Consider the following 72,089-nt stretch of genomic DNA (forward strand, 5'->3'; position numbering starts at 1 on the left):
TCTTGTCATAGAAGAGTATTGATTATGTTGTTTGCCACCGTATGTGAGGAAGTTGGCTGAATATTAGAACATTACACTTATATTTAACGAAAAATAAACATGCCAGAGCTGAGGATGTAAACCAAACAACTAGCAAACCCTACAGAAATAAAGTAAACCAGTATCTAGACGTAATCTACTGGAACAATGAAGGATCCGAAGTCAAGGTCTAGCCTACCCAAATTCAGAAAAAAAGACATAAAAATATCTTACCTGGAGAGAGGAATTCATCAGATTTGTCTAATTTGTCTCGGAAACATTATGTCCATAAGGTGGTTGCCAGGACAAACTAAAATTTGGCGTTTCTGATCTCAAAATGTCAAACCAACCAAGATGACCTCGTGTTCTCAGTGTTCAGTTGGACCTAGGCTAGGATAGCCAAGATTCCTTCAAGTGAACGATGGAAATTCAAAGACAAAACCCAACAATCACGAAAACACTCACATCGGCCTAGAGAACATATGGTGATTAAAGAAATACAAAATTCCTAACTTGGAATGAAGGAGAATACACTGATGAGCATATCTATGGGAGACAGCTGTGAAAGACCATGAGGATTGATGTGGATTAAGGCTGCCCCCATTCGAAAGCCCAAGGTTAGCTGGTGAACATGTAGAACTATATGACCCATTGAATTTCTTTTGGTTTGAATTAGAGGTGCCCCAGTGAGAGAAGCCCAGGTCATGCTCACCTACATGCCTATCTATGGGGCCAGTTTCGTATCTAGTGTTATATGACCACACAATATCCAGAACCCATCTGAACTGAAATCATTTAATGACTTTTTACATCATCTTTTCTTTTTCCAGGAAAAATAAGTCACGTAACCATGCCTGAGAAAATTAGTCCTTAACCTGAACTCCGGGCAGCAGCAGGAGCTGTGACTACCCATGGGTCCTTTCCCAATGCAGCAGCAGCAGCAGCTCTTCACTGCCCATGGGTCCTGTCCCCATGCTATCCTGTACTATTCTCTAAATAAAAGAGCACCACTGCCAGACCTTGAGGGTCCAAGAAATCTTATTTTCAACTCTTGAGCTTGCTGACCCCACATCATATCTCGTGGCCCATATTGGGAACGCGCTTCATTGGTTTGTGAGCTCGAATTCTGGTAAGTGCCGTTTCCTTCCTTGTGCCTCTCTCTTTTTCGAGGATGGATCTAAATTCACTTCTCCATCAGGAACTGTCTTGAATAGCTGTATGAATTCATGTTTGCTGCCCATGGCTACTCTATGGTGCAAATCTGGCATTCAGCTTGAAGAGAATCAGTACCTTAAGCCTAAGAGTGATGTAGAATGAATTAATCCATTCCTTCCTGACCCTATATCTAATACATAAATTTTACGTGGGAACGGGTCAGCCATTTAAGTCATTAGGATGGTTGGCAATCTCCAAGACTCTCGTGGAAGGTTTCTATCCCTAAAGCTGGATTGGGATACCTCCCATGCACTTGACCATCTGAACGGTGTGAATGTCCCAATCGGGACTTCAGTTCAGGGAAAGTACCAACGTCTAACCTTTGGCTGAGTATTGGAAACCCTTCTTTGGAGAATCGCTCCAACACGCAATTGGGTAGAATGACCCCAGCGTGGTGGAAACTTCTTCACTATTTTTCTCCATCATGTTCTCTCTTAAACTTCTCCTTTTCACTTGGGGACCACTCACCAGGCACCTATTACTTCCAGGCAGAATAGGAAAGATGTTCACCAGGCACCTGTTACTGCTAGGCATAGCAGGGAAGGTATCCAAGGGATGCAATTCTGGTGGACACCCCCATCACCCCTTGCTATAGGCACCCCACAGTAGGAACAACAGGTAGGATGCTTCCCTAGGTTCAGGGGGGATTTTCAAGGTAATGGGCCTGTCTCTTTCATCTTTCTTAGAGTTACAATGGCCAATTTCGTCTCCTTTTGAGCTTTGCAACCGGGAAACAAAGAAATCTTTCAACAGTCAAGTCCTCCAACACTGGGAGCCCCAACTTTGGCTTTCTGGGTCTGATCACCCCGGTGATGCCAAGTAGGGTGCCCCCTGTTGGCGGTTGACTCATGGAGTATTTTAGTCACCTACTGAATTGGCTATGAGGTTAGGAGACCTGTGATTTATTCTGTGAACTGTCATGCTAGGGTAGTGTGCCCCAGCATTGGAACTGTTGTGTGACTTTTATCATGATAACACTCTGGGAATGGCCATGAGGGTGAGGTCTGGTGTCTTCTTTTAATTTCTTTGTTTTGCTCATCATGTCCTCTGTTGTCACCAAGTCGAGCTTAAGTTCAGGCTGGACTTGACCAGAAACTGGACATTCTGTAAAATTGAAAAACTTGAAAATATTTTGCAATGGACTTAACTCTCAACCCGGGTACTGGGAGCCCCGGCCTCCAGCATGTTCCAGGCCTTTGTAGGCACTGCACCCTTGTCCAGTTCACTGTCAGTCCGACACTGGCTTTACTGCCATGGGGAATGACGTAAGCATCCCAAGAGACTCACCACTTAGGGTCATTCTAACTAATTAGAAACACTTTCAATTGTATGGGTATGCCCCCAGAAACTTCATCTGGGAGAAAATTTGTGATGTATCTCTGTGCCTTTCTGGTGCAGTTGGACAGGTAGATCAACCTAGAATGTCCTTCAAGTTTCAGTCCAGTTTCTGAGAAATCAAGAGCAACTGTCCTTACGAAATCCTTGCAAGACTGGAAAGACAGCTCTAGAGGCAGTTCAGATTCCACCTACTTCTTTTATCATGAAAAGGATTCTCATTCCCCCTCTGAAGGAACTGCTATGTAGCCCATCACTCATTCTTAAGAGTGAAAAAAAAAGGAGGGGAAAGGATAAATGGTCATAAGTGCACCCTTGCAAAAAGTCTACCATCTCGAGGGTCTTCTCCATAAGTATTAGTAAAAAGGCTCAAAACAAAGTGTGGATTCATAACTGGTGAGCTTTATATTATTGTACCTGACTCAGTGGAGTAGTTTTTAAAACAATGGTTGTAGAGTCTGTGTCTATGTGTGTCTATGTGTACATTATACGTGTGATATTTTTACCCCTGGATGGTATGGCCAAAATTAAGATCTCTGTTTAGTTGGCTTAAAGAAAGTGCTTACATAAATTCTAAATGTAGTAGAAATTAACTCAGTGCCTTTCAAAGTTAACATGATGTGAATTAACCTTTGGTAAATGAAAGTTTGTTAAAGTTTGTTGGTCTGATTGAAAATTATCTTGTTGTCAGAGTTGTCGGTATTTGCATAGGATACAGGCATTCAGCCTGGGTTATCTAGTCATATAAGTTCACTTTCTTAAATTTGTCAGTAAAATAATAGCTTTAAATGATGACCAGTTTTGTCTAATTCCTCATGAGGTTTCCATAGGTAATCTGAACATGGTTGTTGGAAACAAATGGTTTAAATACATAAAACTCATAAAGGTGAGTACAATAACTTTTATGGTCAGTATACTTGTTGAAACAAAACAGCTTCAAAATTTTTCTGTGTAACAATCTTGACTTTTGAAAAGTTAAGTTAAATGATAAAAAGATGAATATGCGGGTCATTTTTGGATAGGATGAAACACTGAACCATTATTAATAAACATGTCTAAGTTATCTACTTTGGGCTTCTTCTTGAAGAGGCTAAAAGCGTGTGGGTGTATCAAAAAGCATGCCTTGTGTTTTATTGTAAAGCAGCATGTTTCTAAATTTATGAAGTGTTTAGACTGCTGATATAAAAGACAATTCATAATTGCTTACTTTTTAGTGTTTAGTAGATCTGTTAAGCCTTAAAAGTTCTAATTAACTTATGGACTTAAAGCTACAGGAAATTAATAAGGAAAAGAGCTCTGTATTCAGTGAAGTTAAAATGTATGCTTTCAGTAAAAAAGGTATAAAGAATGGAAATATTTTTGTTTGATGGGTGAAAAAAGGTAAATTTGTCCTAATGTACTAGAAAGGAAAAAAGAAAGAGTTGTTGACACATTCTGAAAATGAAAAAGAAAGTTGTAGAAGGCTTGTGAAGTAGAAATTCTGAAAAGAGTTTTATGCCTACTCAAGTAGACTAAAGTAAGTTCAATTAAGTGAATGAGTTTGAATGTTCAAAATAAGTAGGTGCAGAAATTGAAATTTGGTTTTCTCTAAAATGATACTTTTTCTTGAACTTTGGATCTGCTCTTGATAAAGACGTTATAAAAGCTCTTCCTTTGAGTAAGTCTACCCAAGAGAGAAATGTGTTTTGTGAAAACAATGACTGAGGTCACTCTTAAGATTTTTGACTCTTTCTGTCATCACTTTGAATAGATACCTGAGCATTGTTTCACAGTGAGTGTTGCTTCCTATTTGAACAAGCATTTTAAAAACTTTGGATATGTTTTGACAAGCTTCTCCCTTTGACTGGAATGTCTTATTTGAAACATACAGGGTCAGACATAACAAGACAGCATTTGAGGAACAAAGATTGGACTTTCTGGAATACGGCCACTCGGAAACACGGGCCTGCTACCTTGTTTACAGAGATTCTGGCAATCTTACCCGTTAAGTAAGGAAACGTGCTTCTCTGGCAGGTGCAAGTAACCTCCGAATACTTTGGGGGACCTGAAAGAGAACTCCACTCAAATCTGTAAGTACTGCAGGCAAAATCTGATGGCAAATCCTTGGCTTGGCTTTTCTGGCCTCTAGAGGCTTTCACAGTACAATCTGTGATTCCTCATAAAAATTTCCAGCAAAGCATACTTAAAAAAGCCTGTATAAACAATTGCTATTCTTGTAGCTGTTATGTAAATAATTGGAGCAAGTTGTATTGAAACTACACTTAACTTGCAAACCTGTTAATCCTGATTTGGCTATCTTTTGTAAAAATGAGGGTGATTTAAGAGAGAAAAAATTATGTTTCTGTAGAAGCTATAGTAGGCATTCATGGATATTAGATTCTAGCTCTTTTCATTCACAAGATTCATCTATTACTAATCGTAATGTCTCCTTGTGCTCATCTATGTCTGACACTTGCGAGTTCCCTGGCCACAATCAAACATTTTCCTTTAAACTACTCCCCAAATACTAACTAGATTTGCCTTGTCACAGGTGGATCCGAAACAACAAGTTCCACAGGGAAAGTCCCCAACTTATGGATACACACAGGATGGACCATATGAAATTTGGGATGAATGTAGTTGGTTCACTCCTACTAGTGGTCAACTCAGTAAAAGGTCACTCTCTGTTGGGAACAAACCAATCACACTTGTGATACATGGCCTAATAACAGCCGACCTATGGGAAAAATTCGCTGTTATATGTGTTCTCATATCATAGTCTTAAAAAAGTACTGATTGGTTTGGGACTGACTGGGATAGACAGCCCAGCATGCTTTGGTTAGTCTCTAATGGTGCTCAGTGGCTATGCGGCTCCAATTTATGGCCTTTGCTGCCATCTAAGTGGATTGCACGATGCACACTAGGCTTTAGCTGGATGCAGGGTAGAACTACATTTACTACATCTCCTCCTGCTATCCTACCCAACCTGCAGCAGCGCTGAACCAGGTCTGTCTTCCACTGGTATGAACATCTGTCTGCAATTTTCCTTCCCTAATTAGGAATCGAAAGTGTCGTCTTGCACATGGAAGTCCTAAACAAATTTATTATGAAGGCATTAAATGATGCACAACATAGCATTTCGCTGCTCAATTTAGAAGTATCCCAAATGTGTAAGGCAGTCCTCCAAATCCAAATGGCACTGGATGTCTTGACAGCAACACAAGGGGGCACCTATGCCATTATAAAAACTGAATGTTGTGTCTATATTCCTGACTACCGTCAAAATATTTCTGGCTTCCTATCCCAACCACCAAATTAAATCCATGTCCTATCAACCCTAACTCTAAACGATTGGTTGAACTCCCAGTCAGGACCAGGTTTCTGCACTACTTCAATACGTTATACATTGGGTTAAACATACTGCTTGTATTTCTTATTATAGTTTGTTGTCTGTTTCATTGTCTGTGTTCCGCATGTGAAAAAAGTTTCACCTCCTGGACCACCTCTCGTTAAATGATTCTCCCGTCTCCAGAGGCTCTGTATACCTTGTCAGCCTTGAACTCCACAGGTGAAGCCTTCCAGTCCACTGAACTTCCTACCTGTACCTATGACCCCATTTAGGGACAGCTCTGCACCCTTGTACAGCCATAAGTGGTTACAGAAGACTGACCATCGTCCATATCCCCAAACCTCTCCAGTCAAAATGGGTTCAGGGGGTGTTTATGATATGGATTAAGGCTGCCCCAGCTACGGAAGCCCAAGGTGATCTGGCCTACATGCCAAAATATATGAGCAGGTAGAATAGGGCTGACTCAGGGTGAGAAGCTCAGCTCATCCTCACCTACATGCTGATCTACAGGGCCAGATACGTATCTAAAGTTAAATGACTGCACAATAACCAGACCCCGTCTGCACTGATATCATTTAAAGACATTTTACCACATCATTTCTTTTTCCAGTAAAAATAAATCATGTACCCATGACTTATAAAACTAGCCCTAACCCTCAACTCAGGGCAACAGCAGGAGCTTTGAGTGCTCATGGGTCCCATCCCCAGGGAGCAGCAGCAACTCTTCACTACCCATGGGTCCTGTCCCCATGCTGTCCCATACTATTCTCGAAATAAAAGAGCACCAGTGCCAGACATTCAATGTCCGAGAAATCTTTCATTCGAGTCTTCAGCTCGCTGAGCCTATATCAACAATTATAACATGGAAAACAAAAACCGTCCCAGAAAATGGAAGGCACACAGAAATCACACCTGAATAATCCACAATGAAAGATGTCCGTTTTAGACATTCCCTGAACGTTCGAAAGACAGAGAAAGTCACAAACCCCAAACATGCAGCAAATGTCAAACCTAGGCTAAATGGTCAGGGTGAGTTATGAGACTGTTAAAATCTGGCTCTGAAAACCTGTGTCGATGAAGTTTGCCGTGATAGCAGAGACACAATTCTGAGAAATCCTCTGACATCACAGTGGAGAAGAAAAACAAACTGGCCTCGTCTACACAGTGCAAGATTTGTCCCAAATAGCATATTCAACTCACATTCCACATCAAATGCAGGTTTCCAATGGAACATGAAAGGTGCTGGCCAGTGGTGCAGTGGTGAAGTCCACAAATTCTGGGTCGGCACCCAGGGCAGACCATGCAGAATCCTGGAGGTGAACCTCCTCACCGATGGTCCAGATATTCTGGGGCAGGCGTCCAAGGTAGTGTAGAGGCAGATGGGAAGCAACGTCAGACAGCGTTATTCTTGCCCAGCTAATACAGCAGCATCACCACCAGATGTGAGCACAGCCATAAACATCTGCCAAAACAAAAGCAATGAAAAGTTTCAAAGAATAGAAAAACTGAACCTCTGGAAAAAAACATGCAAGTAAGAAGAATAAGATTTCTAGGAATAAGCTTAGACAAAAAGGTGCAAGCTATGGAAACCAAAAACTAGCAAAGCTTTATGGAAAGAAATTCCAGAAAACACAAAGAAACAGAAGGGTATTCTGTGCTCTAGGAATGTAAGATCTGAAACACCTGAAACGTCCGCAATGGATAAGGCAATCTCTGGGTTGCATGAAATCCCAGTCAAATTTGCAGCAATCTTTCCCACAGAAATAGAAGAGAAAATCCTAAAGTCTCTATCCAGCAACAAGGGACCCTGAATACCCAAAGGAATTCTGAGGAGAACGAACAAAGCAGGACGTATCACACTTTAATTTCAACATGTAGGACGAAGCGCTTGGTACCGAACCAGCACAGCCTGGTCCCCAAAACAGGCACAAACCCCAATGGAACAGAATGAAGAACACAAGGGACAACTCACACATATATGGACAGCGCATTTGCAATGAGGAAGGCAAGAGGAGACAGTGGAGAAAGGAGAGTCTCTAAAATAAATGATGCTGGGAAGACTGCACAGCCACATGTAACACAATAAGAGTAGATCATGATGTTACACCAGGCACACACACCACCTCGAAATGGATTAAAGCCTTCAGCGGAAGTCTTGAAACAGTGAAACTTCTAGGAGAAAACACAGGCAGCTTGCTCTTTGCCATCTGGGGTAGCCGCCTATTTGGAAGAAGCATGTGTGACTGAGAAAGGGCAACAAAGAAAAGAAGAAAGAAGCAGGCCTCCATCCAACGTAGAAGCTTCTGTCCAGCCGGGGAAACCATCCACTCAATGCAAAGACAGCACAACAACAGGGAGAGGATGTTTCAAACCACACATCTGAGAAGGGCTGAATAGCCAAAAGACCCAATGACCACACATGTCTCCACAAGAGAAAAAACAACAAGCCCATTAAAACCTGGGCAGAACATGGAAACAGAGATTTACCCCAAGAAGACAGAAAGGTGGCCAACAGCTGTATGAACACATGTTCAACACCCTTAAGTATAAGGCCAATGCAAATCCTCACGGCAATGAGATGACAGCTCCCTGTGTTCAGAATGGCTATAAGGAACAAAACAGGAAACAACAAGTGTCAGAGAGAAGGTGGAGAGAAGGGAAGAGTCCTGCACCTCTGGTGGGAGTGCAAACCGGTGAGGGCACTAGGCATAGCCATGTGAAATTGCCTCAGAAATTTCCAAATCCATCTACCATATGATCCAGCTATTCCTCTCCAGCGTGTTTATCCAAAGAAATGTGAAACACTAATGCACACAGATCCGTGTCCCACTGTGTTCACCACAGCCTTACTCCAGATATCCAAGACTTGGAAGCCGCCCTGGTGCCCATCAAAGGACCAATGGAGAAGGAAGTTGGGCTATATCCACACAAAGGCAAAACACTCAGCTGTAAGAAAGAGTGCAGTCCAGAGATTTGTGACAGCAGAATCACTCCTGAGGGTGGGAGGGGACCTGAAACAAGCCCAAGGGAGAAATCAAATACCACCGCATCTCACTTACAAGCAGAAGATTAAAATAAGGACCAACAAACAGGTAGAACGTGATATGGGATTGGTGGTTCCCAGAGGGAACGGGTGGCAGTGGACGGCGGGAGAAAGAGTTGATTAGGCACAAGTGTGCGGTGTGGGCCTGTAATTAGGCTTACTGTGGGGAAGAAGATGTAGCAGACACAGAAGTCTAGATCTATGAGGATGTAAATCTGAAAGCTATAGGATTTTCTAATGCTAGGTTATGGAAATCAATTCACCTAAAATCAAAACTCCATAAAGGCAAGCAGGTTTAAGGGATAAAGTTTGCAGGCTGAAAGAGTTTAGAGATTATGAACATCAAAGGATTGACAATCACCTTGAAATGCTTAATGATGCAACATAAAGGTAGACGATTGCAAAGAGATGAAGAGGAACACTACCAACAGAACATGACCCGTGCTAAACTCCTGAGCCAACTGAAAATGTTGCTGTCCACGATGTTACTGCTAATTACCTTTACGAATAATCAATGCAGACCATCTCCCCAAGTTCAAGCCAAAGGTTGGTCCAAAAGTCCAATTCAGGGCCAGCCCTCTGGTGTAGTGGGTAAGTGTCCATGTTCCACTTGGGCGGCCTGGGACTGGCAGGCTGGCATCGCAGGTGCAGATCTGATTAGGAGCATTACGAAATATAAATTTCAAGGTATGGTGCCGACTGAGATCATGAAGAAGTAGAAATTGTGAGGATACCTTATGAATACACACCAGAAAATGAACCATGAGAATATTACAATATATGAACACATCAGGTACACTTCCTCAAATGATGAAGGAAGGAAAACATCTGACCTGCCAACGTGGAAACACCAGACTGCTATGAGTTGACATGATCATTGCTCATCAGAAGATTGCTTGGGTAACTTCAGCTTTGCAGGGACTCCAGGACTTTCTGTGGGGAATGTCCACACAGTTGGCCACATCCACAAAAGATAAGAGATAAATCCCAGGACTATCTTAAAGGAAAAAAACCACTGTCTAGAAGGAATGTAGTAGAACTTTCAAGGTTCGAGGATAAAGTTAGAAACCGACAAGAAGTCCAGAAAAAGGAAAACTATCGCACCTGGAAAGGGGGAGTCGTCAGACTGGTATGAGATGGCTCTGAAACACTGTGTGCATGGTGGTTGTCAGGACAACTTAGAATTCTGAGCGTGTTTATGACATCACGGTGACCATGTCACCAAAGTTGGCCATAGGTTTCCAGCTCTAGGATTGGCCTGGGCTAGGATATTCAAGTGAGAGGTACACAGAAACAGCTTTTCCAAACACAAACCGGGCACAGAAACTTGAAGACATCAAAGAGACGCTAATTCAAGGGATGAGAAAGGAATCATTGGGAAGAAGAGACAATAGAGGGTCAAGTACTCAGAGGACAACAATGACATCTACGGAAGTCTGGGGAGGCCATGCTGATTCAAGCTGGAAATGTGTTCTGAAAAACGAGGCCGGACCCGGGGCTTATCAGACCTACGTTGTCCTTCTGCCTTACCCATAATACAAAGTCAAGACTGATCAGTTGAGGACATTGAAGAGAAGAATCGAGGCCTCCTTTCCTAGGCCCCTAGCATTCTTGAAGAGAATTCTCACTTTCCACAGCTCTCAAGTCACGGGGGCCCACTGGGTATATGCCAATATGTCACAAGAGAGCTCATTGATGCCTTGAAGGAATGGACCCCTGCCATGCTTGCGTATGTCTCTTGGTTTGGAAGGGCTCTAGAAGTGTGCTGAAAAGTACCCTTTTGCAGAGGGCTTCCATCCTTTGTGAAGGCTGGCCTCCCAGGTTACAGGGCTCAGTGGGATCAGTGAGATTCTCTCCCCATATCTCGTACCGTAGAAGGAGTATTGATAATGTGTTTTGAAACCACACGTAGAGAGGATGGCAGAAAATTAGAACATGACCATTATACTTAAAGAAAAATAAACGTGCCACAGCTGAGGATGTAAATCAAACAAATAACAAACCCTGTGGAAATAAAGTAAGCCAGTATCTATACGTAATCTAGTGGAAAGTTCAAGGATCAGTGGTCAAGCACGAAACTTCCCAAATCCAGAAAAGGGACAGAAGGTCTCTCACCTGCAGAGAGGACTTCATCAGATTCATCTAATTTGTGTCGGAACCATTGGGCCCATGAAAGTGGTTGCCACGATAACCTCGAACCTGGAGTTTATCATCTCACAATGTCAAACGAACCAAGATGACCACGTGTAGTCAGTGCTCAGTTGGATCTAGGCTGGGTTAGCAAAGATACCCTCAAGTGAACGATGAAAATTCCAGGACAACACCCAACAATCACGAAAGGACTCACATCTTGGCCTACAGAACATATGGTGATTAAAGAAATACAAAATTCCTAAAATGGAGTTAAGGAGAACGCACTGATAAGCATGTCAAAGCACAAGCTCATAAAGAACATGATGATTAGAACATGGAAAAGCAAACAGTGTCCCATAAAATGGAAGGCCAACAGAAATCACACCTCAATAATCCACAGTGAAAGATGTCATTCTTTAGACAGACTCTGCTTGAACGATTGAAAGTCCGTGAAAGTCACAATGCCAAAAACTGCAGGGAAGGTCTAAGCTGGCCTAACTGGGAAGGGTGAGTTATGAGACTGCTCCACGCGTGCTCTGAAACCCTGTGTCCACCAAGCTAGACTGGACAGCAGAGACACGATTCTGAAAAATCCTCCGACATCACAGTGGGCCAGAGAAACAACCTGGCCTCATCTACACAGGGCCAGAGTTGGGTTCATGTAGCATATTCAAGTCACATTCCACTCAACCGCAGGTTGCCAATGCAGCACAAAAGGGTCCAGCAAGTGGGCCAGTGGTGAAGTCCACGTGTTCTGGGTCGGCAGGCCAGGGTCGGCCGCGTGGAATCCTGGGGGTGAGCCTCCTCAACGCTCGTCCAGCCATTCTGGGTCAGGCATCGGAGCTAGTGTAGAGGCAGATGGGAAGTGATGTTAGACAGTGCCACTCTTCCACGGCAAAGAGAGCAGCACGGCCAGCAGATTTGAGCACAGCCATAAAGTTCTGCCAAACAAAACTGATTAAAAGTTGCAAAGAATAGAAAAGCTGAACCTCAAAAAAAAACCATGCCAGTGAGAAGAAAATGATACCTGCGAATAACCTTGGACAAACAGGAGAAAGCGATGGGAACCAAAAACTAGCAAAGTTTTGGGGAAAGAAATTCCACAAGTCACAAGGAAACGCAAGGCTATTCCGTGCCGTTCGAATGCAACAACGGACACACTTGAAACGTCCATACGGCATAATGTTCAAATAAAAATGGGAAGCAATTGGATATATTGGACTATATGAGAAAGCCATTTGGTATAGACCTAATTCGGCCTGATTTTGTTTTCTCCAAAAGGGCCTGACTATGGCTATTTAGCACGCATTGCATATCTGCTTAGACATTTCCTATGGCCCTTGAGATAAAGGTGCAACTTCCCCCCACATTAGCCTTTCTTTAGGGATAAGCATTTCTCCCTAGGCTAGGAACTGATTGCTGCACTCACCTTTGACCATCCAGCTCACCTGTGACCAGTCAGCTGGAGACAACAGACCGCCACCCTGCTGTATTCACTGAGACAGAAGACCTACCTGCTATTTCCATCAATCGCTGTGCCAACAGAGCAGTCTTGCGACTATTGTAAATGGGACATTTCAATCCTATGTGAAACATCCTCTATGATGGGAATACAACCAGTCTGTGCACCCCACTTCTCTGATGCTCTTTCTTCCTTTGGGTAGAAAGGCCCTGGGTTATAATCCTCAGATTGAAGCTCAGAATAAACTCTCCCAAATTTTCATTTACAGATTGGTTAGGGATTATTTTGTCGACAAAGCAATGTCTGGATTCCATGCAGTCCCAGTCAAAGTTGCAGCAATCTTTCCCACAGAAATAGAAGAGAGAATCCTAAAGTTTCTATCCAGCAACAAAGGACCCTGAATAGCAAAAGGAATCCTGGGGAAAACGAACAAAGCAGCAATTATCACACTTTCTTACTGCCACATATAGGACGAAGAGCTAGGTACCAAAACAGCACAGCCTGGCCTGCAAAGGAGGCACACAGATGCATGGAACAGAATCGAGAGCCCAGAAATCAACTCACACATCTATGGACAGCCCATTTTTGACCAGGGAGCCAAGAGGAGAAAGCGGAGAAAAGAGACTCTAGACAGGAAATGGTGCTGGAAAGACTGCACAGCCAGATGTAACACAATGAGAGTAGACCGTGATGCTACACCAGGCACACACACCACCTCGAAATGGATTAAAGCCTTGAATGGAAGACATGAGACCGTGACACTTCGAGGACAAAACGCAGGCAGCTTGCTCTTTGCCTTCTGGCTTGGCCGCCTATTTGGAAGAAGCATGTGTGACTGAGCAAGGGCAACAAAGGAAACAAGAAACAAGCGGGACTCCATCCAACAAAGAAGCTTCTGCCCAGCCAATGACACCATCGACTCAGTGCAAAGATGTCACAACTGCGACAGCAGGTTTGCAAACCACACATCAGAGAAGGGGTGAATAGCCAAAAGATCCAATGAAGTCATATGTCTCCACAGGAGAAAAATCAACGAGCCAAATAAATCCTGGGCAAAAGATGGAAACAAACAGCTCTCCCAGGAAGATAGAAAGATGGACAACACGCTGTATGAAAACATGCTCATCATCATTAAGTCTCTGCTCAATGCAAATATGAACGGCACTGAGATAGCAGCTCACAATGGTCAGAATGGCTATAAGGATGATGACAGGAACCAACAAGTTTCAGAGAGGAGGTGGAGAGAAGGCAAGCCTCCTGCACTGCTGGTGGGAGTGTAAACTGGTGCAGCCACTATGCGAAGTGGTGTGGAACTGCCTCAGAATTTTCAGAATCCATCTACCACATGATCCAGGTACTCCTCTGGGGCATATATATCCAAAGAACTTGCAAACGCTAATGCACACAGATCCGTGCAACGCTGTGCTCACCACAGCCTTACTCCCGATATCGAAGACAGGGAAGCCTCTCTGTTGCCCATCAAGGGACAAGAAAGATGGGCTATAGCCACACAATGGCATAGCAATCAGCTGCAGGAACAGATGCCTTCCAGCCATTTGTGACCAACAGAATGGCTCCTGAGGGTTTTAGGGGCATGGAAACAAGCCCCAGAGGGAAGGTCAAATACCATAGCGTCTCACTTACAAGGAGAAGAGGAAAAAAAGGACCAAGAAACAGGTAGCACGTGACATGGGATTTCTGGTTCCCAGAGGGAAAGGTGGCGGGGCCCAGAGGGAGAAATAGTTGATTTGACAAAAGTGTGTGGTGAGGGCCTGTAATTAGGCTTACGGTGGTGAAGATGATGTAACGTACACAGAAGTCAAAATCTATGAGGATGTAGATCTGAAAGGTATAGGATGTTATAATGCTGGGTTATGGCAAACAATTCACGTAAAATCAAAACTCCCAAAAGACGTTAAGGTTCATGGCTTAAAGCTTTGGAGTCTGTAAGAAATTAGAGAAGATGAACTTCGAAGGATTGGTAATCACCTCAAAATGCTTAAGGACGCTACAGAAAGGTAGACCATTGCAAGGAGACGAAGAGGAACACTACCAAGAGAACGTGTTCCATGCTAAACTCATGAACCAGCGGAAAATCCTACCGTCCATGATGTTACTAACTGCCTTCACGAATGATCGAAGCAGGCCAACATCTTCCCAAGATCAGGCCAAAGGTTTGTCCAAAAGCCCAATTCAGGGTCGGCCCTGTGGTGTAGCAGGTAAGTGCCCAAGTTCTGATTGGGCAGCCCGGGCTTCACCTGCTATCATCAGGGTTGCAGCTCAGATTACTAGCATTAGGGAATACAGATTTCACAGTATGGTGGGCACAGAGATCATAAAGAAGTAGAAATTCTGAGAAGACATTTTCAATACACACCAGAAAATGAACGCTGAGAATATTACAACCTATGAATGCATAAGGTACAATTTCCCAAGTGATGAAGGAAGGAAAACATGTGACCTGCCCAGGTGGAATTGTTAGACTCCTAGGAGATGACACGCTCATTGCGCATCTGAGAATTGCCTGGGTAAATTCAACTTGGGAGGAGCTCCAGGATTTTCTCTGGGGAAGGTCCACCCGTTTGACCACATCCACAAAAGATAAGGGAGAAAACCGGGGATAATCTTCATGGAAAGAAACCCGTGTCTAGAGGGAATGTTGTAGACCTTTCAAAGTTTGAGGAGAAAGTTAGAAACCGACAAGAAATCCAGAACTGGGAAAACTATCCTACTTGGAAAACGGGAGTAGTCAGACTGGTATGAGATGGCTCTGAAACACTGTGTGAATGGAGGTTGTCAGTACAACTTAGAATTCTGAGGGTGTTTATGATATCACGGTGAACATGTCACCCAAGATGGCCACATGTTTACAGTCCAAGGATTGGCCTAGGCTAGGAGAATCAAGTGAGAGATACCCAGAAACAGCTTTTCCAAACAGAAACCGGGCACAGAAATTTGAAGAGACCAAAGAGACGCTGATCCAAGGCATGAGAAAGGAATCATTGTGATGATACCTCATGCTTTCTTCGTTTTCTTCCATTCCAAGAGCACTGAATTTCCTTCCGTTTCCTTGTGTCCTCTGGAATTTCTTTCTCAAAGGTTTGCTATTTCTCGGTTTACATAGCTTTCACCTGTTTTGTGGAGGTTATCCCTAGATTACTTGTTTTTCTTTCTAGCATGCTTTTTTTTTTTGAGGTTCAGTTTTTCTATCATGTGCAACTTTTAATTGGTTTTGTTTAGGCAGATGTTTACTGCTGTGCTCATATCTGCTGGCAACGCTGCCGTATTTGCTGAGGAAGACTGGCCCTGTCTAACACGCTTCCCAACTGCCTCTACACTACCTCGGACGCCTGCCCCAGAAAGGCTGCACGAGCAGTGAGGAGGCTCACCCCCAGAATTCCACGCGGCCAACCACACGCTGCCGACACAGAACACGCGGACGTCACCTATGCAACACTGGCCGGCCCCTTTCGTGTTCCATTGGCAACCTGCAGTTGAGTGGAATGGGACTTGAATATGCTACTTGAGCCCAAATCTGGTCCAGTGTAGACGAGGCCAGGTGGTGTTTCTGGGCCACTGGGATTTGTCAGAATTGGGTCTCTGCTGTCCCAGCAAGCATCATGGACACAGGGTTTCAGAGCCAGCTTGGAGCAGTCTGAGAACTCACCCTTCCCAGTTAGCCCAGGTTTCACATTCACTGCAAATTTTGGGGTTGTGACTTTCTCGGACTTTCAAATGTTCAAGCAGACTCTTTGTAAACACTGACTTCATTCACTGTGGAGTATTCAGGTGTGATTTCTGTTTGCCTTCCATTTTCTGGGAGCTTGTTTTCTTTCCTTAGTCTAATCGTAGTGGTCTTTCTGATCTCTCTCCCTTCGATATGCTTATCAGTGGGTTCTCCTTCATTCTAGGTTAGGAATTCTGTATTTTTTTAATCACCATATGTTCTGTAGGCTGACGTGTGGGTGCTTTGGTGATTGTTGGATGTGGTCTTTGAATTTCCATCTGTCAGTTGAAGGAATCTTTGCTATCCTAGCTTACGTCCAACTGAGAACTGAGGACACGTGTCCATCTTGGTTCATTTGACATTGTGAGATGAGAAACTCCAGGTTAGACGTTGTCCTGGCATCCACCTTCATGGACACAATGGTTCTGAGACAAATTCGATGAGTCTGATGAATTCCTCTCTCCAGGTGAGAAATCCTTCCGTCTCTTTCCCTGGATTTGGGAAGTTTTGACGTTCAGCCCTGAACCTTGAACGCTCCCCTAGATTACATCTAGATACTGGCTTACTTTATTTCTACAGAGTCTGTTACTGTTTGATTGACATCCTCAGCTCTGGCATGTGTATTTTTCTTTAAATATCATGGTAATGTTCTAGTTTTCAGTCAACCTCCTTCCATATGGTGTCAAAACACAGAATCAGTACTCCTTCTATGGCAAGAGATGGGAGAGTTAATTTCATTGGAGCCCAACTGAGCACTGTAGCCTGGGAGGGCAGCCTTCACACAGGAATGAAGCCCTTTGGAAAAGGGTGCTTTTCAGCACACTTCTAGAGCCCTTCCAAACCAAGCTACATACCCGAAGCATGACAGGCGTCCATGTCTTCAAGTCTTCAAAGAGATCTCTTGGGAAACCTTAGCATGTAGCCAGTGGGCCCCCGTGAGGCCACAGCTATGCAAAGGTAGAGTTCTCTTCAAAGGATGTTAGGGGCCTACGAAAGGAGTCCTCGATTCTTCTCTTCAACGTCCCCAAGAGATCATTCTGTACTTTGGAATATGAGTAAGGCAGAAGGACAACGTAGGTCTGATAAGCCCCAAGTCTGGCCTCTTGTTTCAAATCAAGTTCCAAGATTGAATCTGCACGACCTCACCATCTACTTGAGTAGGTGACAATGTTCTCCTCTCTGTGCTTGTCCATCTATTATCGCTTGTTCCCAATGATTCCTTTCTTCTCCCTTGAATCAGAGTCTGTTTGATCCTTTCAAGTTTTTGTTTGGAAAAGCTGTTTCTGGGTATCTCTCACTGGAGTGTCCTAGACTAGGCCAATCCTCGGACTGTAAACATGCGGCCATCTTGGGTGACATGTTCACCGTGATGTCATAAACATCCTCAGATTCTAAGTTGTCCTCACAACCTCAATGCACACAGTGTTTCAGAGCCGTCTCATCCCAATCTGACTAGTCCCCCTTTCCAGGTAGGATAGTTTTCCTTGCTCTGGGTTTCTTGTCGGTTTCTAACTTTCTCCAAGGACTTGAAGGGTCTCCTATGTTCCCTCTAGACACTGGTTTCTTTCCTTTAAGCTTATCCCGGGTTTTATCTCTTATCTTTTGTGGATATGGCCAAATGGGTGGACTTTCCCCAGAGAACGTCCGGGAGGCCCTCTCATGTTGAAGTTGCCCAGGCATTCCCCTGATGCACACTGATCGTGTGATCTCCTAGCAGTCTGATAATTTCACCTTGGCAGGTCCCATGTTTTCCTTCCTTCATCATTTGGGGAAGTGTTCCTTATGCGTTCATAGATTGTAATTTTCTCCTGGATCTTTTTCTGGTGCGTACTGATAAGGTTTCCTCACCATTTCTACTTCTTTATGATCTCTGTGACCACCAGACCTTGAAATCTGTATTTCCTAATGCTAGTAATCTGATCCCCAAGCGTGATGCTAGCCGGTGAAGCCCGGGCCGCCCAAGCGGATGTGGGCACTTACCGGCTACACCACAGCCCGGCCCCAAATTGGGCTTTTGGACCAACCTTCAGCCTGAATTTGGGAAGATGTTGGCCTGTTTCGATCATTCGTGAAGGGAAGCAGTAGTAACATTAGTGTCGGTAACATTTGCCGTTGATTCATGATTTGGCTCGGACCATGTTCTCTTGGTAGTATTCCTCTTCATCTCTTTGCAAAGGTCTACCTTTCTGTATCATCATTAAGCATTTGGAGGCGATTGCTAATCCTTGGATGTTCATCTTCTCTAATCTCTTTCAGCCTCCAAAGCTTTAGGCCGTAAATCTGCACCCCTTTTTGGAGTTTTGATTTTATGTGAATTGATTTCCGTAACCCTGCATTCTAACATCCTATAGCTTTCAAATCTACATCCTCATAGATTTAGACTTCTGTGTAGGCCACATCATCTTCACCAGCGTAAGCCTCATTCCAGGCCCTCACCACACACTTGTGCCTAATCAACTCTTTGTCCCTCCGTCCCCCACCCCCCTTTCCCTCTGGGAACTGCCAATCCTATGTCACGTGCTACCTGTTTCTTGGTCCATTTTTCCTCTTCTCCTTGTATGTGAGAACCTGTGGTATTTGGCCTTACCCCAGGGCTTGTTTCAGTTCCCCTGATACCCTCAGGAGCCATTCAGGTGGTCACAAATGGCTGCACTGCATCTGTTCCTACAGCTGAGTGCTATGCCATTGTGTGGATATAGCCCATCTTCCTTCTCCATTCGTCCCTTGATGGGCATCAGGGAGGCTTCCAAGTGTTGCATATCGGGAGTAAGGCTGTGGGGAATACAGCAATGCACGGATCTCTGTGCATTAGTGTTTCCAAGATCTTTGGATATATACGCCACAGAGGAATACCTGGATCATGTGGTAGATGGATTCTGAAAATTCTGAGGCAGTTCCACACCACTTCGCATAGTGGCTGCACCGGTTTACACTCCCACCAGCAGTGCAGGAGGATTCCGTTCTCTCCACCTCCTCTTTGAAACTTGTTGGTTCCTGTCTTCATCCTTATAGCCATTCTGACCGCTGTGAGCTGCTATCTCAGTGCCGTTCATATTTGCATTCAGCAGAGACTTAATGTTGATGAGCATGTTTTCATACAGCCTGTTGGCCATCTTTCTATCTTCCTGGGAGAGCTGTCTGTTTCCATCTTTTGCCCTGGTTTTATTGGGCTCGCTGTTTCTTTTCCTGTGAAGACGTATGAGTTCATTGGATCTTATGGCTGTTCACCCCTTCTCCGATGTGCGGTTTGCAAACATCTGCTGTCAGTTGTTGCACAGTCTTTGCATTCAGTCGATGGTGTCATTGGCTGTGCAGAAGCTTCTGCGTTGCATGGAGTCCCCCTTGTTTCTTGTTTTCTTCGTTTCCCTTGCCTCGTCACACATGCTTCTTCCAAACAGGTGGCTAAGCCAGATGGCAAAGAGCAAGCTGCCTGCATTTTCTCCTAGAAGCTGCACGTTTTCAAGTCTTCTTTTCAAGGCTTTAATCCATTTCGAGGTGGTGTGTGTCCCTGGTGTAACATCACGGTCTACTCTCACTGTGTTCCATGTGGCTGTGCTGTCTTCCCAGCACCATTTCTTGCCGAGACTCTCCTTTCTCTGCTGTCTCCTCTTGGCTCCCTGGTCGAAAATGGGCTGTCCATATGTGTTTCAGTTGACCTCTGGGCTCTCGATTCTGTTCCATGGGTCTGTGTGCCTCTTTTGGGCACCAGGCTGTGCTGTTTCCGTACCTAGCACTTCGTCCTATATCTGGAAATCAATAAGTGCGATGCCTGCTGCTTTGTCCGTTTCCCTCAGTATTCCTTTGGCTATTCAGTGTCCTTTGTTGCTGGATAGAAACTCTAGGATTCTCTCTTCCATTTCTGTGGGAAATAGTGCTGAGACTTTGACTGGGACTGCATGGAATCCAGAGATGGCTTTATGCGGTATGGACGCTTCAAGTGTGTTAGTTCTTCCATTCGAAGAACACGGAATAGCCTTCCGTCTCCTTGTGTCTTCTGGAGTTTCTTCCCCAGAATCTTTGCTGGATTTCGGTTTCCATAGCTTTCTCCTGTTTGGCCAAGGTTACTGCTAGATATCTTTTACTTCTTACTGGCATGCTTTCTTTTTTGAGGTTCAATTTTTCAATTCTTTGCAACTTTCGATTGGATTTGTTTTGGCAGAAGTTTATGGCTGTGCTCACATCTGCGGGCCATGCTGCTGTATTTGCTGTGGAAGAGTGGAGCTGTCTAATGTTGGTTCCCATCTACCTCTACACTACCTCACACATCTGCCCCAGAATGGCTGGACGAGCCATGAGGATGCTCACCCGCAGGATTCCATGTCTCCAAAGCCGGGCTCCCAAACCAGAATGCGCGGATTCACCACTTCCCCACTGGCCGGCCCCTTTAGTGTTCCATTGGCAACCTGCAGTTGAGTGGGACGTGACTTGAATATGCTACTTGAGCCCACCTCTGGCCCTGTGTAGATGAGGCCAGCTTCTTTTTCTGGCCCTCTGTGATGTCGGAGGATTTGTCAGAATCGTGTGTCTGCTGTCCTGTCTAGCTTCGTGGATGCAGGCTTTCAGAGCCCTCGTGGAGCAGTCCCATAACTCACCCTTCCAGTTAGTCCAGGTTTGACCTTCGCTGCAGTTTTTGGCTTTGTGATTTTCTCGGAATTTCAAACGTCCAGTCAGAGTCTGTCTAATGACTGAAGTCTTTCACTGTGTATTATTCAGATGTGATTTCTATTGGCCTTCCATTTTCAGGGATTTTTTTCTCTTTTCCAAAGTCTAATCGTTACGGTCTTTCTGACCTATCTCTCTTCGATATGCTTATCAGTCCGTTCTCCTTCATTGCAAGCTATGACTTTTCTATTTCTGTAATCACCATATGTTCTGTATGCCGAGGTCTGAGTCTTTTCGTGATTGTTGCGTGTTGTCTTGGAATTTCCATCGGTCACCTGTAGGAAACTGCTATCCTGGCCGAGGTGACACTGAGCCCTGAGAACACGTGGTCGTCTTGGTTGCTTTGACATTCTGAGATCAGAAACTCCAGATTCGAGGTTGTGCTGGCAAACTCCTTCACGGACATTATGTTTCCGAGACATATTAGAGAAATCTGATGAACTCTGCTCCAGGTAAGATACTTTTCTGTCTCATTTCTGGATTTGGGAAGTTTCGAACTTTACTCCCGATCCTTGAGTGTTCCACTAGATTATGTCTAGATACTGGCTTACTATGTTTCTATAGAGTGTTTTACTTGTTCGATTTACATCCTCAGCTCTGGCATGTTTATTTTTCTATAAACATAATTGTAATGTTCTAATTTTGAGCCAACCTCCTTACATATGCTGTCAATACACGATATTAATAATCATTCTACTTCAAGAGATACAGGGAGAGAATTTCATTGAAGCCAAACCAAGCATACTAGCCTGGTAGGGCAGCCCTCACAAAGCAATGAAGCCGTCTGGAATAGGGTGCTTCCTAGCACAATTCTGGAGCCCTGTCAAACAATGGGACATACACGAAGCATGACGGGGGTCCATTCCTTCAAGTGTTCCAAGAGATATCTTGTGACACATTAGCATGTACCCAATGGGCCTCTGTAATGCCAGAGCTATGGAAAGTGAGACTTCTCTTCAATGAATGCTAGGGGCATAGGAAAGGAAGCATCAATCATTGTCTACAGTATCCTCAGGAGATCATTCTTAATTTTGGATTATGATTAAGGCAGAAGGACAATGTAGGTCTGATAAGCCCCAAGTCCAGCCTCTGGTTTCAAATCAAGTTTCAAGCTTGCATCAGCATGGCCTCCCCATACACTTGAGTAGATTACAGTGTTCTCCACTCAGTGCTTGTCCCCCTATTATTGCTTCCTCACAATGGGTTCTTTCTTACCCCTTTAATCAGCGTGTATTCTCTCTCTTCAAGTTTCAGTGCCTGGTTTCTGTTTTTAAATTCTCTTCTGGGTATCTCTAACTTGAGTATCGTAGCCTAGGACAATCCTCAGACTATAACCATGAGGCCATCTTGGGTGACATGTTCACTGTGATGTCATAAACTCCCTCAAACTTCTAAGTTGTCCCAGCATCTTCTATGCACATGACTACTCTCCCTTTCCAGCTTGAATAGTTTTCCATTTCCTGAATTTCTTGTGGGTTTCTAACTTTACCCTTGAACTTTTAAATGTCTACTACATTCTCTCTAGACATGGTTTCTTTACTTTAAGTTTATCCTGGGTTTTATCTGTTACATTTTGTGAATATGGCCGAATGTGTAGACTTTCCCCAGTGAAAGTCCTGGAGTCCATCCAAAGTTGAAGTTGCCCACTCAAGCCTCTGATGTGCAATGATCGTGTCATCTCATGCAGTCCGCCAATTCTACCTATGCAGGTCACATCACTTCCTTCAGTCTGTATTTAGGGAAGTGTACCAGATGTGTCATAGATTGCAATATTTTCATGTTTTTTTCCTATTGCCTATCTCTAACGTATGCTCACAATTTCGACTTCTTTGTGATCTCTGTACACACCATACCATGAAATCTATCTTTCCCAACGTTACTAATCTGATCAGTACCAGTGATGCGAATCCATGAATCCCAGGCCACCCAATAGGAATGTGGGCACTTACACTCCTGAACACATGGCTGGCCCTGAATTTTACTGGTGGACCAATATTTTTCCTGAACTTGGGAAGAAGATGGCCTGCTGTGATTATTCGTGAATGTAATTACTCGTAACATCATAGACGGTAACATTTTCCCTTGGTTCATCTGTTTAGCATGGAACACATTCTCTTCATAGTATTCCCCATAATCTATTTGCAATGGTCTACTTTCCGTAGCATCATTAAGCATTTGGAGGAGATTCACAGTCCTTGGAAGTTCATCTTCTCTAATCTCTTTCAGCCTCAAATCCTTTATGCCCCAAATCAGCACGCCTTTTTGGATTTTTTCATTCCCTCTGGGAATCACCAATCCAAAGTGAAGACTGACATCCAAAGCTAGAATGCTCAGTTTGGCACCAGTGAAATTCTCTCCCATCTCTTGCCGTAGAAGATTATTGACTATGTGTTTTGACAGCGTATATGAGGAAGTTGGCTGAAAATTAGAACATTACACTTATATTTAATGAAAAATAAACATGCCAGAGCTTAGGGTGTAAATCAAACAACTTACAAACCCTACAGAAATAAAGTAAAGCAGTATCTAGATGTAATCTACTAGAAGGACCATGGATCCAGGGTCAAGTTCCAGCCTTCCCAAATTTAGAAAAGAGACATAAAAATATCTTACCTGGAGACAGGAATTCATCACATTTCTCTAATTTGTCTCAGAAACATTATGTCCATAAGGTGGTTGCCTGGACAACCTAGAATTTGGAGTTTCTGATCTCAGAATGTCAAACCAACCAACATGACCTCGTGTTCTCAGTGCTCAGTTGGACCTAGGCAGGATAGCAAAGATTCCTACAAGTGAACGATGGAAATTCAAAGGCAATGCCCAACAATCATGAAAACACTCACACATCAGCCTAGAGAACATATGGTGATTAAAGAAAGACAAAATTCATAACTTGGAATGAAGGAGAACGGACTGATAAGCGTATCTATGGGAGATAGCTGAGAAAGACAATGACGATTGATGTGGATTAAGGCTGCCCCAGCTCGAAAAGCCCAAGGTTACCTGGCCTACATGTCAAAGCATATGAGCCGGTGAAGTTTTTTTGGTATGAATTAGAGGTGCCCCAGTGAGAGAAGCCCAGGCGATGCTCACCTACATGCCTATCTATATGGCCAAATTCGTATCTAATGTTATACGACCACACAATAATCAGACTCCATCTGTACTGAAGTCATTTAATGGCTTTTTACATCATCTTTTCTTTTTCCAGTAAAAATGTCACGTACCCATGCCTTATAAAATTTGCCCTTACCCTCAACTCAGGGCAGCAGCAGGACATCTGACTGCCCATGGCTCTTTTCCCCATGCAGCATCAGCAGCTATTCAATGCCCATGGGTCCAGTTCCCATGCCTGCAGCTCTTCAATACCCATAGGTCCTGTCCCCATGAAGCAACTCTTTACTCCCCATGGGTCCTGCCCCTACGTTATCCTGTACCATTCTCTAAATAAAAGAGCACCTCTGGAAGGCCTTGAGAGACCAAGAAATCTTTCTTCCGACTCATCAGCTCGCTGACCCACCATCATATATTGTGGCCCCCCTACCGGGAACTTGCTTCATCGGTTTCTGAGCTCAACTTCTGGTAAGTGCCCTTTTCTTCCTTGTGCCTCTCTCTGTTTCGAGGATGGATCTAAATTCACTTCTCCATCAGGAACTGTCTTGGATAGCTGTACGAATCCACGTTTGCTGCCCATGGCTACTCTATGGGGCAAATCATGGCATTCAGCTTGAAGAGAATCAGTACCTTAAGCCTAAGGGCGATGTAGAGTGAATTACTCCATTCCTTCCTGACTCTATCTCTAATATACTAATTTTAGGTGGGCACGGGTCAGCCACTTAAGTCATTAGGATGGTCAGCAATCTGCAAGACTCCCCTGTAAGGTTTCTTTTCCTAAGGATGGATTGGGATAACTCCCATGGCACCTGACCATGCTCTGAACTGTGTGAATGTCCCAATTGGGACTCCAGTTCAAGGAAAGTACCAAAGTCTAACCTTTGGTTGCGTATGGGAAGCCCTTCTCGGAGAATGCCTCCAACACGCAATTGGGTAGAATGCCCACCAGAGCGGCGGAAAATTCCTCACTAATTTTCTCCATCCTGTTCTCTCTTGAACTTCTCCCTTTGTCTTGGGGACCATTCACCAGGCACCTATTACTGCCAGGCAGAATAGGAAGGATGTTCACCAGGCACCTGTAACTTCCAGGCATACCAGGGAAGATATGCAATGGATGCAATGCTGGGGAACACCCCCATCACCCCTTGTTATAGGATCCTCACAGTAGGATTGACAGGTAGGATGCTGCCCCAGGTTTAGGGGGGATTTTCAAGCTAAGGGACCTGTCTCTTTCATCTTTCTTAGAGTTGCAATGGCGTTTTGCCTCTCCTTTGGAGCTTTGCAACAGGGAAGCAAAGAAATCGGTCAACAGTCATGGCTTCCACCCCTGGGACCCCAAACTTGGCATTTCTGGCCTGATCACCCCGGAAAGCTCAAGTAGGGTGCTCTCTCTTGGGGGGTGACTCATTGAGTGTTTTAGTCACCTACTGAGTTGGCTATGAGGGTAGCAGACCTGTGATTTATTCTGTGAACTGCCATGCTACAGTAGTGCGCCCCAGCATGGGAACTGTTGAGTGAGTCTTCTCTTGATAACCCTCTTTGAGCGGCCATGAGGGTGAGGTCTGATGTCTTCATTTCCTTTCTTTGTTTTGCTCATCATGTCCTCTGTTTTCACCAAGTCTGTGTTAAGTTCAGGCTGGACTTGACCAGAACCTGGAACTTCTGTAAAATCGAAAAACTTGAAAACCTTTTGCAAGGAACTTCATTCTCTACCCGGGTACTGGGAGCCCCGGCCTCCAGGAAGTTCAAGCCCTTTGCATGCACTCCACCCTTCTCCACTTCACTGTCAGTTGGACACTGGCTTTACTGCCGTGGGGAATGAGATAAGCATCCCTTAAGACTCATCACTCAGGGTCATTCTAACTAATTAGAAACACTTTCAATTGTATGGGTTATGTCCCAGAAACTCCAGCTGGTAGAAAATGTGTGATGTTTCTCTCTGCCTTTCTGGTGCAGTTGGACAGGTAGATCAACCTAGAACGTCCTTCAAGTTACAGTCCAGTTTCTGAGAAATCAAGAGCAACCATCCTTAGAAAATCCTTGCAAGACTGGAAATACAGTTCTAGAGGCAGTTCAGATTCCACCTTGTTCCTTTACCATGAAAATGATTATCTTCCCCCCTCTCCAGGAACTACTATCTAGCATATCACTCATTCTTAAGACTGGAAAAAAAAAGGAGGGGAAAGGATAAATGGCCATAAGTGTGCCCTTGCGAAAAGTCTAGCATCTTGAGGGTCTTCTCCATAAGTATTAGTAAAAAGGCTCAAAACAAAGTGTTGATTTGTAACTGGTTAGCTTTATATTACTGTACCTGATTCATGGCAGTAGTTTTTAAAACAATAGTTGTACAGTCTCTGTGTATATGTGTCTATGTGTACATTATACGTGTGATATTTTAACCCCTGGATGGTCTGGCCAAAATTAAGATCTCTGTTTAGTTGGCTTAAAGTAAGTGCTTTCTTAAATTCTAAATGTAGTCGAAATTAACAGAGTGACTTTCAAAGTTAATGTGACGTGAATTAACCTTTGATAAATAAAAGCTTCTTTAAGTTTGTTGGTTTCATTGAAAATTGTCTTCTTGTCAGAGTTGTCAGTATTTGCATAGGATGCAGGCATTCAGACTCGGTTTACTAGTCATATAAGTTCACGTTGTCTGTTAAATTTGCCAGCAAAATAATAGCTTTAAATGATGACCAGTTTTGTCTAATGCCTCATGAGGTTTCCGTAGTAATGTGAACACAATTGTTGGAAACAAATGGGTTAAATACATAAAACTCATAAAAGTGAGTACAATAACTTTTATGGTCTGTATACTTGGGGAAAAAAACAGCTTCAAAATCCTTTTTGGTAACAATCTTGAGTTTTGCCAAGTTAAGTTAAATGATAGAAAGATGAATATGTGGGTCACTTTTGGATAGAACGGAACACTCACACATTATTGTTAAACATATCTAAGTTATCTACTTTTGGCTTCTTATGGAAGAGGCTAAAAGCGTTTGGGTGTATCAAAAAGCATGCCTTGTGTTTTATTGCGAAGTGGCATGTTTCTTAAGTTGTGAAGTGTTTAGAATGCTGATATAAAAGACATTTCATAATTGTTTACCTTTTTAGTGTTTACTAGGTCCGTTAAGCGTTAAAGGTTCTAACTTACCTATGGAATTAAAGCTACAGGAATTTACTAAGAAAAAGAGCTCTGTATTCAAGGAAGTTAAAATGTATGTTTTCAGTAAAAAAGGTATAAAGAATGGAAATATTTTTGTTTGATGGGTTAAGAAAGATAAATTGCTCCTGATGTACTAGAAAGGAATAAAGAAAGACTTTGGGACAAGTACTGAAAATGAAAAAGAAAGATGTAGAAGGTTTGTGAAGGAGGAATTCTGAAATGAGCTTTATGCCTGCTCAAGTAGACTAAAGTAAGTTCAATTAAGTGAATGAGTTTGAATGTTAATAATAAGTAGGTGCAGAAATTCAAATTTGGTTTTCTTTAAAAGGATACATTTTCTTGAACTTTTGATCTGCTCTTGGTAAAGAGGATGTAAGAGCTGTTCCTTTGAGTATGTCTACCTAAGAGACAAATCTGTTTTGTGAAAATAATGGCTGAGGTTACTCTTAATATTTTTGACTCTTTCTGTTATCAATTTGAATGGATACCTGAGCATTGTTTCACAGTGAGTGTTGTTTGCTATTTGAACATTTTAAAAACTTTTGATATGTTGTGACAAGCTTCTTACTCAAAAATATTCAAATCCTGAATGAAGGCATTCTTTAGACCTGGTAGACAGAAGAATGATTACTCTGAGGATTTTCAGAGGGTCCCTGAGACTTCTCAAAGAAATTTGCTCTCTCTTCCTACAAGGAGGAAAATGCTAAAGTAATTTGGCTTATTTGGTCTATTAAATTAAATGGGAAACATTGTGAAATAAGCGACAATAGACTTTCTTAGCTGGTATTTGATGGGTAAATGTTATTAATATAGACGTCTCAAAATTAGATAGCATTCCTAAAATTCTGATCTGCCCTGGTTGTCAGTGATAAGTTCACTTATTATCTGGCAGTGTTATATGTCACAGAAGTAGTCAAGTTTCTTTGCCAATTGCCCTTTTGAGTTCTTTGTCCATTTCCAGATAGTTGTTGTTTTACTCTGATGCTTTTTCCTTTTGCAAATATGTTTCAACTTCCGAGAAATTCCTGAAAAGGATTCTGACACAAAGAGTCTAAACGACATGTTTCTGATAAACCTTCAGATTGTAAAACTGAACGGAGTAAGAAATGACAGAATTCTAACAGAAACTATGCTCATCGATCTGCTAACAGAAGATTAAGCTCAAGAATTGATTATACAGGACTGTGTGCACTGATTAGAACGATTACAAATTTTTAGGACTTCTGTTTGAAATATTGTTGAGTTTGGATGTGTTGTTTTGTCTTCTCATAATAAAGGAAATCTTTTTCTCTTTTCGCTTATGCTAGCTAAAACTTACAGCCATTTGGTGAAATTTTACCTTTATGAGCAAAACTGAAAAATTTATCTTTTTCTGCCTACCTTATCCCTCCTGAATTTGGAAACCCTTTGTGACTGAGTATGGTCATTTCCTGGCAATATTTGCATAAGTTCCATAAGAATCTGTTCTCCTTATAACAGGACACATTGGTTATATTACCAAGGCTTTGATTGAAATGTCATATTTGAAACACACAGCCTCAGATATGACAAGACAGCGTTTCATGAACAAAGATAGGACTTTATGGAATACAGCCACTGGGAAACACAGGCCTGGTACCTTGTTTACTGAGATTTTGGCAATCTTACCTGGTAAGTAAGGAAGCTTGCTTATCTCGCAGGTGCAAGGAACCTCCAAATATTTGGGGAGACCTCAAAGAGAACACCACTCAAATCTGTAGGTACTTCAGGCCAAATCTGATGGCAAGTCCTTGGCTTGGATTTTCTGGCCTCTAGAGGCCTTCACAGTTCAATGTGAGATTCTGCAGGAAAAGATCCAGCGAAGCACATTTAAATAAGCCTGTATGAACAATTACTATTCTGGCTGCTCTTATGTAAATAATTGGAGCAAGTTGTATTGAAACTACACTTGATTTGCAAACCTGTTAATCCTGATTTGGCTATCTTTTGTAAAAATGAGAGTGATTTAAGTGAGAAAAAATTATGTTTCTGTAGAAGCTATAGTAGGCATTCATGGATATTAGATTCTAGCTCTTTTCTTCCGCAATATTCATCTATTACTAATCGTAATGTCTCCTTGTGGCCATCTACCTCTAACGGCTGGAAGTTCCCTGGCCACAATCAAACATTTTCCTTCAATACTACTGTCCAAATACTAACTAGATTTGCCTTGTCACACTTGGATCATACAGAACAAGTTCCAAAGGTAATGTCCCCAACTTATTAATACACACAGGATGGACAATACAAAATTTGGGATGAATATATTTGGTTCACTCCTACTAGTGGGCAACTCAGTAAAAGGCCACTTTCTTTTGGGGAAAAAGAATCACCCCTGTGATACATGGCCTTATAGCACTCGACCTATGGGAAAAAATCCCTGTTAGAGGTGTTCTCATATCATAGCCTTAAAAAAAATACTGATTGGTTTCGGACTGACTGGGATACATGGCTCAACACTCATCGGTTAGCCCCTAACGGTGCTCAGTGGATATGTGGCTCCAATTTATGACCTTGTCTACCACCTGCATTGATTGGATGATGCACTCTAGGCTTTGTCTGGATGCAAGGTGGAACTACATTTACTATATCTCCTCCTGCTAACCTACCCAACTTGCAACAGCACTTGACCAGCCCTGTCTTCCAGTGGTATGACCATCTTTCCACAATTTTCTTTCACCAATTAGGAATCCACTTTTGTAGCATATTCAAGTCTTGCACGTGGAAGTCCTAGACAAATTTACTATGAAGGCATTAAATGATACACAACATAGCATTTCACTGCTCAATTTAGAAGTATCCCAAGTGTGTAAGGCAGTCCTCCAAATCCAAATGGCACTGGATATCTTGACAGCAGCACAAGGGGGCACCTGTGCCATTATAAAAACTGAATGTTGTATCTATATTCCTGACTACCGTCAAAATATTTCTGACTTGGTATCCCAGCCACCAAATTAAATCCATGTGTGACCAACCCTAAATCTAAATGATTGGTTGAACTCCTAGTCAGGACAAGGTTTCTGCACTACTTCAAAACCTTATTCATTGGGTTAAACATACTGCTTGTATTTCTTATGATATTTTGTTGTCTGTTTCATTGTTTGTCTTATGCATGTCAAAAATGTTTCACTTCCTGGACCACCTCTTGTCAATGACTCTCTCATCTCCAGAGGATCTGTATAATTTGTCAGGCTTGAACTCAATGGGGCAAGCCTTCTGGTCCACTAAATTGCCTAAGTGTACCTATGGCCCCATTTAGGGACAGCTCTACGACCCTGTACAGCCAGAAGTAGTCACAGAAGACTGACCATCATCCATATCCCCAAAGATTTCCAGTCCAAATAGGTTCAGGGAGGTTTTATGATGTGGATCAGGGCTGCCACAGCTAGGGAAGCTGAAGGTGACCTGGACTACATGCCAAACTATATGACCCAGTGGATTTTTTTATGGTATGAATTAGGGCTGCCCCAGGGCGAGAAGCCCAGGGCATTCTCACCTACATGCTGATCTATATGGCCAGATTCGTATCTAAAAATATGACAACACAATGGCCAGAACTCATCAGTACTGAAATCATTTAAAGACATTTTACATCATTATTTCTTTTTCGAGTAAAAATAAGTCATATACCCATGCCTTATGAAATTAGCCCTAACCCTCTAGTCAGGGCAGCAGCAAAAGCTCTGACTACCCATGGGTGCTGTCCCCAGGCAGCAACAGCAGTAGCTCTTCACTGCTAATGTGTCCTATCCCCATGCTATCCTGTACTGTTCTCTCAATAAAAGAACACCAATGCAGGATCTTGAGAGTGCAAGCAATCTTTCATTCGAGTCTTCAGCTCGCTGAGCCCATATCAATGATTCTACCACGGAAAATAAAAAACGGTCCCAGAAAATGGAAGGCACACAGAAATCACACATGAATAATACATAAAGAAAGATGTCAGTTTTAGACATACTCTGAACGTTCGAAAGTCGGAGTAAGTCACAATCCCAAAAACCCAAGCGAAGGTCAAACCTAGGGTAACTGGTAAGGGTGAGTTATGAGACTGCTAAAATCAGGCTCTGTAAGCCTGTGTCTATGAAGTTTGCAGGGACAGCAGAGACACAATTCTGACAAATCCTCTGACATCACAGTGGAGAAGAAAAACAAACTGGCCTCATCTACACAGTGCCTGAGTTGGGCTCAAGTAGCATATTCAAGTCCCATTCCACTCAACTGCAGGTTGCCAATGGAACATGAAAGGAGCCGGCCCGTGGTGCAGTGGTGAAGTCTGCACATTCTGGGTCGGCAGCCCGGGGCTGGCCATGCGGAATCCTGGGGGTGAACCTCCTCACCGCCTGTCCAGCCATTCTCGGGGAGGCATGGGAGGTAGTGTAGAGGCAGCTGGGAAGCAACGTCAGACAGCGTCAGTATTCCTCAGCAAATACAGCAACATCGACAGCAGATCTGAGCACAGCCATAAACATCAGCCGAAACAAAACTAATGAAAACTTGAAAAGAACAGAAAAACCGAACCTCAGCAAAAAAAGAATAAGATCTCCAGAAATAAGCTTAGCCAAACAGGTACAAGCTATGGAAATCGGAAACTAGCAAAACTTTGGGGAAAGAAATTCCAGAAGACACAAGCAAATGGAAGGGTATTCCGTGCTATAGGAATGTAGGAACTAAAATACTTGAAACCTCCATAACGGATAAAGCAATCTCTGGATTCCATGCAATCCCAGTCAAAGTTGCAGAATCTTTGCCACAGAAATATAAGAGAGAATCCTTAAGTCTCTATCCAGCAACAAGGGACCCTGAATACCTATAGGAATCCTGAGGAAAACGAACAAAGCAGGACATATCACATGTACTGATTTCAACATGTAGGACGAAGTGCTACGTACAGAAATGGCACAGTCTGGTCTCAAAAACAGACACAGAGATCAACGGAAAAGAATCGAGAGCCCAGAGGTCAACTCACACATATATGGACAGCCCATTTGCAATGAGGAAGGCAAGAGGATCAGTGGAGAAAGGAGAGTCTAAAGAAGAAAAGGTGCTGGAAAACTGCACAGCCGTATGTGATGCAATGAGAGTAGACCATGATGTTACATCAGGCACACACACCACCTCGAAATGGATTAAAGCCTTGAACGGAAGACTTGAAACCGTGAAACTTCTAGTAGAAAACCAGGCACCTTGCTCATGGCCATGTGGCATAGCCGCCTATTTGGAAGAAGCATGTGTGACTGGGCAAGGGCAACACACGAAACAAGAAACAAATGGGATTGCATCCAATGCAGAAGCTTCTGCCCAGCCGAGGAAACCATCCACTCAATGCAAAGACAGCACAACAACTGCGAGTGGATGTTTCAAACCACACATCGGAGAAGGACTGAATAGCCAAAAGAGCCAACAACCGCACATGCCAACACAAGACAAAAAACAACAAGCCCATTAAAACCTGGGCAAAAGATGGAAACAGAGTTTTACCAAATAAGATAGAAAGATGGCCAACAGCTGTATGAACACATGTTCATAATCATTACATCTAAGGCCAATGCAAATCCAAATGGCAATCAGATAACAGCACATTGTGGTCAGAATGCCCATAAGGAACAAGACAGGAAACAAGTGTCAGAGAGGAGGTGGAGAGAAGGGAAGCCTCCTGCACCGTTGGTGGGAGTGTAAGCCGGTGCAGGAACGATGCAAAGAGGTGTGGAATTTCCGCAGAAATTTCAGAATCCATCTACCATATGATCCAGCTATTCCTCTGTGTTGCATTTATCCGAAGAACTTGGAAACACCAACGCATAGGAATCCCTGCACCGCTGTGTTCACCACAGCCTTAATCCTGATGTCCAGGACTTGGATATCGCCCTGGGGCCCATCAAGGGACGAATGGAGAAGGAAGATTGGCTATAGCCACACAATGGGATAGCACTCAGCTGCAAGAAAGGGTGCAGTCAAGCCATTTGTGACACCAGTATGGCTCCTGAGGGTATGAGAGGAACTGAAAGAAGCCCCAGGGAGAAAGTCAAATACCGTAGGATCTCACTTACAAGGAGAAGAGTAAAATAAGGAGAAACAAACCGGTAGCACATGACAAGGGATTGGTGGTTCCCAGAGGGAATCGGTGGCAGAAGACAGTGGAAGAAAGAGTTGATTAGGCACCAGTGTGTGGTATGGGCATGTCATTAGGCTTACGGTGGTGAAGATGATGTACCATACAAGAAGTCTAAATCTAGGAGGTTGTAAATCTGAAAACAATAGGGTGTTATAATGCAGGGTTATGGCAATCAATTCATGTAAAATCAAAACTACAAAAAGGCAAGCAGGTTTATGGCCTAAAGCTTTGGAGGCTGAAAGAGATTAGAGAAGATGAACTTCCAAGCATGGGTAATCACCTCCAAGTGCTTAATAATGCTACAGAAAGGTAGACAGTGGCAAAGAGATGAAGAACAACTCTACCAAGAGAACATGTTCCGTGCTAAACTCAGGATCCAAAGGAAAAGGTTACCGTCCATGATGTTACTACTAATTACCTTTACAAATAATCAAAGCAGGCCAACATCTTCCCCAGTTCAGGCAAAATGTTGGTCCAAGAATCCAATTCAGTGTCGGCCCTGTGGTGTACTGGGTAAGTTCCCACATTCCACTTGGGTGGTACAGGCTTCATTGGCGAGCATCAAGGGTGCGGATCAGATTAGTAGCATTATCAAATATAGATTTCATGGTATGGTGCAGACAGACATCCTAAAGAAGTCGAAATTGTGAAGAGACATTATGAATACACATCAGAGTAAGAAACATGGGAATATTGCAATCTATGAATGCATCAGGAACACTTCCCCAAATGATGAAGGAAGGAAAACATGTGACCTGCCAAGGTGGAAATGGAGATGACACGATCATTACGCATCAGAGGATTGACCAGGAAAGTCAATCTCGGGAGGTACTCCAGGGCTTTCTCTGGGGAAAGTCCACCCATTTGGACTCATCCACAAAAGATAAGAGATAAAACCCAGGATAATCTGAAAGGAAAGAAACTGGTGTCCAGCGGGATTGTAGTAGACCTTTCAAAGTTCGAGGATAAAGTTATAAACAGACACGGAATCCAGAACAAGGAAAACTATCCTACCTGGAAAGGGGAAGTAGTCAGACTGGTATGAGATGGTCGTGAAGAACTGTGTGCATGGAGGTTTTCAGGACAGCTTAGAATTCTGAGGGTGTTTATGACATCACGGTAAACATGCCACCCAAGATGGCCGCAGGTCTCCAGCCCGGGGATTGGCCTAGGCTTGGATACTCAAGTGACAGATACCCAGATACAACTTTTGCAAACAGAATCTGGGCGCAGAAACGTGAAGAGATGCAAGAGACGTTAATTCAATGGATAAGAAAGGAATCATAGGGAAGAAGTGATAACAGAGAGACAAGCGCTGAGAGGAGAACATTGCCATCTCCTCAAGTCGATGGGGAGGCCATGCTGATTCAAGCTTGAAACTTGACTTGAAACAAGAGGCCGGACCTTGAGCTTATCAGACCTATGTTGGCCTTCTGCCTTACTCATAATCCAAAGTCAAGAATGATCTCTTGAAGACATTGAAGAGAAGAATAGAGGCCTCGGTCCTAGGTCCCTAGTATTCTGTGAAGAGAAGTCTCACTTTCCATAGCTCTGGCGTCATAGGCACCCACTGGGTACATGGTAATGTGTCACTAGGCATCTCTTTGAAGCCTGGAAGGAATGGGCCCCTGTCATGCTTGGGGTATGTCTCTTGGTTGGAAGGACTCAGGAAGAGTGTGCAAAAGCACCCTTTTGCAGAAAGCTCCATTACTGTGTGAAGGCTGTCCTCCCAGGCTAGAGTGCTCAGTTGAGATCAATGAGATTCCCTCCCCCATCTCTTGCCGTAGAAGGAGTATTGATTAGGTGTTTGACATCACACATAACGATGTTTGCTGAAACTTAGAACATTACCATTCTATTTAAAGGAATATAAACATGCCACAGCTGAGGAGGTAAATTAAACAAATCACAAAACCTGTGGAAATAAAGTAAGTATCTAGAAATAAAGACAGTATCTAGACGTAATCTAGTGGAGCGTTCAAGGATCAGGTGTGAAGTTCTGAACTTTCCAAAGGATCTCTCACCTGGAGAGAGGAATCCATCAGATTCATCTAATTTGTCTCAGAACCATTGTGTCTGGGAAGGTGGTTTCCAGGACAACCTCAAACATGGCGTTTCTGATCTCACAATATCGAACCAACCAAGATGACCACGTTTACTCAGTGCTCAGGTGGATCTAGGCTAGGATGGCAAAGATTCCTTCAAATGACCGATGGAAATTCAAAGACAACACCCAACAGTAACGAAAGCACTCACACATCAGCCTACAGAACCTATGGTGATTAAAGAAATACCAAACTCCTAACTTGAAATGAAGGAGAACACACTGATAAGCATATCGAAGGGAGATAGCTCAGAACCATGACGATTAGACTATGGAAAAGAAAGCAAGCTCCCAGAAAATGGAAGTCAAACAGAAATCACACCTCAATAATCCACAGTGAATGACCTCAGTGTTTAGTTAGGGTCTGCTTGAACGTTTGAAAGTCCGAGAAAGTCACAACCCCAAAACTTGCATTGAAGGTCAAACCTGGGCTAACTGGGAAGGGTGAGTTCTGAGACTGCTCCACGCGGGCTCTGAAACCCTGTGTCCCCGAAGCCTGATTGGAAAAGAGACACGATTCTGACAAATACTCCGACATCACAGTGGTCCAGAAAAAGAAGCTGGCCTCATCTACACAGGGCCAGAGTTGGGCTCAAGTAACATGTTAAAGTACCTTCCACTCAACTGCAGGTTGCCAATGGAACACGAACGGGTCCAGCCAGTGGGGCAGCCGTGAAGTCCCTGCGTTCTGAGTCGGCAACCCAGGGTCGGCCATGTGGAATCCTGGGGGTGAGCCTCCTCACCGCTCATCCAGCCGTTCTGGGCCAGGCGTGTGACCCAGTGTAGAGGCATATGGGAAGCAACGTTATACCACGCTACTCTTGCTCAGCAAATACAGCAGCATGGCCAGCAGATGTGAGCACAGCCATAAACTTCTGCCAAAACAAACCAATTAAATGTTGCTAAGAATAGAAAAAAGGAACAGCAAAAAAGAAAGCATGCCAGTAAAAAGAAAAAAACATCTAGGAATAATATTGGCCAAACAGGAGAAAGCTATGTCTACCGAAATCTAGCAAAGCTTTGGGCAAAGAAATTCCACAAGACACAAGGAAACGGAAGTCTATTCCATGTTCTTTGAATGGAAGAACGAACACACTTTAAGCATCCATACCGGAAAAAGCAATGTCTGCATTCCATGTCGTCCCAGTCAAAGTTGCAGCAATCTTTCCCACAGAAATAGAAGAGAGAATACTAAAGTTTCTATGTGGCAACAAAGGACCCTGAATAGGAAGAGGAATCCTGAGGAAAACGAACAAAGCAGCATGTATCACACTTTCTGATTGCCAAATATAGGATAAAGCGCTAGGTACCAGTACAGCACAGCCTTTCCCCCAAAATAGGTACACAGACCCATGGAACGGAATTGAGCCCAGCAGTCAACTGCCACATATATGGGCAGCCCATTTTCGACACGGGAGCCAAGAGGAGACAGCAGAGAAAGGAGAGTCTCGAAAAGAAACAGTGCTGGGAAGACTTCAGAGCCACAAGTGGCACAATGAGACTAGACCATGATGTTACACCAGGCACACATACCACATTGAAATGGATTAAAGCTTTGCATGGAAGACTTGAAACCATCAAACTGCTGCCGGAAAATGCAGGCAGCTTGCTCTTTGCCATCTGGCATAGCCGCCTACTTGGAAGAAGCATGTGTGACTGGGTAAGGGCAACAAAAGAAACAAGAAACAAGCGTGACTCCATCCAACGCAGAAGCTTCTACCGGGCCAACGACTCCATCGACTCAATGCAAAGACAGCACAACTGCGACAGGATGTTTGCAGAACAGACATCGGAGAAGGGGTGAACAGCCATAAGATCCAGTGAACTCATACATCTCCACAGGAAAAAAAACAATGAGCCCAACAAAACCTGGGCAAAAGATGGAAACACACATTTCTCCCAGGAAGATAGAAAGATGGCCAACAGGCTGTATGAAAACATGTTCCTCATCATTAAGTCTGAGGCCAATGCAAATCCGAAGTGCAATGAGATAGCAGCTCACAGTGGTCAGAATGGCTATAAGGGTGAAGACACGAAACAACAAGTTTCAGAGAGGAGGTGGAGAGAAGGGAAGCCTCCTGTACTGCAGGTGGGAGTTTGAGCTGATGCAGCCACTACACAAAGGAGTGAAAATTCAGAATGTTTCAGAATCCACCTAGCATACGATCCAGCTATTCCTCTGTGACGTATATATCCTAAGATCATGGAAACAGTAATGCACAGAGATCCGTGCACTGCTGTATTCACCACAGCCTTACTCCCGATATCCAAGACTTGGAAGCCTCCCTGATGCCCATCAAGGGACGAATGGAGAAGGAAGATAGGCTATAGCCACACAGTGGCATAGCATTCAGCTGTCGCAATGGATGCAGTGCAGCCATTTGTGACCACCAGAATGGCTTCTGAGGATACTAGAGGAACTGAAAAAATCGCCGGGGTAAGGTCAAATACCACAGGATCTCACGTACAGGAGAAGAGGAAAAACGGACCAACAAACAGGTAGCATGTGACATGGGATTGGTAGTTCCCAGAGGAAAAGTAGGCGAGGGCCAGAGGGAGAAAGAGTTGATTAGGCACAAGTATCGTGAGAGCCTGTAATTAGCCTTACGGTGGTGAAGATGATGTAAGCTACTCAGAAGTCTAAATCTATGAGGATGTAGATCTGAAAGCTATAGCATGTTAGAATGCAGGGTTACGGCAATCAATCCACATAAAATCAAAACTCCAAAAAGGGGTGCAGACTTACGGCCTAAAGCTTTGGAGACTGAAAGAGATCAGAGAGGATGAACTTCCAAGGATTGGTAATCACCTCAAAGTGCTTAATGATGCTACAGAAAGGTAGACCTTTGCAAAGTGATGAAGCGGAATACTAGCAAGAGAACATGTTCCGTGCTAAACTCATGAACCAATGGAAAATAATACCTTCCATGATGTTACTACTGATTCCCTTCACGAATGATTGAAGCAGGCCAACATCTTCCCAAGTTCAGGCCAAAGGTTGGTGCAGAAGTCTAATTCATTGCCGGCCCTGTGGTGCAGCAGGTAAGTGCCCAACTTCCTCTTGCGTGGCCCAGGCTTCAGGGGCTAGCATCATGGGTACAGATCAGATTTCTAGCATTAGGAAATCCCGATTTCAAGGTATGGTTGGCACAGAGATCATAAAGAAGTAGTAATTGTGAGGAGACCTTATCAATACTCACCAGAAAAAGAACCATGAGAATATTAGAGTCTATGAACGCATCTGGTACGCTTTCCCAAATCATGAAGGAAGGAAAATATGTGACCCACCAAGGTGGAATTGTCAGACTGCCATGAGATCACACGATCATTGTGCATCACAGGATTTCCTGGGCAACGTCAACTTGGGAGGGAGTCCAGGACTTTCTCTGGGGAAAGTCCACCCATTTGGCCATATCCACAAAAGATATGCGATAAAACCCAGGATAATCTTAAATGAAAGAAACCGGTGTCTAGAGGGAATGTAGTAGACCTTTCCGAGTTAGAGGACAAAGCTGAAAACCAACAACACATCCAGAACAAGGAACACTATCCTTCCTGGAAAGGGGGAGTAGTCAGGCTGGGAGGAGACGGCTCTGAAACACTGTGTGCATGGAGGTTGTCAGGACAACTTTGAATTCTGAGAGTGTTTATGACATTACAGCGAACGTGTCACCCCAGATGGCTGCATGTTTACAGTACCAGGATTGGCTTAGGCTGGGATACTCAAGTGAGAGATACCCAGAAACAGCTTTTCCAAACAGAAACCAGGCACAGAAACTTGAAGAGATCAAAGAGATGCTGATTCCAGGGATAAGAAAGGTATCATTGTGATGATACTTCATTCTTCCTTCGTTTTCTTCCATTCCATGCGCACTGATGCCCTTCCGTTTCCTTGTATCTTGTGGAATTTCTTTCCCCAAAGCTTTGCTCCTTCTCGGTTTACATAGCTTTCACCTGTTTGGCACAGGTTATTCCTAGATACCTTGTTCTTCCTACTAGCATGCTTTTTTTTTTCTTTTTGAGGTTCAGTTTTTCTATCCTTTGCAACTTTTGATTGGTTTTATTTAGGCAGATGTTTACTGCTGTGCTCACAGCGGCTGGCAATGCTGCTGTATTTGCTGAGGAAGACTGGCCCAGTCTAATGTCGCTTCCCATCTGCCTGTTTCGTTTGTTGCCCATTCCTGTCACACACGCTTCTGCCAAATAGGCTCCTAAGACAGATGGCAACGAGCATGCTGCCTAGGTATTCTCCTAGAAGTCTCACGAATTCAAGTCTTCCATTCAAGTCTTTAATCCATTTCGAGGTGGTGTGTGTGACTAGTGTAACATCATGCTCTACTCTCATTGTGTTACATTTGGCTGTGCAGTCTTCCCAGCACCGTTTCTTGTCGAGACTCTCCTTTCTCCGCTGTGTACTCTTGGTTCCCTGGTTGAAAATGTGTTGCGCATGTATGCATGTGCATATATGCGTGAGTTGACCTCTGGGCTCTTGGTGCCTGTTTTTGGGCCCAGACTGTGCCGTTTCGGTTCCTAGCGCTTCGTCCTATATGTGGAAATCAGAAAGTGTGATACGTCCTGCTTTGTTCATTTTCTTCAGCATTCCTTTGGGTATTCAGGGTCCTTTCCTTCTGGATAGAGACTTTATTATTCTCTCTTCTATTTCTGTGGGAAAGATCACTGCAACTTTGACTGGGATTGCTTGGAATCCACAGATTCCTCTATCCGCTATGGACGTTTCAAGTGTGTTAGTTCTTCCATTCCAACAGCACGGAATAATCTTCCGTTTCGTTGTGTCTTCTGGAATTTCTTTAGCCAAAGCTTTGCTAGTATCTGTTTACAATGTTTCCACCTGTTTAGTGAAGGTTAGTCCTACATATCTTATTATTCTTTGTGACATGCTTCGTTTTTTGAGGCTCAGTTTTTCTATTCCTTGCCAATTTTAATTGGTTCTGTTTTGGAAGAAGTTTATGGCAGTGCTCACATCTGCTGGTCGTGCTGTTGTATTTGCTGAGCAAGAGTGGCACTGTCTAACGTCACTTCCCATCTGCCTCTACACTACCTCCCAGGACTCTCCCAGGATGGCTGTACCAGCGGTGAGGAGGCTCAACCCCAAGAGCACAAGTGGACGACCATGGGCTGCGGACCCAGAAGGCACGGACTTCACAGCTTCGGCAGTGACCAGCCCCTTTCATGTTCCATTGGCAACCTGCTGTTTTGGAATGTGACTTCAATATGCTACTGGAGCCCAGCTCTGGCCCTGTGTAGATGAAGCCATGTTGTTTTCCTGGTCCACTGTGATGTCATAGGATTTCTGAGAATTGTGTCTGTGCTGTGCCAGCAAGCTTCATGGGCACAAGGTTTCAGAGCCCGCTTGGAGCAGTGTCAGAACTCACCCATTCCATTTAGCCCAGGTTTGACCTTCACTTCAGGTTTTGGGGTTGTGACTTTTCTGACTTTCAAACGTTTAAGCAGAATCTGTCTAAACACGGCCGTCTTTCACTGTGGATTATTCAGTTGTGATTTCTGTTTGCCTTACATTTTCTGGGACCTTTTTTTCTCTTCCATAGGCTAATCATCATGGTATTGCTAAGCTATCTCCCTTCAATGTGCTTATCAGTGTGTTCCCTTTTCATTCCAAGTTATAAATTTTGCATTTCTTTGATCACCATATGTTCTGTTGGCCGTTGTGTGAGTGCTTTCATGATTGTTGGGTGTTGTCTTTGAATTTCCATCGGTCACTTGAAGGAATCTGTGCTATCCTGGCCGAGGTGACACTGAGCACTGAGAACATGTGGTCATCTTCCTTGGTTAGAGATTCTGAGATCAGAAACTCCAGATTTGAGGCTGTCCTGGCAACCATCTTCACGGACACAATGGTTCCGCAACAAATTAGACGAATCTGATGAATTTCTCTTTCCAGGTGAGAGATCCTTCTGTCTATTTCTGGATTTGGAAAGTTCGAACATCACCCCTGATCCTTGAACGCTCTGCTAGATTATGTCTAGATACTGGCTTACTTTCTTTCCACAGGGTTTGTTATTTGTTTGATTTACAGCCTCACCTGTGGCATGTTTATTTTTCTTTAAATATAATGATAATGTTCTAATTTTCAGCCAACATCGTTACATGAGGTGTTGAAACACATAATCAATACTCCTTCTATGGCAGGAGAAGGGGGAGAGAATCTCATTGATCCCAACTTAGGACTCTAGCCTTGGAGTGCAGCATTCACCAAGGAATGACCCCCTCTGCAAAAGGGTGCTTTTGAGCCACTTCTAGAGTCCTTCCAAACCAAGAGACATACCCCAAGCATGACAGTTGTCCATTCCTTCCAGGCTTCAAAGAGGTGTCTTGTGACACATTAGCATGTAGCCAGTGGGCACCCATGATGCCAGAGCTATGGAAAGTGAGACTTCTCTTTAAAAAATGCTAGTGGCCTAGGACGGCGGCCTTGATTCTTGTCTACAATGACCTCAAGAGATCATTCTTGACTTTGGATTATGAGTGAGGCAGAGGGACAACATAGGTCTCATAGTTCCAGCCTCTTGTTTCAAATCAAGTTTCAAGCTTGAATCAGAATGGCCTCCTCTTCGACGTGAGGAGATGGCAATGTTCTCATCTCAATGCTTGTCCCTCTATTATGGCTTTTTCCCAATGATTCCTGTCTCATCCCTTGAATTAGCATATCTTTGATCTCTTCAACTTTCTGTGCCCTGTTTCTGTGGGCAAAAGCTGTTTCTGAGTATTCCTCACTTGAATATCCTAGCCTATGTCAATCCTCGGGCTGGAAACCTGTGGCCATCTTGGGTGACATATTCACAGTGATGTCATAAACACCCTCAGAATTCGAAGTTGTCCTGAAGACCTCCATGCACACAGTTCCTCAGAACCATCTCATCCCAGTCTGATTACTCAACCTTTCCAGGTAGGATAGTTTTCGTCGTTATGCATTTCTTGTCTGTTTCTAACTTTCTCCTCGAACTTGAAAAGGTCTGCTACCTTCCCTCTAGACACTGGTTTCTTTCCTTTCGGATTAATCTGGGTTTTCTCTCTTATCTTTTGTGGATGAGGCCAAATGGGTGGACTTTCCCAAGAGAAGGTCCCGGAGGCGCTCCCAAGATGACTTCCCAGGCAATCCTCTGATGCGCAATGATCGTGTCATCTCTTAGCAGTCTGACAATTCCACTTTGGCAGGTCACATGTTTTCCTTCCTTCATTATTTGGGGAAGTGTTCCTGATGCGTTCATAGTTTGTAATATTCCCATGGTTCTTTTTCTGGTGTGTACTCATAACGTCTCTTCAAAATTTCGATTTCGTTAGGATGTCTGTCCGCACCATACCGTGAAATCTATATTTGCTAATGCTACTAATCTGATCCACACCCGTGGTGCTAACCAATGAAGCCCTGGCCGCCCAGGCGGAACCTGGGCACATACCCAGTACACCACAGGGCCAGCACTGAAATGGACATTTGGATCAAACTTTTGCCTGAACTAGGGATGATGTAGGCCTGCTTTGGTTATTCATAACAGTAATTAGTAGTAACATTGTGGACTGTAACCTTTTCTTTTGGCTCCTGAGTTTAGCACGAAACGTGTTCTCTTGGTAATGTTCTTCTTCAACTCTTTGTAATGGCCTTCCTTTCTGTAGCATCATCAAGCATTTTGAGGTGATTACCAATCCTTGAAAGTTCATCTTCTCTAATCTCTTTCAGCCTCCAAAGTTTTAGGCCGTAAATCTGGACGCCTAGAGAACATATGGTGAATAAAGAAATACAAAATTCATAACTTGGAATGGAGGAGAAAAGACTGATAAGAATATCTATGGGAGATAGCTGTGAAAGACCATGACGAATGATGTGGATTAAGGCTGCCCCAGCTCGAAAAGCCCAAGGTTACCTGGCCTACATACCAAACTACATGACCCGGTGAGTTTTTTTGTGGTTTTTTTGGTATGAATTAGAGGTGTCCCAGTGATAGAAGCCCATTTCATGCTCACCTACATGCCTATCTATATGGCCAGATTGGTATTTAATGCTATATGACCACACAATAACCAGACCCCATCTGAACTGAAATCATTTAATGACTTTTAACATCATCTTTTCTTTTTCCAGTAAAAATGTCACGCACCAATGCATTATAAAATTAGCCCTTAGCTTCAACTCAGGGCAGCAGCAGGACCTCTGACTGCCCATGGAACCTTTCCCTATGCAGTAGCAGCAGCAGCTCTTCACTGCCCATAGGTCCTGTCCCCATGAAGCAACTCTTTACTCCCCATGGGCCCTGTCCCCATGTTATCCTGTACCATTCTCTAAATAAAAGAGCACCTCTGGAAGGCCTTGAGAGACCAAGAAATCTTTCTTCCGACTCATCAGCTCGCTGACCCACCATCATATATTGTGGCCCCCCTACCGGGAACTTGCTTCATCGTTTTCTGAGCTCAACTTCTGGTAAGTGCCCTTTTCTTCCTTGTGCCTCTCTCTGTTTCGAGGATGGATCTAAATTCACTTCTCCATCAGGAACTGTCTTGGATAGCTGTACGAATCCACGTTTGCTGCCCATGGCTACTCTATGGGGCAAATCATGGCATTCAGCTTGAAGAGAATCAGTACCTTAAGCCTAAGGGCGATGTAGAGTGAATTACTCCATTCCTTCCTGACTCTATCTCTAATATACAAATTTTAGGTGGGCACGGGTTGGCCACTTAAGTCCTTAGGATGGCCGGCAATCTGTAAGACTACCCTGGAAGGTTTCTTTTCCTAAGGCTGGATTGGGATACCTCCCATGGCACCTGACCATGCTCTGAACTGTGTGAATGTCTCAATCGGGACTATAGTTCAAGGAAAGTACCAAAGTCTAACCTTTGGTTGCATGTGGGAAACCCTTCTTCAGAGAATGGCTCCAACACGCATTTGGGTAGAATGTCCCCCAGCTCGGTGGAAAATTCTACACTATTTTTCTCCATCCTGTTCTCTCTTAACCTTCTCCTTTTCTCTTGGGGACCATTCAACAGGCACCTATTACTGCCAGGCAGAATAGGAAAGATGTTCACCAGGCAGCTGTTACTGCCAGGCATACCATGGAAGGTACACAAGGGATGCAATGCTGGGGGCCACGCCCATCACCCCTTGCTATAGGAACCCCACAGTAGGAACCACATGTAGGATGCTGCCGTAGGGTCAGGGGTGATCTTCAAGGTAATGGACATGTCTCTTTCATCTTTGTTAGAGTTACAATGGCCATTTTCATCTCCTTTTGAACTTTGCAACTGGGGAAACAAAGGAATCTTTCAAGGATCAAGGTCTCCACTACCGCAGCCACAAATTTGGCTTTCTGGGACTGATCACCCCAGCGACCATAAGTAGGGTGCCCTCTCTTGGCGGTTGACTCATTGAGTAGTTTATTCACCTACTGAGTTGGCTATGAGGGTAGGAGACCTGTGATTTATTCTGAGAACTGTTGGGCTACGGTAGTGTGCCACAACACAGGAACTGTTGTGTGACTCTTATCTTGAGAACCCTCTGAGAGCAACCATGAGGGTGAGGTCTGGTGTCTTCTTTTGCTTTCTCTGTTTTGCTCATCATGTCATCTGTTGTCACCAAGTCGAGGTTAAGTTCTGGCTGGACCTGACCAGAACATGGACCTTCTGTAAAATCGAACAACTTGAAAATATTTTGCAAGGACCTTAACTCTCAACCCGGGTACTGGGAGCCCCAGCCTCCAGCCAGTTCCAGGTGTTTGTAGCCACTGCACCCTTCTCCAGTCCACTGCCAGTCACACACTGGCTTTACTGCCATGGGGAATGCCATAAGCATCCCCAGAGACTCACCACTCAGGGTCATTCTAACTAATTAGAAACACTTTGAATTGTATGGGTTATGCCCCAGAAACTCCAGCTGGTAGAAAATGTGTGATGTTTCTCTCTGCCTTTATGGTGCAGTTGGACAGGTAGATCAACCTAGAATGTCCTTCAAGTTACAGTCCAGTTTCTGAGAAATCAAGAGCAACTGTCCTTAGAAAATCCTTGCAAGACTGGAAAGACAGCCCTAGAGGCAGTTCAGATTCCACCTAGTTCCTTTATCATGAAAAGGATTATCATCCCCCCTCTCCAGGAACTACTATCTAGCCCATCACTCACTCTTAAGACTGACAAAAAGAAAGGAGGGGAAAGGAGAAATGGCCATAAGGGTGCCATTGAAAGAGTCTAGCATCTCGAGGGTCTTCTCCATAAGTATTAGTAAAAAGGCTCAAAACAAAGTTTACCTTCATAACTGGTGAGCTTTATATTATTGTACCTGATTCATGGCAGTAGCTTTTAAAACAGTAGTTGTACAGTCTCTGTGTATGCGTGTCTATGTGTAGGTTATACATGTGATATTTTCAGCCTTGGGTGGTATGACCAAAATTAAGATCTCTGTTTAGTTGGCTTATAGTAAGTGTTTACATAAATGCTAAATGCAGTAGAAATTAACTCAGTGCCTTTCAAAGTTAATGTCATGTGAATTAACCTTTGGTAAATGAAAGACTTTTTGTTGGTCTGATTGAAAATAGTCTTGTTGTCAGGGATGTCGGCATTTGCATAGGGATGCAGGCCTTCAGCCTGGGTTTACTAGTCATATAAGTTCACGTTGTCTGCTAAATTTGTCAGCAAAGTAATAGCTTTAAATGATGACCAGTTTTGTCTAGGGCCTCATGAGGTTTCAGTAGGTAATCTGAACATAATTGATGGAAACGCATGGTTTAAATAGATAATACTCATTAAAGTGAGTACAAGAACTTTTATGGTCTGTATAGTTTGGGAAAGAAAAACAGCTTTGAAATGCTTTTTGGTAACCATCTTGATTTTGCCAAGTTAAGTTAAATGATAAAAATCTGAATATCTGGGTCGTTTCTGGATAGCACGAAACACTGAAACATTATTAATAAACACATCTAAGTTATCTAATTTTGGCTTCTTCTTGAAGAGGCTAAAAGCGTGTGGGTGTATTAAAAACCATGCCTTGTGTTTTATTGTAAAGTGGCGTGTTTCTAAATTTATGAAGTGTTCAGAATGCTGATATAAAAGACAATTCATAATTGTTTTCCTTTTTAGTGTTTAGTAGGTCTGTTAAGGGTTAAAAGTTCTAATTAACCTACGTAATTAAAGCCAGAGGAAATTACTAAGAAAAAGAGCTCTGTATTCAAGGAAGTTAAAATGTACGTTTTCAGTAAAAAAAGAATAAATAATGGAAATATTTTTGTTTGATTGGTTAAGGAAGATAAATTCGTCCTGAAGTACTAGAAAGGAAAAAAGAAAGACTTTGGGACAAATTCTGAAAACATAAAATAAAGTTTTAGAAGGTTTGTGAAGAAGAAAATCTGAAAGGAGTTTTATGCCTGGTCAAGAAGACTAAAGTAAGTTCAATTAAGTGAATGAGTTTGAATGTTAAAAATAAGTAGGTGCAGAAATTCAAGTTTGGTTTTCTCTAAAAGGATACATTTTCTTGAACTTTTGATCTGCTCTTGATAAAGAGGTTATAAAAGCTATTCCTTTGAGTAAGTCTACCTAAGAGACAAACCTGTTTTGTGAATATAATGACTTAGGTCACTCTTAAGATTATTGACTCTTTCTGTTATCACTTTGAATAGATACCTGAGCATATTTCACAGTGAGTGTTGTTTCACATTTGAACAAGCATTTGAAAAGCTTTTGATATGTTTTGACAAGATTCTCCCTCAAAAATATTCAAATCATAAATGAAGGCTGTCTTTTGACCTGGTAGACAGAAGAAAAATTAATCTGAGGCTTTTCAGAGGGCCCTTGAGACTTCTCAAAGACATTTGCTCTCTCTTCCTATAAGGAGGAAAATACTAAACTAATTAGACTTATTTGGTCTATTACATTGCACGGGAATCATTGTAAAATAAGTAATGATAGACTTTCTTAGGTGTTATTAGATGGGTAAATGTTATTAATATAGATGTCTTAAAAATATATAGCATTCCTAAAATTCTGATCTATCCTGGTTATCAATCATAAGTCCACTTATTATCTGGAAGTTTAATATGTCACAGAAGTAGCCCAGTTTCTTTGACAATTGCCCTTTTGAATCCTTTGTCCATTTCCAGGTAGTTGTTGTTTTACTCTGATTCTTTTTCCTCTTGCAAATATGTTTCGTCTTCTGAGAAATTCCAGGAAAAGGTTCTGACAAAAAGGTTCTAACTGACAGGCTTCTGATAAACTTTCAGATTGTAAAACTGAGCTGAGTAAGAAATTACAGAATTCTAACAGAAACTAAGTTCATCAATCTACTAACAGAAGATTCAGCCCCAGAACTGATTATGCAGGGCTGTGTGAACTGACAAGGATGATTGTAATATTTTAGGACTTCTATTTGATATATTGTTGAGTTTTGATGTGTTGTTTTGTCTTCTCGTAATGAAGGAAAGCTTTTTCTCTTTTCTCTTATGCTAACTATGACTTACAGCTATTTAGTGAAATTATACCTTCATGAGCAAAACTGAAACATTTACCTTTGTCTCCCTACCTTATCCCTAAGGAATTGTCAAACCCTTTGTTACTGAGTATGGTCATTTCGTGGCAATATTTGCATAAGTTCCATAACAATCTGTTCTCCTTATAACAGGACACATTGGTTATATTACCAAGGCTTTGACTGGAATGTCATATTTGTAACATACAGGCTCAGATATGACAAGACAGCATTTCAGGAACAAAGATTGGACTTTCTGGAATACAGTCCCTAGGAAACATGGGCCTGGTACCTTGTTTACAGAGATTCTGGCAATCTTGCCCAGTCACTAAGGAATCTTGCTTATCTGGCAGGTGCAGGGAACCTCCAAATATTTTCGTGGACCTCAAAGAGAACACAACTCAAATCTGTAGGTACTGCAGGCCAAATCTGATGGCAAGTCCTTGGCTTGGCTTTTCTGGCCCCTAGAGGCCTTCACAGTTCAATGTGAGACTCCTCAGAAAAAATTCCAGCAAAGCAGATTTTTAAAAACCTGTATAAGCAATTCCGATTCTTTCTGCTCTTATGTAAATAATTGGAGCAAGTTGTATTGAAACTACACTTTATTTGCAAAAGTGTTAACCATAATTTGGCTATCTTTTGTAAAAATCAGGATGATTTAAGAGAGCAAAAAATTACGCTTCTGTAGAAGCTATAGTAGCCATTCATGGATACTAGATTCTAGCTCTTTTCTTCCGCAAGATTCATCTATTACTAATCGTAATGTCTCCTTGTGGCCATCTATCTCTGACACCTCGGAGTTCCCTGGTCACAATCAAACATTTTCCTTCAATACTACTGTCCAAATACTAACTAGATTTGCCTTGTCACAGGTGTATCAAACAAAACAAGTTCCAACAGTAAAGTCCCCAACGTATCGATACACACAGGATGGACCATATCAAATTTGTGACGAATATATTTGGTTCACTCCTACTAGTGGGCAACTCAGTAAAAGGCCGCTCTCTGTTGAGAAGAAACCAACCACACCTGTGATACATGGCCTAATAGCAGCTGACCTTGGGAAAAAATCCCTTTTATATGTGTTCTTATGTCATAGCCTTAAAAAAAAAATACTGGTTAGTTTGGGACTCACTGGGATAGACGGCCCAGAATGCATTGGTTAGCCCCTAACGGTGCTCAGTGGATATGTGGCTCCAATTTATTACCTTGGCTGCCACCTGGATGGATTGGATGATGCACCCTAGGCTTTGTCTGGATGCAAGGTAGAACTACATTTACTATATCTCCTCCTGCTAAGCTACCCAACCTGCAACAGCACTGGACCCGCTCTGTCTTCCACTGGTATAACCATCTTTCCGCAATTTTCCTTCCCCAATTAGGAATCGAAAATATCGTCTTGCACACGGAAGTCCTAAACAAATTTAATATGAAGGCATTAAATGATACACAACATAGCCTTTCGCTGCTCAGTTTAGAAGTATCCCAAGTGTGTAAGGCAGTCCTCCAAATCCAAATGGCACTGCATGTCTTGACAGCAGCACAAGGGGGCACCAGTGTCATTATAAAAACGATGTTGTGTCTATATTCCTGACTACCATCAAAATATTTCTGGCCTCCTATCCCAGCCACCAAATTAAATCCATGTCTGATCAACCCTAACTGTAAACGACTGGTTGAACTCCTAGTCAGGACCAGGTTTCTGCAGTACTTCAAAATCTTATTCATTGGGTTAAACATACTGCTTGTATTTCTTATTATAATTTGTTGTCTCTTTCGTTGTTTGTCTTTAGCATGTCAAAAATGTTTCACCTCCTGGACCACCTCTCGTCAAAGGATTCTCTCATCTCCAGAGGCTCTGTACAACTTGTCACCCTTGAACTCCACCGGTGAAGACTTCTGGTCCACTGAACTTCCTACCTGTACCTATGGCGCCATCTTGGGGCAGCTCTATGACCTTGTACAGCCAGAAGTAGTTACAGAAGACTGACCATCATTCATATCCCCAAAGATTTCCGGTCATAATGGGTTCAGGGGTGGTTTATGATGTGGATTAATGCTGGCCAAGCTAGAGAAGCCCAAGGTGACCTGGCCTACATGCCAAACTACATGACCTGGTGGATATTTTTCTAGTATGAATTGGGGCTGCCCCAGGGAGAGTAATCTCACATTGATCTGTGAATGCCTCTAGATGCCAGAAAAGCCAAGCCAAGGACTTGCCATCAGATTTGGTCTGCAGTACCTACAGATGTGAGTTGAGTTCTCTTTGAAGTCCAACAAAATATTCGGAGGTTCCCTGCACCTGCCAGATAAGCAAGATTCCTTAGTGACTGGGCAAGATTGCCAGAATCTCTGTAAACAAGGTACCAGGCCCATGTTTCCTAGGGACTGTATTCCAGAAAGTCCAATCTTTGTTCCTGAAATGCTGTCTTGTCATATCTGAGCCTGTATGTTTCAAATATGACATTCCAGTCAAAGCCTTGGTAGTATAACCAATGTGGCCTATTATAAGGAGAACAGATTCTTATGGAACTTATGCAAATATTGCCACTAAATAACCGTACTCAGTGACAAAGGGTTTCCAAATTCCTTAGGGATAAGGTAGGGAGAAAAAGATAAATGTTTCAGTTTTGCTCATAAAGGTATAATTTCAGCAAATGGCTGTAAGTCATTGTTAGCATAAGGGAAAAGAGAAAAAGCTTTCCTGCATTACGAGAAAACAAAACAACACATCAAAACTCAACAATATTTCAAACAGAAGTTCTAAAAACTTGCAAGCATCCTCATCAGTTCACACAGTCCTGTACAATCAATCCTTGAGCTGAGTTTTCTGTTAGCAGATCAATGAGCTTCGTTTCTGTTAGAAATCTGTAATTTCTTACTCCGTTCAGTTTTACAATCTGAAAGTTTATCAGAAGCCTGTCGTTTAGAACCTTTGTGTCAGAACCCTTTCCTGGAATTTCTCGGAAGATGAAGCATATTTGCAAAATAAAAAAAGCATCAGAGTAAAACAACAACTACCTGGAAATGGACAAAGGACCCAAAAGGGCAATTGACAAAGAAACTTGACTACTTCAGTGACATATAACACTTGCTGATAATAATTGGACTTATGACTGTTAACCAGGAAAGATCAGACTCTTAGGAATGCTATATAATTTTAAGACACCTATATTAATAACATTTACCCATCTTATACCACCTAAGGAAGTCTATCATCACTTATTTCACAATGTTTCCCATGTAATTTAATAGACCAAGTAAGCCTAATTAGTTTAATATCTTCCTTCTTATAGGAAGAGAGAGCAAATGTCTTCGAGAAGTCTCAGGGGCCCTCTAAAAATCCTCAGAGTAATTTTTCTTCTGCCTACCATGTCAACAGAAAGCCTTCATTCAGCATTTGAATATTTTTGAGGGAGAAGCTTGTCAAAAGATATCAAAAGCTTTTCAAATGCTTGTTCAAATAGAAAGCAACACTCGCTGTGAAGCAATGCTCGGGTATCTATTCAAAGTGATAACAGAGTCAAAAATCTTAAGAGTGACCTCAGTCATTATTTTCACAAAACAGATTTGTCTCTTACGTAGACTTAGTCAAAGGAATAGCTTTTATGACCTCTTTACCAAGAGCAGATCAAAAGTTCAAGAAAATGTATCCTTTTAGAGAAAACCAAATTTGAATTTCTGCACCTACTTATTTTGAACTTTCAAACTCATGCACTTAATTGAACTTACTTTAGTCTTCTTGACCAGGCATAAAACTCCTTTCAGAATTTCTCCTTCACAAACCTTCTACAACTTTCTTTTTTGTTTTCAGAATTTGACCCAAAGTCTTTGTTTTTTCCTTTCTAGTACATCACGACAAATTTGTCTTTCTTAACCCATCAAACAAAAATATTTCCATTCTTTATACCTTTTTTACTGAAAGCATCCATTTTAACCTCCTTGAATACACAGCTCTTTTCCTTAGTAGTTTCCAGTAGGTTTAATTCCATAAGGTAATTAGAACTTTAACCCTTAACAGACCTAGTAAACACTAAAAAGGTAAACAGTCATGGATTGTCTTTTATATCAGCATTCTAAACACTTCCTAAGTTTAGAAACACGCCACTTTACAACAAAACACAAGGCATGCTTTTTAATACACCCACACGCTTTTAGCCTTTTCCATAAGAAGCCAAAAGTAGATAACTTAGATGTGTTTATTAATAATGATTCAGTGTTTCATCCTATCCAAAAATGATCCAGATATTCAGATATTTATTATTTAACTTTACTTGGCAAAATTCAAGATTGTTACCAAAAGAATTTGAAGCTGTTTTTTTCCCCCAAGTACAGAGACCATAAATGTTATTGTATTCACTTTTATGAGTTTTATGTATTTACACCATTTGTTTCCAAAAATTATTTTCAGATTACCTACGGAAACCTCATGAGGCATTAGACAAAACTGGTCATCATTTAAATATATTATTTAACAGACAATGTGAACTTATATGACTAGTAAACCGAGGCCGAATGCCTGCATCCTATGCGAATACTGACAACTCTGACAAGACTATTTTCAATCAAACCAACAAAATTAAAGAAGCTTTCATTTACCAAAGGTTAATTCACTTGATATTAACTTTGAATGGCACTGAGTTAATTTCTACTACATTTAGAATTTAAGAAAGCACTTACTTTAAGCCAACTAAGCAGAGATGTTTATTTTGGCCATATCATCCAGGGGTAAAAATATCACATGTATAACGTACACATAGACACACATACACAGAGACTGTACAACTATTGTTTTAAAAGCTACTGCCGTGACTCAGGTACAATAATATAAAGCTCACCTGTTATGAAGGTAAGCTTTGTTTTGAGCCTTTTTACTAATGCTTATGGAGAAGACTCTCTAGATGCTATACTTTTTGCAATGACAAACTTATGGCCATTTATCCTTTCCCCTCCTTTCTTTTTTTTTTTTTTTTTTTGAGTCTTAAGACTGAGTTATTGGCTAGATAGTAGTTCCTGGAGATGGGGGAAGATAATCTTTTTCATGATAAAGGAACTAGTTCGAAACTGAGCTGCATCTAGAACTGTCTTTCCAGTCTTGCAAGGACTTTCTAAGGACGGTTGCTCTTGATTTCTCAGAAACTGGACTGTAACTTGAAGGACGTTCTAGGTTGATCTACCTGTCCAACTGCACCATAAAGGCACAGAGAAACCTCACAAACTTTCTCCCAGCTGCAGTTTCTGTGCCATAATCCAGACAATTGAAAGTGTTTCTAATTAGTTAGAATGACCCTGAGTGGTGAGTCTCTGGGGATGCTTATGGCATTCCCCATGGCAGTAAAGCCAGTGTGCGACTGACAGTGGAGTGGAGAAGGGTGGAGTTGTATTCACTTTTATGAGTTTTATGAGTTCCTACAAAGGTCTGGAACTGACTGGGGGCCGGGGCTCCAAGTACCCGGGTTGAGAGTTAAGTCCTTGAAAAATGTTGTCAAGTTTTTCGATTTCACAGAAGGTTCAGGTTCTGATCAGGTCCAGCCTTATCTTAACCTCGACTTGGTGACAACAGAGGAGATGATGACCAAAACAAAGAAAGGAAAAGAAGACGCCAGACCTCACCCTCATGGCTGCTCAGAGGGTTCTCAATATAAGAGTCACACAACAGTTCCGGTGCTGTGGCACACTACTGTAGCATGACTGTTCACAGAAAAAAACACAGATTTCCTACCCTCATAGCCAGCTCAGTAGGTGACTAAAATACTCAATGAGTCAACCGCCAACAGAGGGCACCCTACTTGGGGTCACAAGGGTGATCAGGCCCAGAAAGCCAAAGTTGGGGCTCCCAGTGTTGGAGGACTTGACTCTTGAAAGATTTCTTTGTTTCCCGGTTGCAAAGCTCAAAAGGAGACGAAAATGGCCATTGTATCTCTAACAAAGATGAAAGAGACACGTCCATTACCTTGAAAATGCCCCCTGAACCTACGGCAGCATCCCACCTGTTGTTCCTACTGTGGGGTTCCTATAGCAAGGGGTGACGGGGGTGTCTGCCAGCATTGCATCCCTTGTATACCTTCCCTCGGATGCCTGGCAGTAACAGGTGCCTGGTGAACATCTTTCCTATTCTGCCTGGCAGTAATAGGTGCCTGGTGAATGGTCCCCGAGACAAAAGGAGAAGTTTAAGAGAGAACATAATGGAGAAAAAGTGTGAGGAATTTTCCGCCGCTCTGAGGGACATTCTACCCAATTGCGTGTTGGAGTCATTCTCTGAAGAAGGGTTTCCCATACTCAAACAAAGGTTAGACTTTGGTAGTTTCCTTGAACTCTATTCCCGATTGGGACATTTGCACAGTTCAGAGCCTGGTCAGGTGCCATGGGAGGTATCCCAATCCAGCCTTGGGAGAAGAAACCTTCCACTGGAGTCTTGCAGATTGCCAACCATCCTAATGACTTGAGTGGCCTACGCATGCCCAGGTAATATTTATATATTAGAGATAGACTCAGGAAGGAATGGATTAATTCATGCTACATCACCCTGAGGCTTAAGCTACTGATTCTCTTCAAGCTGAATGCCATGATTTGCCCCATAGAGTAGCCATGGGCAACAAACATCGATTCATAGAGCTAACCAAGAAAGTTCCTGATGGAGAAGTGAGTTTAGATCCATCCTCGAAAAAGAGAGAGGCACCAGGAAGAAAGGGGCACTTACCAGAAGTCGAGCTCAAAAACTGACGAAGCAAGTTCCCCATACAGGACACAAGATATGATGCAGGCTCAGTGAGCTGAAGAGTTGAAAGATTTCTTGGACTCTCAACGTCTGGTAGTGGTGCTCTTTTATTTAGAGAACGTTACAGGATAACATGGGGACAGGACCCACGGGCAGTTAAGAGTTGCTGCATGGGGACAGGATCTATGGGCAGTGTAGAGCTGCATGCATGGGGACAGGACCCATGGGCAGCGAAGAGCTGCTGCTGCTGCTGAAGGCGCAAAGAGCAGTCAGAGCTCCTGCTGCTGCCCTGAGTTGAGGGTAAGGGCTAATTTTATGAGTCATGGGTACATGACTTATTTTTACTGGAAAAAGAAAATATGATGTAAACGTCATTAAATGATTTCAGTTCAGATGGGGTCTGGTTATTGTGTGGTCATATAATATTAGATACTAATCTGGCCATATAGATAGACATGTAGGTGAGCATGACCTGGGCTTCTCTCACTGGGGCACCTCTAATTCATACCAAAAGAAATTCACCGGGTCATATAGTTCTGCATGTACACCAGATAACCTTCGGCTTTTCAAGCTGGGGCGGCCTTAATCCACATCAATTGTCATGGTCTTTCTCAGCTGTCTCCCATAGATATGCTTATCAGTCCGTTCTCCTTCATTCAAGTTATTAATTTTGTATTTCTTTAGTCACCATATGTTCTCTAGGCCGACGTGTGAGTGCTTTCGTGATTTTTGGGTATTGTCTTTGAATTTCAATCGTTCACTTAAAGGAATCTTTGCTATCCTAGCCTAGGTCCAACTAATTACTGAGAACACGAGGTCATCTTGGTTGGTTTGACATTCTGAGATCAGAATCTCCAGATTCTAGGTTGTCCTGGCAACCACCATATGGACATAATGTTTCCGAGACAAATTAGAGAAATCTGATGGATTCCTATCTCCAGATAAGATATTTTTATGTCTCTTTTCTGAATTTGGGGACGCTCGAAGTGGACCCTGGATCCTTGATCATTTCAGTAGACTACGTCTGGATGCTGGTTTACTTTATTTCTGTAGGATTCATTAGTAGTTCGACTTACATAGTCATCTCTGTCATGTTTATTTTTCGTTAAATATAAGTGTAATGTTCTAATTTTCAGTCAACTTCCTCACATATGGTGTCAAAGCACATAAGCAATACTCTTCTATGGCGAGGGATGGGGGAGAGAATTTCATTGTTGCCAAACTGAACATTCTAGCTTTGGATACCAGCCTTCCCTTTGGATTGGTGGTTCCCAGAGGGAAAGAAAAAATCCTAAAAGGCGTGCATATTTGCAGCATAAAGCTTTTGATGCTGAAAGAGATTAGAGAGATGAACTTCTAAGGGTTGTGAAGCTCCTCAAAATGCTTAATGATGCTACAGAATGGTCGACCATTGCAAATAGATTAAGATGAATACTACAAAGAGAATGTGTTCTGTGCTAAACTCATGAACCAAGGGAAAATGTTACCCTCTATGAGGTCACTACTAATTACCTTCACGAATGATCGAAAAAGGCCAGCTTCTTCCCAAGTTCAGCGAAAGATTGCTCCAAAAGTCCAATTCAGGGCCGGTGCTGTGGTGTAGCAAGTAAGTGCCCACATTCCTCTTGGGCGGCCCGGGCATCACCGCCTAGCATCACGGGTGGAGATCAGATTAATAGCAATGGGAAATCCAGATTTCATGGTCTGGTCGGCACAGAGATCATAAAGAAGTAGAAATTGTGAGGAGAACTTATCAATACGCACCAGAAAAGGAACCATGAGAATATTACAATCTATGAACGTATCAGGTACACGTCCCCAAATGATGAAGGAAGGAAGACATGTGACCCGACAAGGTGGAATTGTCAGACTGTCAGGTGATCACACGAGTCAGAGGATTGTCTTGGCAAATTGAACTTGGGAGGGACTCCAGGACTTTCTCTGTGGAAAATCCACCCATTTGGCCATATCCACAAAAGGTAAGAGGTAAAACCCAGGATAATCTTAAGGGAAGAAACCGGTCTCTGGAGGGAAGGTAGTAGACCTTTCAATGTTCAAGGAGAATCTTAGAACCTGATAAGAAGTGCAGAACAAGGAGAACTATCCTACCTGGAAAGATGGAGTCTTCAGACTGGTATGAGATGGCTCTCAAACACTGTGTGCATGGACGTTGTCAGGATAACTTAGAACAATCCGAGGGTGTTTATGACATCACGCTGAACATGTCACCAAAGATGGCCGCATGTTTCCAGGGCGAGTATTTGCCTAGGCTGTGATAGTGAAGTGAGAGATACCCAGAAACAGCTTTTCCCAACAGGAACCAGGCACAGAAACTTGAAGAGATCAAAGAGACGCTGATTCAAGGGATAAGAAAGGAATCACTGGGAAGAAGCAATAATAGAGGGACAAGCGCTGAGAGGAGAACATTGTCATCTACTCAAGTAGATGGGGAGGCCGTGCTGATTCAACCTTGAAACTTGATTTGAAACAAGAGGCCAGACTTGGAGCTTATCAGTCCTATGTTGGCCTTCTGCCTTACTCATAATCCAAAGTCAAGAATGATCTCTTGAGGACATTGAAGAGAAGAATCGAAGCCTCCGTCCTACGCCCCTAGCATGCTTTGAAGAGAAGTCTCCCTTTCCACAGCTCTGGAGTCATGGGGGCCCACTGGGTACATGCTAATGTGTCCCAAGACATCTCTTTGAAGACTTGAAGAAATGCACGCCTGTCATTCTTTGAGTATGTCTGCTGGTTTGGAAGGGCACTGGAAGTGTGCTGAAAAGCACCCTTTTCCAGAGGGCTTCGTTCCTGTGTCAAGGCTGCCCCCACAGGCTAGCATGCTCAGTTGGACTCCAATGAAATTCTCTCCCATTATCTCTTGCCGTAGAAGGAGGACTGACTCTGTGTTTTGACACCATATGGAAGGGGGTTGGCTGAAAAGTAGAACACTACCATTATATTTAAAGAAAACTATACATGCCAGAGCTGAGGATGTAAGTCAAATCAATAGAAAACCCTGTGGAAATAAAGTAAGCCAGTATCTAGACCTAATCTGGTGGAGCGCCCAAGGATCAGGGGTTAAGTTCGAAATTTCCCAAATCCAGAAAAGAGACAGAAAAATCTGTTACCTGGAGAGAGGAGTTCATCAGATTTTGCTAACTTGTCTCAGAAACATAATGTCCATGAAGGCGGTTGCCAGGACCCCCAAGAATCTGGAGTTTCTGATCTCAGAATGTCAACTCAGTCAAGACGACCACGAGTTCTCAGGGCGCAGTGTCAACTCGACCAGGATAGCAAAGATTCCTACAAGTGACCTATAAAAATTCCAAGACAACACCCAACAATCAAGAAAGGACTCACACCTCTGCCTACAGAACCTAAGGTGATTAAAGAAATGCAAAATTCATAACTTGGAATGAAGGAGAACGCACTGATAAGCATACCAAAGGGAGATACCTCAGAAAGACCATGACGATTGGACTATGGAAAAGAAAATAAGGTCCTGTCAAAAGGAAGGCCAACAGAAATCACAAGTGAATAATCCACAGTGATAGACGTCAGTCTTTAGACAGATTCTGCTTGAACGCTTGAAAGTCTGAGAAAGTCACAACCCCAAAAATTACAGCGAATATCAAACCTGGTCAAACTGGGAAGGGTGAGTTATGAGACTGCTCCCCGCAGGCTCTGAAGCCTGTGTCCACGAAGCTAGACTGGACAGAGGAGACACGATTCTGACAAATCCTCCGACATCACAGTGTGCCAGATAAACAGGCTGGCCGCATCTACACAGGGCCAGATTTGGGCTCAAGTAGCATATTCAAGTCCCATTCCACTCAACTGCAGGTTGACAATGGAACATGAAAGGGGCTGGCCAGTGGGACAGTGTGCAGTCCACTTCTTTTGGGTCGATAGCCCTTGGTCAGCCACGTGGAATCCTGGGGGTCAGCCTCCTCAATGATCGTCCAGCCATTCTGTGCCAGGCGTGTGACCTAGTGTAGAGGCAGATGGGAAGCAACTTTAGAGAGCACCACTCTTCCTCAGAGAATACAGCGGCATGGCCAGCAGATTTGAGCACAGCCATAAACATCTGCCAAAACAAAACCAATTAAAAGTTGCAAAGAATAGAAAAGCTGAACCTCAAAATAAAAAAGACCCATGCCAGTGAGAAGAAAATTATATCTAAGAATAACCTTTGCCAAACAGGAGAAAGCGATGGAAAACAAAAACTAGCAAAGTTTTGGGGAAAGAAATTCCACAAGTCACAAGGAAACGCAAGGCTATTCTGTGCCCTTCGAATGGAACAACGGACACACTTGAAACGTCCATACGGCATAAAGCTGACAAATAAAAGTGGGAAGCAATAGGATATATTGGAGTATATGAGGAAGCCATTTGGTATAGACCAAATTCGGCCTGATTTTCTTTTTTCCAAAAGGGCCTGACTATGGCTATTTAGCACGCATTGCATATCTGCTTAGACATTTCCTACGGCCCTTGAGATAAAGGTGCAACTTCCCCCAACATTAACATTTCCTTAGGGATAAGCATTTTGTCCTAGGCTATGAACAGATTGCTGCACTCAACTTTGACCACCCAGCCCACCTGTGACCAGTCAGCTGGAGACAACAGACCGCCACCCTGCTGTGTTCACTGAGACAGAAGACCTACCTGCTATTTCCATCAATCGCTGTGCCAACAGAGCAGTCTCGTGACTATTGTAAATGGGAGATTTTAATCCTATGTGAAACATCCTCTCTGGGAGCATATAACCAGTCTGTGCACCCCACTTCTTTGATGCTCTTTCTTCCTTTGGGAAGAAAGGCCCCGGATTATAATCCTCAGATTTAAGCTCAGAGTAAGCTCACCAAAGTTTCATTTATAGATTGGTTATGGATTATTTTTGACGACAAAGCAATGTCTGGATTCCATGCAGTCCCAGTCAAAGTTGCAGCAATCTTTCCCACACAAATAGGAGAAAGAATCCTAAACTTTCTATCCAGAAACAAAGGACACTGAATAGACACAGGAATCCTGAGGAAAACGAACAAAGCAGCAATTATCACCCTTTCTGATTGCCACACATAGAAGAAAGAGCTAGGTCCCGAAACAGCACAGCCTGGACCCCAGAATAGGCACACAGACCCATGCAACATAATCGAGACCCCAGAGGTCAACTCACACATCCATGGACAGCCCATTTACGACCAGGGAGACAAGAGGAGACAGCAGAGAAAGTAGAGTCTCGACAAGAAATGGTGCTGGATAGACTGCACAGCCGCATGTAACACAATGAGAGTAGACCATGATGTTACACCAGGCACACACACCACCTCGAAATGGATTCAGGCCTTGAATGGAAGACTTGAAACCGTGACATTTCGAGGAGAAAAAGCAGGCAGCTTGCTCTTTGCCATCTGGCTTGGCTGCCTGTTTGGAAGAAGCATGTGTGACTGAGCAATGGCAACAAAGGAAACAAGAAACAAGCAGGACTCCATCCAACGCAGAACCTTCTGCCCAGCCAATGACACCATCGGCTCAATGCAAAGACAGCACAACTGCGACAGGATGTTTGCAAACCACACATCGGAGAAGAGGTGAATAGCCAAAAGATCCAATGAACTCATATGTCTCCAGAGGAAGTAAAACAACGAGCCCAATACAACCTGTTAAAAAGATGGAAACAGACATTTCTCCCAGGAAGATAGAAAGAGGGCCAACAGGCTATATGACAACATGATCATCATCATTCAGTCTCTGGTCAATGTGAATCCGAACGTCACTGAGATAGCAGCTCACAGTGGTCAGAGGGCTATAAGGAGGAAGACAGGAAACCACAGGTTTTGGAGAGGAGGTGGAGAGAAGAGAAGCCTCCTGCACTGATGGTGGGAGTGTAAACCGGTGCAGCCACTAGGCAAAGTTGTGTGGAACAGCCTCAGAAATGTCAGAATCCATCTACCATAAGATCCAGGTAGTCCTTGGCAGCATATTTATCCAAAGAACTTGGAAACACTAACACATAGAGATCCGTGCACCACTGTGCTCACCACAGCCTTACTCCCGATATCCAAGACTTCGAGGCCGCCCTGGTCCCCATCATGTGACGAAAGAAGAAGGAAGATGGGCTATAGCCACACAATGGCATAACACTCAGTTGTAGGAATGGAGGCAGTGCAGCCATTTGTGAACACCAGAAAGGCTCCTGAGGGTATTAGGGGAACTGAAAAAAGCCCTGGGGAAAGGTCAAATACCACAGGATCTCATGCACAACGAGAAGAGGAAAAATGGACCAACAAACAGGTAGCACGTGACATAGGATTGGTAGTTCCCAGAGGGAAATGGGGGCGGCCACCGGAGGGAGAAAGAGCTGATTAGGCACAAGTGTGTGGTGAGGGCCTGTAATTAGGCTTACGGTGGTGAAGATGATATAACTTACACAGAAGTCTAAATCTATGAGGATGTAGATCTGAAAGTTATAGGATCTTACAATGTAGGGTTATGACAATCAATTCACATAAAATCAAAACTCCAAAGAGCGGTGCAGATTTACAGCCTAAAGCTTTGGAGGCTGAAAGAGATTAGAGAAGATGAGCTTCCAAGGATTGGCAATCACCTCCAAATGCTTAATGATGCTACTGAAAGGTAGACCTTTGCAAAGAGATGAAGAGGAATACTAGCAAGAGAACATTGTCCGAGCCAAACTCATGACCGAATGGAAAATGTTACCATCCATGATGTTACTACTGATTCCCTTCACAAATGATCGAAGCAGGCCAACATATTCCGAAGTTCAGGCCAAAGTTTGATCCAAAAGTCCAATTCAGGGCCAGCCCTGTGGTGTAGCGGGTAAGTGCACATGTTCCGCTTGAGCTGACCGGGTTTTCAAGGTTAGCATCATGGGTGTAGACCATATTACAAGCATTAGGAAATCCAGATTACACGGTCTGATGGGCACAAAGAACATAAAGAAGTAGAAATGGTGAGGAGACCTTATCAATACACACCAGAAAGAGAACCATGAGAATATTACAATCTCTGAACGCATCAGGTACACTTCCCCAAATGATGAAGGAACGAAAGCATGTGACTTGCCAAGGTGGAATTGTCAGACTGCTGGGAGATCACATGATCATTGTGCATCAGGCAATTGAATGGGCAACTTCAACTTGGGATGGCCTCCAGGACTGTCTTCGGGGAAAGTCCACCAGTTTAACCATATCCACAAAAGATAAGAGATAAAACCAAGAATAATCTTAAAGGAAAGATACCGGTGTGTAGAGAGAATGTAGTAGACCTTTCAAAGTTAGAAGAGAAAGTTAGAAAACAATGGGGACATGGTCACTGTGATGCCATAAAAAACCTCAAAATTCTAACTTGTCCTGACAAACTCCATGCACACAGAGTTTCGGAGCCATCTCAGACCAGTCTGACTCCTCACCCTTTCCAGGTAGGATAGTTTTCCTTTCTCTGGATTTCTTGTCAGTTTCTAACTTTCTTCTCGAACTTTGAAGGCCTGCTACATTCTCTCTAGACACTGGTTTCTTTCCTGTAAGATGATCCTGGGTTGTATCTCTTATGCCTTGTGTAGATGGCCAAGTGGGTGGACGTTCCCCAGAGAAAGTCCTGGACTCCCTCCCAAGTTGAAGTTGCCCGGGCAATCCTCCGATGTGCAATGATCGTGTCATCTCCTAGCACTCTGCCAATTCCACCTTGGCAGGTCACATGTTTTCCTTCCTTCTTCCTTTGGGGAAGTGTACCAGATGCGTTCATAGATTGTAATATTCTCATGGTTCTTTTTCTGGTGTGTTTTGATAATGTATCCTCACAATTGCAACTTATTTATGATCCTTGTCCGCATAGTACCATGAAATCTATATTTCCTAACACTGCTAATGTGATCTGCAACCCTGATGTGAAAGAGTGAGGCCGGGGTGCCCAAGTGGAACGTGGGCACTTACCTGCTCCACCACAGGGCTGGCCTGAATTGGACTTTTGGACCAACCTTTTGCATGAACTTGGGAAGACGTGGGCCTGTTTGAATCATTCATGAAGGTGATTACTAGTAACATCATGGACGGTAACATTGTTTGACATCCTGAGATCAGAAACTCCAAATTCGAGGTGGTCCTGGCATCTCCCTTCAGGGACACAATGTGTCTGAGACCAATTAGACAAATAGGATTAATCCCTCTCTCCAGGAAAGATATTTTTCTGTCACTTCTCTGGATTAGGGAAGATTCAAACTTCACCCCTGATCCTTGAACTTTCCCCTAGATTCCGTCTAGATACGGGCTTGCCTCATTTCTATAGGCTGTGCCATTTGTTTGCCTTACATCCTCAACCCTGGCCTGTTTATTTTTCTTGAAACAGAATTGTAATGTTCTAATTTTCAGCCCACTTCCTTACATTTGGTGTCAAAACACATAATCAATAATCCTTCTAGGGCAAGAGGTACGGGGAGAGAATTTCATTGGAGCCAAACTGAGCACTCCAGCGTGGGTGGCAGCCTTCACAAAGGAACGAAGCCCTCTGGAAAAGGGTGCTTTTCAGCACCCTTGTAGAGCCCTTCCAAACAAAGAGACATGCCCCAAGCGTGACAGGGGTCCATTCCTTCAAGGCGTCTAAGACATTTCTTGGGACACATTAGCATGTAGCCAGTGGCCCCACGTGACGCCAGAGCTATGGAATGAGACTGATCTGCAAAGAATGCCAGGGGCCTAGGAAAGGAGGCGTCGATTCTTCTCTTCAATGTCCTCAAGACATCATTCTTGACTTTGGATCATGCTTATGGCAGAAGGACAACGTAGGTCTGATAAGGTCCAAGTCCGGCCTCTTGCTTCCAATCAAGTTGCAAGCTTGAATCAGCATGGCCTCCCCATAGACTTGAATAGATGACAACGTTCTCCTCTCAGTGCTTGTCCCTCTATTCTCGCTTCTTGCCAAGGATTCCTTTCTTATCCCTTGATTCACTGTCTGTTTCATCTCTTCCAGTTTCTGTGCCTGCTTTCTGTATGTCAAAGCTGTTTCTGGGTATCTCTCCCTTTAATAGCCTAGCCTAGGCCAATCCTCACACTGTAACCATGCGGCCATCTTGGGGGACAGGTTCACTGTGTTGTCATAAACAACTTCAAAATTCTAAGTTGTCCTGACAACCTCCATGCACACAGACTTTCAGAGCCATCTCAGACCAGTCCGACTCCTCGCCCTTTCCAGGTAGGATAGTTTTCCTTTCTCTGGATTTCTTGTCGGTTTCTGACTTTCTCCTCGAACTTTGAAAGGCCTGCTACATTCTCTCTAGACACTGGGTTCTTTTCTGTAAGATTATCCTGGGTTGTATCTCTTATGCCTTGTGTAGATGGCCAAGTGGGTGGACGTTCCCCAGAGAAAGTCCTGGACTCCCTCCCAAGTTGAAGTTGCCCGGGCAATCCTCTGATGCGCAATGATCGTGTCATCTCCTAGCACTCTGCCAATTCCACCTTGGCAGGTCCCATGTTTTCCTTCCTTCTTCCTTTGGGGAAGTGTACCAGATGCGTTCATGGATTGTAAAAGCCTCACGGTTCTTTTTCTGCTGCGTATTGATAATGTAACCTCACCATTGCTACTTATTTTATGATCCCTGTCCGCACCGTACCATGAAATCTATATTTCCTAACACTGCTAATGTGATCTGCACCCGTGATGTGAAACAGTGAGGCCTGGGCCAGCCAAGCGGAACGTGGGCACTTACCCGCTCCACCACAGGGCTGGCCCTGAATTGGACTTTTGGACCAACCTTTTGCATGAACTTGGGAAGACGTGGGCCTGTTTGGATTATTCTTGAAGGTGATTTCTATTAACATCATGGACGGTACCATTTTCCCTTGGTTCATGGGTTTAGCATGGATGATGGTTTCAGGGTAGTATTTGTCGTCATCTATTTTGAAAGGTCTACCTTTCCGTAGCATCATTAAGCATTTTGGGGTGATTTTCCATCCTTGGAAGTTCACCTTCTCTAATCTCTTTCAACCCCCAAAGCTTTATACTGTCATTCTGGACCCCTTTTTGGATTTTTGATTTTTGGTGAATTTATTGCCATAACCCTGCATTAGAACATCCTATATCTTTCAGATTTGCATCCTCATGGATTTAACCATCTGTGTAGGTTACATCATCTTCACCAGCGTAAGCTGAATCACAGGCCCTCATCACACACTTGTGCCTCATCATCTCTTTCACCCTTCCCCACCCCTGTGCTTTGCCTCTGGGAACCAACAATCAAATGACCCATGCCACCTTTTGGTTAGTGCTTGTTTTTTCTTCTCCTTGTAAGTGAGATCCGACGGTATTTGACTTTCTCCCTGGGGCTTGTTTCACTTCCCCTAAAACCCTCACAGCCATTCTGGTGGTCACAAATGGCTGGATTGCCTCCTTTGTTCCGGCTGAGTGGTATGACATTGAGTGAGTATAGCCCATCTTCCTTGTGCATTCGTCCCTTGATGGGCCCCAGGGCGGCTTCCAAGTCTTGGATAGCGGGAGTAAGGCTGTGTTGAACTCAGTGGTGCACATGTCTTTATGCAGTAGTGTTTCCGAGTTCTTTGGATCAACACGCCGCACAGGAATAGCTGGATCATATGGGACATGGATCCTTAAATTTCTGAGGCAGTTCCACACCGCTTGGAGTAGTGGCTGCACCTGTTTCCAATCCCACCAGCACTGCAGGAGGCTTCCCTTCTCTTCACCTCCCCTGGACACTTGTTGTTTCTTGTCTGCTTCCTTATAGCCATTCTGACCACAGTGAGCTGCTATGTCCTTGCAGTTTGGGTTTGCCATGGACTGAGATATAATGATGGTGAACAAGTTTTCATGCACCTGTTGGCCCTCTTTAGTTCTTCTTGGGAGAAATCTCTGTTTCCATCTTTTGCACAAGTTTTCATTGGGTTCTTGTTTTTTTTCTTGTGGAGACGTGTATCTTTGGGCTTTTCACCCCGTGTCCGATGTGTGGTTTGCAAACATCCTTTCCCAGTTGTTGTGGTGTCTTTGCATTGAGTCGATGCTTTCCTTCACTGGACAGAAGCGTGTGCACTTGATGTGGTCCCGTTTGTTTCTTGTTTCCTTTGTTGCCCTTTCACAGTCAGACATGCTTCTTCCAAATAGGCGGCTCAGATGGCAAAGAGCACTCTGCCTATGTCTTCTCCTACAAGGTTCACGGTTTCAAGTCTGCCATTCAAGGCTCTTATCCATTTCGGGGTGGTGTGAGTGCCAGGTGTAACATCATGGTCTTTTCTCGATGTGTCCCATGTGGCTGTGCAGGTTTCCCAGCACCGCTTATTGTAGACACTCTCCTTTCTCCGCTGTCTCCTCTTGGCTCCCTGCTCGAAAAGGGGCTGTCCATGTACTTTTGATTTGGGCTCTGGGCTCTCGATTCTTTTGCATGGGTTTGTGTGCCTGTTTCTGTGCCAAGACTGTGCTGTTGCGGTACCTAGCGCTACGTCCTCTATTTGAAATCAGAAAGTGTGACACGTGCTGCTTTGTTCATTTCCCTGAGGATTCCCTTGCCTATTCAGGGTCTCTTGTTGCTGCCTAGAAACTTTAGGATTCTCTCTTCGATCTCTGTCGCAAATACTGCTGCAACTTTGACTGGGATTGAATGGAATCCAGAGATTCCTTTCTCCGGAATGGACGTTTCAAGTGTTTTAATTCTTCCATTCCTAGAACCTGGAATATCCTTCTTTCTCCTTGTGTCTTCTTGAATTTCTTTCCCGAAACATTTGCTAGTTTTTGATTGACATAGCTAACACCTGTTTTGCTACGATTCTTCATAGAGATCTTATTCTTCTAACTGGCAAGCTGTTTTTTTTTTTTTTTCAGAGTCAGTTTTTCTATTCTGTGCAACTTTTAATTGGTTTTATTTTGGCAGAAGTGCATCGCTGTGCTGACATCCTCTGGCAATGCTCTTGTATTTGCTGTGGAAGTCTGGCCCTGTCTAACGTCCCTTCCCATGTGACTCTACACTACCTTGGACGCCTGCCCCCCACTGACTGAAACAGTGGTGAGCAGGCTCACGCCCAGGATTCCTCCTGGCCCACCCCAGGCAACCGTCACAGTAGATGCGAGCCTCACTTCTGCACCTCTGGCCGTCCGCTTTCCTGTTCCATTGGCCACCTGCAGTTGACTGCAATGGGACTTGAATATGCTACTTGCGTCCAACTCTGGCACTGTGTAGATGAGGCCAGGTTGATTTTCGCGTACATTGTGATGTCAGAGGATTTGTCATAATTGTGTGTCTTCTGTCCCAGCAAGCTTCATGGACACAGGGTTTCAGAGCCCACTTATAGCAGTCTCATAACTCACCCTTCCCAGTTAGAACAGGTTTGACCTTCGCTGCCGTTTTTTGGCTAGTAAATTTCTCTGACTTTCAAAGGTTCAAGCCGAGTCTATCTAAAGAGTGACATCTTTCATTGTGGATTATTCAGGTGTGATTTCTGTTCGCCTTCCATTTTATGGGAGCATTTTTTCTTTTCTATAGTATACTTGTCATGGTCATTCTCAGCTATCTCCCTTAGACATGCTTATCAGTCCGTTCTCCTTCAGTCCAAGTGATTAGTTTTGTATTTCTTTAATCACTGTATGTTCTCTAGGCCGAGGTATGACTGCTTTCATGATTCTTGGTGGTTCTCTTTGAATTTTCACCAGTCACTAGTAGTAATCTTTGCTACCCTAGCATAGGTCAAACAAAGCACTGAGAACATGTGGTCATCTGGTTTGGTTAGACATCCTGAGATCAGAAACTCCAAATTCGCGGGGGTCCTAGCAAACCCTTCATGGACACAATGTTTCCGAGACAAATTAGACAAATCTGATTAATTCCTCTCTCTAAGAAAGATATTTTTCTGTCTTTTTCCGGATTTGGAAAGTTTCGAACTTGACACCTGATCCTTGAATGTTCCCCTATATTTCCTCTAGATATGGGCATACGTTATTTCTATAGGCTCTGTCATTTGTGTGCCTTACATCCTCAGCCCTGGCTTCTTTATTTTTCTTGAAACAGAATTGTAAGGTTCAAATTTTCAGCCAACTTCCTTACATATGGTGTCCAAACACATAATCAATAATCCTTCTACAGCAAGAAGTAGGGGGAGAGAATTTGATTGGAGCCAAACTGAGCACACTAGACTGGGAGGGCAGCCTTCACAAAGGAACAAAGCCCTCTGGAAAAGGGTGCTTCTCAGCACACTTGTAGAGCCCTTCCAAACAAAGAGTCATACCCCAAGCATGACAAGGCTCCATTCCTTCAAGGCTTCCAAGACATCTCTTGGGACACATTAGCATGTACCCAGTGGTCTGCCGTGACGCCAGAGCTATGGAAAGTGAGACAGATCTTCAAAGAATGCTACGGGGCTGGGAAAGGAGGCATCGATACTTCTCTTCAATGTCCTCAAGACATTCAGTCATTGTGGGGCCGGCATCCAAGGTAGTGCAGAGGCAGAAGGGAAGGGACGTTAGACAGGTCGAGACATCTTGCCAGTGAGAAGAAGAAGATCTCTATAAAGAACCTTAGCAAAACAGGTGAGCGCCATGTCAATTGAAAACTAGCAAACGTTTTGGGAAAGAAATTCAAGAGGACACAAGGAAACAGAAGGATATTCCGGGATCTAGGAATGGAAGAATTAACACACTTGAAAGGTCCATACTGCAGAAAAGAATCTCTGGATTCCATGCAATCCCAGTCAAAGTTGCAGCAATATTTCCAAAGAGATACAAGAGAGAATCCTAAAGTTTCTAGGCAGCAACAAGAGACCCTGAATAGGAAACGGAATCCTCAGGAAAATGAGCAAAGCAGGATGTGTTACACTTTCTGATTTCAACATAGAGGACGAAGCGCTAGGTACCAAAAGGGCAGAGTTTGCACCCAAAAACAGGCACACAGACCCATGCAACAGAATCGAGAGCCCAAAGAACAACTCAAACGTACATGGACAGCCCCTTTCCGATGAGGGAGGCAATAGGAGACAGTGGAGAAAGGAGAGTCTCTACAATAAATGGTGCTGGGAAGCCTGCACAGCCACATGGAACACAACGAGAGTACACCATGATGTTAAACCTGGCACACACACCACCTCAAAATGGATTAAAGCCTTGAATGGCATACTTGAAACCGTGAACCTTGTAGGAGAAGACCTACGCAGAGTTCTCTTTGCCGTCTGTCTGAGCTGTCTATTTTGAAGAAGCATGTCTGACTGGGCAAGGGCAACAAAGGAAAGAAGAAACAAACGGGACCACATCAAATGCACAAGCTTCTGCAAAGTGAAGGAATCCATCGACTCAATGCCAAGACAGCACAACAACTGGGAGATGATGTTTGCAAACCACACATTGGACAAGGGGTGAAAAACCCAAAGATACAATCAACTCGCACAGCTCCACGAGAAAAACAACAAGAAGCCAATGAAAACCTGGGCAAAAGATGGAAACAGAGATTTCTCCCAAGAAGATTGAAAGAGGGCCAAAAGGTGCCTGAAAACTTGTTCCCATCATTAAGTCTCAGGCCAATGCAAATCCAAACTGCAAGGACACAGCAGCTCACTGTGTTCAGAATGGCTAGAAGGAAGCAGACAGGAAACAACAAGTGTCAGAGAGGAGGTGGAGAGAAGGGAAATCTCCTGCACAGCAAGTGGGAGTGGAAACCGGTGCAGCCACTATGGCAAGCAGTGTGGAACTGCCTCAGAAATTCAAGAATCCATGTCCCATATGATCCAGCTGTTCCTCTGAGGCGTGTTTGTCCAAAGAGCTCAGAAACACTACCTCATAATGAGACGTGCACCGCTGATTTCACAACAGCCTTATTCCCGTTATCCAAGACTTGAAAGCCGCTCTGGTGCCCAGCTGGGAAGAATGCATAAGGAAGATGGGCTATACCCACACAATGGCAAACCACTCAGCTGGAACAAAGGTTGCATTCCAGCCATTTGTGACACCCAGAATGGCTGTGAGGGTTTTAGGGGAAGTGAAACAAGCCCCAGGGAGAACGTCAAATACCGTAGGATCTCTCTTACAAGGAGAAGAAAAAGCAAGCACTCACCAACAGGTGGCACGGGACATTTTATTGGGAGTTCCCAGATGCAGAGCGGGGTGGTGGGGGAGGGTAAAAGAGATGATGAGGCACCAGTGTGCGGTAAGGGGTTGAGATTCAGCTTTAGCTGGTGAAGATGATGTAACCTACACAGAAGTCTAAACCAATTAGGATGCAAATCTGAAAGATATAGGATGTTCTAATGCAGGGTTATGGCAATAAATTCACCTAAAATCAAAAATCCAAAACGGGGTCCAGAATGACGGCATAATGCTTTTGGGGCTGAAAGCGTTTAGAGAAGGTGAACTTCCAAGGATGGAAAATCACCTCAAAATTCTTACTGATTCTACAGAAAGGTAGACCATTCCAAACAGATGAAGAGGAATACTACCCACAGAACATGATGCGTGCTAAACCCATGCACCAACGGAAAAGGTTACCGTCCATGATGTTAATAGAAATCACCTTCACGAATAATCCCAACAAGCCCACGTCTTCCCAAGTTCAGACAAAAGGTTGGTCCGAAATAATTCAGGGCCGGCTTTGTGGTGGAGTGAGTAAGTGCCCACCTTCCACTTGGGCGGCCCGGGCCTCACTGTTTCACATTACGAGTGCAGATCACTTTAGCAGTGTTAGGAAATACAGATTCCATGGTACGGTGCAGACAGAGATCATAAATAAGTAGCAATTCTGAGGATACATTATCAATTCGCACCAGAAAAAGCTCCATGAGAATATTACAATCAATGAACGCATCTGGTACACTTCCCCAAAGTAAGAAGGAAGGAAGACATGTGACCTGCCAAGGTGGAATTGGCAGAGTGCTAGGAAATGATACAATCGTGGTGCATGAGAGGATTGCCTGGGCAACTTCAACTTGGGAGTGAGTCCAGGACTTTCTCTGGGGATGGTCCACCCACTTGGCCATGTACACAAGATATAAGAGATATAACCAAGGATAATCTTATACTGGAAAGAAACCAGTGTCTAGAGAGAATGTAGCAGCCCTTTCAAAGTTCAAGGAGAAAGTTAGAAACCGACAAGAAATCCAGAAAAAGGACGACTATCTTACCTGGAAAGGGTGAGCAGTCAGACTGGTTGAGATGGCTCTGAAACTCTGTGTGCATGGAGGTTGTCAGGACAACTTAGAATTTTGAGGTCGTTTATGACATCACGGTGAACATGTCCCCCAAGATGGCTGCATGGTTACAGTCTGAGGATTGGCCTAGGCTAGGCTATTAAAGGCAGAGATACCCAGAAACAGCTTTGACAAACAGAAAGCTGGCACAGAAACTGGAAGAGGTCAAACAGACTCTGATTCAAGGGATAAGAATGGAATCCTTGGCCAGAAGCGAGAATAGTGGGACAAGCACTGAGTGGAGAAGGTTGTTATCTATTCAAGTCTATGGGGAGGCCATGCTGATTCAAGCTTGCAACTTGATTGGAAAAAAGAGGCCAGACTTGGGGCTTATCAGACCTATGTTGTCCTTCTGGCTGAAGCATAAGCCAAAGTCAAGAATGATGTCTTGAGGACATTGAAGAGAAGAATCCAGGCCTCCTTTCCCAGGCCCCTAACATTCTTTGAAGAACAGTCTTACTTTCCATAGCTCTGGCGTCATGGGGGCCTACTGGGTACATGCTAATGTGTTCCTAGAGGTATCTTGGAAACCTTGAAGGAATGGACCCCTGTCATGCTTGGGGTATGTCTCTTTGGAAGGGCTCTACAAGTGCCCTGAAAAGCACTCTTTTCTGGAGGGCTTCGTTTCTTTGTGAAGGCTGCCCTCCCAGACTACAGTGCTCAGTTTGGCTCCAACGAAATTTTCTCCCCCTACCTCTTGCCGTAGAAGGATTATTGATTATGTGTTTTGACTTCATATGTCAGGAAGTTGGCTGGAAAGTAGAACTTTACAATTCTGTTTCAAGAAAAATAAATATGCCGGGGCTGAGGACGTAAGGCAAACAAATGGCACAGCCTATAGAAATAAAGTAAGCCCGTATGTAGACGGAATCTAGGGGAACGTTCAACGATCAGGGGTCAAGTTCGAAACTTCTCAAATCCAGAAAAGAGACAGAAAAATATCTTTCCTGGAGAGAGGAATTCATCAGATTTGTCTAATTTGTCTCAGAAACATTGTGTCCATGAAGGGGGTTGCCAGGGCCCCCGCGAACTTGGAGTGTCTGATCTCAGGATGTCCAACCAACCCAGATTACCACCTGTTCTTAGTTTTTAGTTTGACCTAGGCTAGGATAGCAAAGATTCCTACAACTGGCCGGTGAAAACTCAAAGACTACAACCAAGAATCACGAAAGCACTCACACCTCTGCCTAGAGAACATACGGTGATTAAAGAAAAACAAAATTAATCACTTGGACTGAAGGAGAATGGACTGGTAAGCATATCTAAGGGAGATAGTTG

This window comes from Equus asinus, chromosome 4, assembly GCF_041296235.1.
Source record: "Equus asinus isolate D_3611 breed Donkey chromosome 4, EquAss-T2T_v2, whole genome shotgun sequence".
NCBI lineage: Eukaryota > Metazoa > Chordata > Mammalia > Perissodactyla > Equidae > Equus > Equus asinus.